This window comes from Rhinichthys klamathensis, unplaced genomic scaffold (genome assembly GCF_029890125.1).
Source record: "Rhinichthys klamathensis goyatoka isolate OS25496 unplaced genomic scaffold, OSU_Roscu_1.1 h1tg000330l_1, whole genome shotgun sequence".
NCBI lineage: Eukaryota > Metazoa > Chordata > Actinopteri > Cypriniformes > Leuciscidae > Rhinichthys > Rhinichthys klamathensis.
Window position 1 is genome coordinate 414,571 of NW_026606845.1, and position 72,089 is coordinate 486,659.

The window sequence follows — 72,089 nt, forward strand, 5'->3', positions numbered from 1 at the left end:
TTTTTAAGTCTGTTGCTTGTACCTTTGAGAATATTTTTTTAGGAATTAAAAATAAAACTGCACTATATATTTATGCCCATATCTTTAAACGAGCAAATTCTTGATCTTAAATGCCCCTCCTTTTACGTTTTCTTGTAAAAAAAAGACCCTAGTTCTTCTTTTTTCTTATTTAACCTTTCATTATTTACAGTTACCTTATTGTTTAAACATGTCTTTTTCCAATTCAAACGTTCAGCTCATGTATATTCTCTGATGTGCCATGTCAAGCAGTGAGATGATTGACAGCAGCGTATTCACTGTAATCCTGATTATTCCTGATACTAACACTGTCAGGACAGTCAGATTCCTTGTGGAAATTCACCACTGTGTAATTCAGATCCTCAACAGAAGTGATGCAGCACTGAGAGTCACCAGTGGCTTTCTCAACTGTAGCGTAAACGCAGTTAGAAGAAACAGAGGGGCTTGTGGGTAATTGGGCAGTGGCATAAACAGTATTAAAAGAATCAGAGGGGTTTGTGGGTAATTGGGCAGTGGCATAAACAGTATTAAAAGAATCAGAGGGTTTTGTGGGTAATTGTTTGTGAGTGTCTTTAATCTCCTCATAATCACAACCAGTGTGAGAAACCTGAGGAGAGACAGAGAAATTATTTACAGACATAAAGATAAGGACTGAAGGCATTAGAATTCATTGTCATTATGATTAAAAAAAATCATCTTATTTTATACAGTAACTGGACTCACCACTTGTTTTCCTGGTCCAGTCTGAGACGACGAATCACTCACCTGCCAAAAACAAGCGTCCTAAATTCCTTATTCTGCATTTCAACACTAATATCTTGTGTAAATGTTTTCACACATCATCAAATATCAGTATTTTGCTCACATCTTGTTGTAGCCAATAGGTGGTGACAGAATCAAAGTGGAAAAAGATCAACAAATCTGTGTGTTTTAAACTCAGAGTTCCCTTTAGTCACTTCGGGTTACGTCGATATGACAACGAAATGGGGTTCGCTTAGAAGCCTCTTAGAGCCAATGGCAAGGAAATGCAATGGGTCTGCGGAATTTGCATGGCGTAACTCTGCCCCCACCTGCGTGGGTATAAAAAGGAAGGACGCCGCAATGTGCAGATATGGTTTTTTCGCTTCGGAGCCAAGAAGTTCTCTTCACTCTTGCAGCCTATTCTCTGACTATCTTTGAGAATCTTCTAGACGAGCAGCTTCCAGTCGGTGTTGGTGTGATGGCGAGTTCCAGCGAGTTTCACATTCCTGCCTGCTGAACTGAACAGCGCGTGTGTTTCTCCCTGGGCTTTTCTCTTGCGTGCACGCGGCACGTCTTTTTAAAGATGATCTGCCTGTGTATTTCTGAGTGCGGTATTCTGATAGATTCAGCTGATGGGCACGAGCGCTGTTTTGACGTGTTTGGGCTTCGATCATGTTCAGATAGCGCTCGTGGATGCGTCACGTTCTCCCAGCGGGAACATGACCATCGCAATGTAACGGTCGAGACTATGAGCTCAATAGAGCGAGAGTCCCCTCATCCACACCCCAATCTATTTTCTCCACGCAAGATAATACTTTGGCCTAAGACGGCAGGTCTGCAAAGGCTCTCTCTAGGCAGAGGCTGGATAGTGGACGCCATTGCTTTGGCTTACCAGCAGCAAGGTCGACCGTTCCGCCTTGGTGTGACAGCGCACTCCACCCGGAGTGTGGCTTCCTCTTGTGCTCTAGCGCATGGCGCCTCGCTAACAGACATCTGCAGAGCTGCAGGCTGGGCGACACCCAACACATTCGCCAGATTCTATAATCTCCGAGTAGAGCCACCTCATGTACTCGCTTCCACCAGCCGGTACTAGGACCCGCTCAGGTGTCTTTGCTTGCTCGCCATTCCACTCCACGGACTGGATACGTGCGATATTCTCCTCAGGTGAGCCTCACAAGCTCTGAGTTCCTCCAGCGCTGTTGACGTCAACGCCAGAGTTATGCCTCCGGCAGCTTTCGCGATTGGCTAGGTGCCGCCATGTGCATGGTTCCCCTCTGGGTGACCCCCACATGTGTATTTCGAGCCCATTCTCATCCTTTGGCGTCATATAGGTGACACCATATGACAAAACGTCGAAATACTACGCACATGGCACCCTTTAGTGTGAATATAACACGCCCAACCCAAGGCGTCATAAAGTTGACTGGCATCCTTTAGCGTGAATATGAGACGCAGACCCTACCCCACACCTAAACCTACCCATCACTTCGCGTGTTATATTCACGCTAAAGGGTGCCATGTGCGTAGTATTTCGACGTTTTGTCATATGGCGTCACCTATATGACGCCAAAGGATGAGAATGCGTTGGTATTTCCACTGTAAGCCTCTCTGAGCATGTGTCTTTCCCTTGGCAAGCCACTCTGCCACCCCTGGGGTTAAAATATTCCACCCTGCGGGCTGGACACCCCAGTGTTCTCCGTATGCACCCCCCTTCCGGTCACATGTGTATTCTGTAAGTCTTCGGCAGGCACTGATTGCATATTTTTTCTCTGAGATATGCTTCCCAGTGCACTCAAAAAAATGATATGTTGGCTTTACTTAACTTTTTTTTGTAAACAGGTTCCACCGGTTCCACATAACTATGTTTCGTTAAACAAACATAATATGTTCATAGTAACTTCAACATCATGGAATTGGTCATTTTAAGCGACCCAATTAATCTCTGAGCTAATGAGGTTAATTAAGTGAATAATTGAGTGATGATTTTATTTGAGCATTATTGAAGACACCTGATGTTAACAAGCAGAATCTCTTAAGGAGAAAAACCGGAATGTTTAAGTCACCATTATGGAGATAAGTGTGTGTTTTAGTTGGGCTCTTGACCATTAACTTATTAACTTTAGATTTTGTTTGGTTGCTGTACATGGAGTTATAACAGCGGATGAACAATAAAACAAAGGTCAACTGATGGTGTTGGTTGTGTTTTAACATATCGTTATTCATAATCATTTGACCTGAGTCACTGAACTTATATGAAACCGAATTTCTGAGTTAAGTTTACCTTATGGATAATAACAGCACTGTCATCGTAGAGCATACTATTTTTTTTACTTTTCAATGAAATTCAAATGATCAAATCAATAAATAAAAAAGACACTTCCTAAAAAATATGTTGAGTAGGCACACACAGACATCAGGAATCAGCCTGTGAATCTCACCAATGTGACAATTATAAAGCATGTTGCAGTGCATTCTGGGTGCCACCAATCAAAACTCATTCATGGCTCCCATCATGCATTGCTGCATGAATAAATAATGAGCTTATGATCTGTTTGTCACCATTGCTGAGATTCATATGCTGATTCTTGATGTCTGTGTGTGCCTACTCAACATTTTTTTTTAAGAAGTTTATTTTTTATTTCTTGATTTGATAATTTGAATTTCATTGAAAAGTCTAAAAATAGTATGCTCTACAATGACAGTGCTGTTATTATCCATAAGGTAAACTTAACTCAGAAATTCGGTTAATATAAGTTCAGTGACTCAGGTCAAATGATTGTGAAATAATTATTATGTTAAAACACAACCAATACCATCAGATGACCTTTGTTTGTTGTTCATCCAGCTGTTATAACTCATGTACAGCAACCAAACAAAATCTAAAGTTAATAAGTTAATGGTCAAGAGCCCAACTAAAACGAATACTTATCTCCATAATGGTGACTTAAACATTCCAGTTTTCTCCTTCAGAGATTCTGCTTGTTAACATCAGGTGTCTTCAATAATGCTCAATCATCACTCAGTTATTCACTTAATTAACTCATTAGCTCAGAGATTAATTGGGTCGCTTAAAATGACCAAATTCCATGATGTTGAAGTTACATGAACATATTATGTTTGTTTAACGAAACATAGTTATGTGGAACCGGTGGAACCTGTTTACAAAAAAAAGTTAAGTAAAGCCAACATATCATTTTTTTGAGTGTGTACCTTGGTATTCCCGTGTTAAGCAGGAGTCCTTCGTCCGTACTAGTCTCACGACAGGGAGCTCAGACTTACGCAGGGCACTGGAAGACAGCCGAGGTGGTGTGTGATTGGACTGGGAACCCCATTTCGTCGTAATTTCGACGTAACTGGAAGTGACTATGAAAGGGAACGTCTCGGTTACGGATGTAACCCTCGTTCCCTGTGTAGGGAAACCGAGACGTTACGTCGAAATGACCGCTTCCCTGCCACTTCCGCTGTTCCGCTGGAACAGGCCGAGTTCAGTCTTGGCTCCTCAGCGAAAAAAACATATCTGTATATTGCGGGCGTCCTTCCTTTTATACCCGCTTCTAAGCAAACCCCATTTCATTGTCATTTCGACATAACGTCTCCATTCCCTACTCAGGGAACGAGGGTTACATCCGTAACCGAGACGTTTCTGCATCTGAAGAAGAAGGAATTTTTACCTGGAGATTGACGCTTCTTACAGAGAAACAGTAATAAGAGTCCAGCGATGATCAGAACCAGAAGAACCAGAACCAGAGGGACAATCAGAGAAGAGCCTGAAAACACAGGAGAAATAATCTGAGAATCTGATCATCTGAGCTAAATATCTGATCAGATCATGGGACGTTTCAAATAGGATTGACCGGATCATGATACTGGATTCACAGGTTTAACATTGTACATTCACACAAGCCTTTTAAATAACGTCTTGTTCCACACTTGCTCAGTTGTGCGTGTAGCTGAATGTACCAGCCAGTTTGTCCTAAAAATACACTTTTAATTAATAAAATATTACATTTAAATATTAATATATTTCTAATATATATTTAAATATATTTCTAATAGTATGTTTCAACCACTAGGGGCGTCAGGTCTCCTCACAAGCTTCACCCATGACCACATGTTTGTATTTCAGCACAAGATCACCTGCTGATGTGGAAACACCAGTGAACGCTGAAGTTTTGACTGATGAGAAAGAAGAAGCAGATGAAGTTGAAGATGGTGGTGATGATGATGATGTTGATGATGGTGATGAAGATGATGGTGATGAAGATGATGGTGATGATGATGATGGTGATGATGATGGTGTTGTTGATGTTTCTGGAACTTTTGTATATAAAACAATAAAACAATGAATTCTAAAGGATGTTTTTTTTTTCACACACAGAACTTGACATCACTTTTCTCATGATACTTGTTACTGATGTCATTCATTCACACATTCATTACCCAGAATTCATGTTTGCTGAAACACAGAACTTAGCAAACAGAATCTTTAGTTTGAGTTTCCAGAACTGAAGGCTGCGGTTTTCACACTGAATAATACAGTGCAGCAGAGTTACTGATGAGCAACATTACACTGGGGTTAACTGTAGTAAAAATGTGTTAGAAGGACTCACAGCTGTGCAGTTTATCATTGTTCAGAACAGTATCGTTTTACACAAAGCTGCACTTTTACCTGCATAAACTAGAAACCTACAAACTGTAGTTTGTTGTTATACTTCCTCTTTTTAACTGTTTGTGGTTTTGCTTTGCTAAACAGAAAGAACATCCAAATTAAAATCCTGTGGTTAAACCTGCGTGAACAGAATCAGCTGCAAACCGTTGTGATTTTTTTAAGAAACATGACTCATAACATACAGTGATCTGCACCCGTACCTGTAACGCTGATCAGGACTCGTGTGATGAAGATCTTGTGTCCTTGATCAGACTGAACTCCACACCAGTATTCTGAATCTTCTTCAGTCACATGACTGATGCTTCCCGTCAGGAGCTGCTGTTCTCTGTCATCATACAGCTGGATCTTTCCCTCATCCCTCCATCTTCTGCTCTCCTTCACAGACGTCTCTTTAGCACAGAGATCAGCTCCAGATCTCCAGCACAGAAACTCACATCACCACTGTGGGATTGTGGGTATTTGCAGTTGATGTTCACAGATCCTCCAGCAGAAGCTGATTAGACTGATGTTCTTCACACAACAATCATCTGTTTAAGATCCAAATAAAGTGCAGCGATGTTACAATCACCAGATATATTCATGGATCCTGTCAATAATGCATAAATGACTGAAAGCAGCTCACCCGTCTTAATGTCCAGATCAAACTCAGAGAAGAAACTGTAATCTTCAGAAACTTTGACTGTAATTCTGTATTTTCCAGAGTCGTTCTCATTCAGATCTCTGATAAACAGAAGTAAGAGTCCTGCAGATCTGTCATCATGAACGGAGAATCGTCTGTCATGTTTCCATTCTGCTCTTCTGTTAGTGTTTATTACAGTAAAACACTGATCTGCTGCAGGTTTTACAGACGTCTATCACATGATTGTGTGTTTCATCTCATATTTGTAGTTTATAATGACGCTTCCTCCTGAATATCCTCTCACACTGCTGATTTTTTGACCTGTTGAACACAGATAATTTTTGTAAAGAATGAAGTCAGTAATGATACTTCATGCATCTTCATTTAATAACAAACACGTCTGTTATGAGTTTCACATGTGAACGTCAGTGATTACAGTCAGTGTTGAGTATCGTGATGTTGTGGAGATCTTCATGAGTTTGAGGGTCTCAGTTTCTCACCTGTTAAAACCTCCAGATTCACTTCAGTGTATAAATCTATTGCAAATTTATCAACTCCACAATAGTACGTCCCAGAATCCCTCTTCTCTCAGTCCTCTGATGGTCACAGTGAAGACTGCTGAACTTGTGTCGTCATACAGAGAGAATCTTCCAGAATTAACCCATTTATCTTTAATATCAGTCCTGATGAGGTCAGAACACCATCCATTCTTGATATCTTGATTTTTTATACAAAAATACTTTTTATTCTCTGTATATTCTTCATCATATTTGCATGTGATGTTGACTCCTCCTCCTGAATATCCTGTTACACTCATGGAGCTCAAGACACCTACAACACACCAGCATTAAATACAACACTTTAATACACACTAAAGTGAGAATATTTTTAAAGGGTTTTTAAGGAAATGTCACCATGTTAGTTGAAGATAAAGACTTTTATTCATTATTTAATCTGTGTTCTTCTGTGATGTGATTGTTGGATCAGGACTTGAGTTCAGACTCTTACCAGGATATCATCATCAGAGTGAAAGTCCAGATGATCTTCATTCTTCTCTCTTATTAAATGATCTTCTCTGTTGTTAGTAGATTCAGTTCTTCTGAAGCTCTCGGTGTGTGTTCAGATGAGTTTTGAGTGTTTATTTCCTGGTTACATGTTTAACATGAAGAGCTGAATGTGTCAGAGACGCCCACTTCCCCTGAGAGAGAGAGACAAGAGAGAGAGAGAGAGAGAGAGAGAGAGAGAGAGAGAGAGAGAGAGAGAGAGAGAGAGAGAGAGAGAGAGAGAGAGAGACAGAGAGAGAGAGAGAGAGAGAGAGAGATGAGAGAGAGAGAGACAGAGAGAGAGAGAGAGAGAGAGAGAGAGAGAGAGAGAGACAGAGAGAGAGAGAGAGAGAGAGAGAGAGAGAGATGAGAGAGAGAGAGAGAGAGAGAGAGAGAGAGAGAGAGAGAGAGAGAGAGAGAGAGAGAGAGAGAGAGATTAATAAACCAGGAAGTGAAACTAATGCTTCACACATGGTTAATGAACATGAAGATGCAGAACAGACAGTGCAGATAAAACTATTTATACTCATATTTTATTCTTATTTAAAATATATATTTTACAGATATTGGAACAGAAGGAATTTATTATTATTTCAAAAGTTTTTAACGAATAGTTCACCCAAAAATGGAAAATTAGCCCACGATTTACTCACCCTGAAGCCATCCTAGGTGTATATGACATTCTTCTTTCAGACGAAAACAATCAGAGTTATATTAAACGTTGTCCTGGCTTTTTTAAGCGTTATAATGGGAGTGAATGAGGTTTTTTTTTGGAAGTCCATCAAAGCGCATCCATCCGTGATAAAAGTGCTGGAATAATAAACGGTTTTAAAGCTGGTCACCGCCTTTAGCTTTATAAACCAACAGGTAGGCGACAGCTTCTGCATTAGAGCAGAACACCCTGACTAGTTATAAGATTCACATTGTGTCAAAATTATGGATGGTGACCTTTGACCTAGCCCCTCACCGTGCCCTTGGGTTGACATTGTCCTTTTGATGACCTTGGCCTAGTGGTGACCTTGTCCTTTTGCTGACCTTGTCGCTTTTGACGTAGTGTGTAATTGGATAACAGGAAAAATATGTCTCTGCCCTCGTGGGTATAAGGGATTCATTGATATAATGGAAGTTGTGAAGGTTTTTTGTTTGAACTTTGACACGCAGCTGCACTGGATCTCCCTCCGCATTCCAGAGAGCAGGGGATTGCTGTGGGGACAGTGAAAAAGAAAGTGAGAAAAAGAGGTTTTCTAATAATGACACATATTTCACACTAAAGTTGAAAAACATTCTGTTCTTTAAAAGTATATAAATGAAATGCTTATAATATATAATATAAAATAAATATCATACTAAATCCAATAATTTTAGATAAAAAAAAATAAACATATAACAATTTCAACGAGTTGAAGAAGTAGCTCATATCACATTGATATCCATACAATGTATGAATGGGTTAACAAAAATGCAATAAGTAAAATACAATAGACCAATTTCGAGCCGACGTCACAGTGCTAGCTGGAGGCAAATCAAAGTGAAAACTGCAGCACAGATTCGGCTACATAATAAGGAGCTTAAATTATTATTGTTATTATTATTATTAAATGTCATCTTGTTGTGTTGTTGGGTGCAAGAATCAATGAAAAATGAATATGCTGTATCTGGAATTTTTATTTCTAGAAAATATTCACATCATTAACATTGCACCGTAATGTCACTCTTTACATTGTCGTCTTCTCGGCGCTGGCTCGGCAGAACTGCGGATCGCATCACACAAGTCTTGTACATGACCATTCAGCACATAGTTATAGGCATCTAAAGATTTATATGCCCTCAGTTTCTCTTTATGCTCAGATCGGATAGGTGTAGAAGTCAGGCCACTCAACCGAGGTAAAGTAACGTTAATCCTGTCAGATCGTCCATCCATTGAGTGAGTGTGTACAGTACGGGTCGGCCAATCTGGTTCCCTCCGTCAAAAATAACTTTTGCAAATAACAATCGCGTTCCTGGACAGTGAGTGACCTTACACATTAAGATAAAATCGGATTTTCTCCAGTCATTGTTAAAAAACAAGCTAAAAAACTTGCTAACTAGCGTTAGGGAAGCGGCCAGAGGGATCGTTCTGCCTCCACCTAAGCTCCGCCCACAAAAAAAACGTCACCATGTTTACCAACTGAAAAGGGGTCTATATCCTGAATTTTTCCTGAAATGTTTCTCTCTTACACCAGCGTTTGACAGTCTCTGAGTCAAAGGGGGCGGTGAGGGTGTGTGTATGTATGTGTGTGTGTGTGTGTGTGTGTGTGTGTTCACTGACCAGTATGAACATAAAGTCTAAACAAGCTTCACATATGGATAGATATGTGGGTACATAGACAAGATATTTGTCCTGTAAATCCTAGATTTAGGACGCTGGTGACCTCGCAGGTTGAAGAAAGGCGTCTGTGGTCCTGTATGTAGTAGATCACGAGGTCAAACACACACTTACGAAAACACTTCGCATCACTGCTTGCGCTCATTATTATCGCCACAGTTAACCAAAAACAGCCTGATAAAACATTCACAATATAGAATAGTGTCTGTAAATGCAAAAAGACTGTTTAAATATGAATCGAGTGTGTGTGTGTGTGTGTGTGTGTGTGTGTGTGTGTGTGTGTGTGTGTGTGTGTGTGTGTGTGTGTGTGTGTGTGTATGTGTGTGAATGAACGAACGAACGCACAGATGCGCACTGTTACAGACGAAATATAAAAGACAATATTTTTGGATAGATTATTAAGTTTTTACTATAAAATTGACATCAAATAAGCTTTTGTTAGACAGTTTCTGCTCATATGTTAAATATATAGTATGTTTTGTCAAAAATAAACTAATCAACTGTTATAGTGTTTGTTCCAATGCAAGCTATATCAAAATAATGAATCCTTAACTTTGAAATATGTAAGATAACATTTGGCCTACTTTAAAAAAAACAAAACTTTATAAGACATTTATGGAAAAAGACAATTTTCTTTTCAAGATAATTCCAACTCTACCTTTGAACTAGGGCTGGGCGATATATCGCACGATATTGTTATGCGCATCTCCTCAGTAAAGCCGGTTCCTTGATTAGTAGTAAATCACCTTCACCTGCTTTCAGATGGAGCGGCATTTACTTCAAAGAGCCGTAGTTAACTGACAAGCTGAGCCAAATCGCACTAATATGTGTGAATTGAATTGCCAGCAGCCATATCACCCTGTAGCCCAAGACTGGTTGCCCACTGAAGCTAAGCAGGGCTGAGCCTGGTTAGTACCTGGATGGGAGACCTTCTGAGAAAACCAGGTTGCTGCTGGAAGAGGTGTTAGTGAGGCCAGCAGGGGGTGCTCACCCTGTCGTCTGTGTGGGTCCTAACGCCCCAGTATAGTGACGGGGACACTATACTGTCAAAGAGCACCGTCCTTTGGATGAGACGTTAAACCGAGGTCCTGACTCTCTGTGGTCATTAAAAATCCCAGGATGTCTTTCGAAAGAGTAGGGGTGTAACCCCGGCATCCTGGCCAAATTTGCCCAGTGGCCTCTGTCCATCATGGCCTCCTAATCATCCCCATATATATATATATATATATATACACTGATTGGCTTCATCACTCTGTCTCCTCTCCACCAGTAGGCTGGTGTGTGGTGAGCGTTCTGGCGCACTATGGCTGCCGTCGCATCATCCAAGTGGATGCTGCACATTGGTGGTGGTTGAGGAGATTCCCCCTTCCATGTGAAGCGCTTTGAGTGCCTAGAAAAGCGCTATATAAATGTAATGAATTATTATTATTATTAATATCGCGGACGTATCGCCAGCGATATTTAATGCGATATGGCTCAGCTTGTCAGTTAACTACGGCTCTTTGTACACAGCAAAAACTCCAGTGTTAAATGAACACACCTGGGAGTGTATATGAGTCCACACGCAAGAGTGTTAAAGTTAATGAGATATTTAAGTGATTCATTGAGTGATGATTGAGCATTATTGAAGACACCTAAAGCAGAATCACTGAAGGAGGAAAACCGGAATTTCAGGTCACCATTATGGAGATGAGTGTTTGCTTTAGTTGGGGTCTTGACCCTTATTTTCATAACTTTAGATTTTGTTTGGCTGTTATATACGAGTTATAACTGCCAGATGAACAAAGAAAAAACAATGATCTAATGGTATTGATTATATTATGACATTTATCATTTGAACTAATTGTTTGTGATTTATGCTGTTGGTTACAGCATAACTGAGATTCTGCATAAATATCCAGAATTTGTGATATAATATAAAGGATTTCTTAAAAGTTGTAAAAAAAAATTTGTTTTAGGCACACACAGATATCAAGATTCAGTCAATGCATCTCAACAATGGTGACGAGCAGAATATTCAATTAGGAAAAGTAAATTACATAGACAATTCAGATCATAATTTATTCATACCGCAATGCATGATGGGAGCCATTAATGAGTTGTGATTGGTGGCAACAAGGATTATTATTGTCACCACGGTTGAGATTCAGAGGCTGATTATTGATGTCTGTGTTTCTAAATAAATGCATTTGAAAGTGATTTGATAAGAACAATTTTTATTAAATGGTTTGGATTATAAGAAACATACAATTACCATATGCTTTAGGACCACTAAACTGTTGCTATCAAATTAAACAAGACCATCTGAATGAGTTTCATTTTTCAGATCACAGCATGATTATGTCAAAACATAACCAACACTATCAGATCACACTTGTCTTTGTTCATTTGATTGTAATAAATCAATAACAGCAAACAAACAAAATTTAAACTAAAAGTATAAGGATCAAGAGCCCAACTAAAGCAAACACTGATCGCCATAACGGTGGCTTACAATTTTAGATTTTCTCCTTCAGTGATTCTGCTTGTTATCAGGGCCGTCGCTAGTGGGGTGAAAGGTGGTGACAATTATAGGGGCCCCCGCTGCCCAGGGGGCCCCACAAAATCCAGCAGTTATACTATTTAGGCCCCTGTTGTATGAATAATTCTAATATTTATATTAGTTGTATGCCTGAGATTTAAATGAAAACCACAAACACGTGGAATTTGGGTAAATATTTTTCCAAATATCTGCTTCTCTTACCTCCATAAAAATGGTTTAGTCCGACCTAAAGTATTTATTAATTATTCAGTCAAGAGTCAGTGACAAACATCAGATGGACCCAATAAAATTGTAAGTCCCACCCCAGCTCGTGAACAGAACCAATCAGAGTTGAGGCGGCAGCCTGAAGTTAACGATGAACTTGGTGGAAGAGCAGGAGACTGACTCGACTGACTGAAAAATGTCGGGGAAAAGAAAACAAAAATCAGGTACCAGAAATGCCAGGAAAAGACGGAGAGGGAGGCAAGGAGAGTGGTTGTATCCCAGTCGATCGAAACGTTCTTAAAGACCGGTTATATATTGTTATTTCGCTGGGAATTAGAAAACTTCCGTCTACAGTCTGCCGTGTCCAGTCATTTTTTATTATCGGTGCGCGCCACAATCGACCGAATGATTACGTGGTCTATATTCCTGTCTTTTTACACTATTGTAAATAGAGTTTTAAAAAAATTACACGAGTCACGACGCATTGCATTATGCATCTGACCTGCCGGCTGATGATATTTAAAACATCGAGAAAACACGAATACAACACACTGCACTTGGATGAATAAATGTATTCGCTTTATTTAATAATATTACCAGTTCCATATTATCTTTATTAAAAAATAAGGCAATATGGTTTTATTTTTTTAATTAGACTGCATTCTTGTCAATTTCTAAATGTATACTTTTTGATTTATGAATTATAACAGACTGATGGGGGGGAAAAAATATAACTTTTTAAAAATTGGTTTTATTATTATTTAACAATTTCTTGCTTTTTGTTAGTTTTTATTAGTTGTAATTTTTATATAAACATTTAACTTTTAAAATAAAGGTTTCACAACAACATCACCATCTTCTGTTATGTGGGCCTCCATGTTCATCTATTGTACAGTATATGATATTGGTGGAGGGTGGTGGGGGCCCACATCAATATTTTTTCAGGGGGCCCCGAATCCTCTAGCTACGGCCCTGCTTGTTATCATCAGGTGTCTTCAATAATGCTCATTCATCACTAAATTAATCACTTAATTATCTCATTAACTTTAACACTCTTCAGTGTTAATTTAACACTCATATCTGCATCATATCTTCCATCTGAAAGCAGGTGAAGGCGATTTACTACTAATCAAAGAACCGGCTTTACTGAAGAGACGCGCATAACAATATCGTGCGATATATCGCCCAGCCCTACTTTGAACCAATTCTGTAGAATGGCCCATATAACCTATTTGAACAGGATTTGTTTCCAGGAATGACTAAAAATGTGCTTTTGACTTTCATTTATATTTTGATGTTTTACATTATATATATATATATATATATATATATATATGTATGTGTGTGTGTATGCATATACATACATTAAACATACACACAAACACACACACACACACACACACACACACACACATTTACATTGTCCTTGGATTCTTTCTTGTGTGACACACCTGAATAAAAGGCTCATTATGCGGGTCTTTGTCTTCTCAGGTGAGAACCACCTAATTATTCATGAGGGAATTATTCACGCCCATCCGCATATTGCCTTTACAAACCATTTTTTTTTTCACAATTTAAATCAATGTATTGTTTTATGTGAATGATTAGGCAGGATGATTTTCAGATCATTTTGAAGCAAAAACTCTAGGCGACAACATCCATTAATCAAAAGTCTTGTGGACACATATTTAGTATGTGTTTTGTGGCCTTATTTCAGAAACTTTAATTTTTTGTTTTTTTCAATAACCGTGCATAAACAATATTCTCTCAAAAATACAAACATGTACATACATGTTGCTCACATATTATGGTAGCCCTGTTTGTGCTAAATAGAGTGTAATTTCACCTGTGCCATTAACATGTTTATAAGCAACTGAAAAAAGCACAAATGTCAGGGCATGTCAAAACATCTCAAGGACCCCAAAAACACCTTAGACCCCAGAGGGTTAAGTAATTCATACAGAGGTTGCCAACAATCATACAAATAAACAATGTTTTCAATTTTCTTGGAAATCAAATTCAGACCTTTTTCCAAAAAAAGTTGCATTGTAAACGATCTGTATTGTAAAAAGCGCTATATAAATAAAGGTTACTTGACTTGACATCAAAATCGTAAACAACCCGTGCCCCTCGTGCGTCATCGGTTCAGTAGCCATAAGGGAGTGTGGTGAAATCGGACAAAAGTCTGCACTTATTATACACCACCTTAAACCTTTTAGTGACTGATTTGTTGTGCAATGTGAGAGTCTATGGTAACGCTTTATTTTACGACCCGCAAACAACTGCGTAAGTAAACCGAAATTACGGTGTACATTTCTGTAATTATAGCGTACTTCCGTGTAGGTATAGGGGAACAATATGTTAAGTTTGGGGTAATAAAGGGGTAACAAGCAGATAGTATACAACCTGCAAATAACTTCGTAAGTAAACTGAAATTACGGTGTACGTTTCTGTAAATATAGTGTACCTTCGTGTAGGTATAAGGTAATAAAGGGGTAACAAGCTATGCAAGCAAATTATTTACAATGTAATTATTTTAACAGGTACCTATTATGTTAATATATTCCAGGCAAAAATTGTACGTCTGTTGTATATAAAAGTTATCATCACATTTCTGGCAAAATATGTTCTTGTGCAATTTTACATTTAATTTTGGCATCTGTGGGTTGATTTAACATTAATTAATCTAGTAAGAAAAGCCAATAAATTCATTTTGTATCATACTGTGCTTACATACAGCCAGACATGTTTCATTTTCAACCCACAGATGTCAAAATTACCCTGTAAAATTGCACAAGAACATATTTTGCCAGAAATGTGATGATAACTTTTATATAGCCTACACTGTAAAAAAAAATCCTAATTTGACAGAAAATAACTGTGATTTTTTGACGATCATTTTCTTTAATTTTAAATTGTACTCAAAACACTGTAAAATTACAAATAATATCTGTCAAATAAAAATTCAGCTGTTATTTTTGGTATTGTGACATTAATGACAAATTGCAGTAATTCACATTTTCTATACAGGAAATTGATTGTATTTTTCATACAGTATTTTTTCTGTTTTCTTAAATTACATAAAAATGTATGTAAAATGACAAATATAATCTGTAATTAAACAGTAACAAAACAGTTAAATGATAAAACGGTCAAATGACTGGCAGCCCCCAAAAAACTGTAACATTAAAGTAAAAAATCCTAAATTAAATAAACTGAAAAACACTGTGATAATTCAGGATATACCTGTAAAATAACAATCATATACCTTCAGTGGAAAAAAAAATCGTAAAAAAAGGGTCAAATGACTGGCAGCTACGGCTGCCAAACAAAAACCATAAAATTAAAGTAAAATCTTCTAATTCAAATAAAACAAAAAAACACTGTTATTTCACAGGTATTTCCTGCATTATTATGATCATATCCCTTTATTGTAAAAAAATCGTAAAAAAAGGGTCAAATGACTGGCAGCTACGGCTGCCAAACAAAAACCATAAAATTAAAGTAAAATCTTCTAATTCAAATAAAACAAAAAAAACACTGTTATTTCACAGGTATTTCCTGCATTATTATGATCATATACCTTCATTGTAAAAAAATCGTAAAAAAAGGGTCAAATGACTGGCAGCTACGGCTGCCAAACAAAAACCATATAATTAAAGTAAAATATCCTAATTTAAATAAAGTGTAAAAAACTTTAATAGAAATGTGATGTCACCATGATTGAGATCAGTGTTTGCTTTAGTTGGGGTCATGACTCTTGAGTTTCAACATAACTTTTTCTCTGGTTGCTTTAACTGTGTATTGATGCACATTTATTATGGCAATAATTGCAAGAGAAAATATAAGATGATCTTGGTCATTTATTGATGATTTTATAGTCATCATATGATGATCTGATTCATTGATATGACAGTCAAATCTCTATTGGCTGTGAATACATTATATATAGATTGACTTTAGTGTTATACAAAGTTATACTTTTTTTCACATGATTTGTTGAAATATTGTGGGATCAGTATTAATGCAATCTCAAATTTAAAAAAATTATATATTCTACATAATTTTTTTTGAGTTGGCTTATTTTGTTAGGAGTATGGAGACATCAAGAATCAACATATGAATCTCAACAATGGTGACTATCAACAAAGCCTTTTTGTGACTTTATAATAGGTCAGATTTTGTTTTCATTGTCACCATTGTTGAGATTCATACGCTAATTATTGATGCCTGAGTGACTCTGTATGATCCTGTCAAAACATTTTTTGCATAATGACTTCATAAAATCTTATATCAAAGCATTGTAGGATCTTCTATAGCAATACTGGCATTCTAAATTAACAATTAACATTTTACAACTTATTCAGTCATTAAAAAGTCATACCAATCAGGTGGTATCAATACAGCATACAACTGCTTGATGAATATTATCACTATTAAGTGACCAACATCATCTGATCTGAGTTTCTCTCGATTTCCTACATTAAGAAATATGCATCAAAGACATGCACAGTTAAGAGAAAAACTAATGTTAATATATGAAGGGTCAAGAGCCCAACTAAAGCAAACACTGACCTCTATCATGGTGACATCAAACTTGATTATTTTCAATAAAATATCAACTTCTAAACCTCTGTTATTTCTCAATAGGAATGTTAGTATGAAATAAGTCTGGATTGTAATAAGTGAAGATGCTGAGATCTTGAGAGATCTGTTAGTGTTTAATGTTCTGCTGGGATGTAAAGTGTTTCTGTATGGTGTGTTTTGTGTGTCACCATTGTGTTGAAGAGTAGAGCCTGAGCTTCAGTCCAGGATGAGCAGAGAAACACTGATGAAATGTTGTGTGTTGCTTTATTTAACAGACAGTAACTGTGTAGTTGCTGATGACATATAATCAGTAAATCATGCGTGTAGTTTATTGCAAGATATTTACTTTTTACAGTGAATATGTTTTTTAGTAAAATTCAGTATATATATATATATATATATATATATGTGAAAGAACAGTGTTTCTGTTAAAAAGCTTAATGAAGATTTCTGCAATAGTATTTATTATTTAAATTAGGATATTTTACATTCATTTTATGGTTTTTGTATGGCAGCCATTGCTGACAGTCATTTTACCTTTTTTTCACAGTGAAGGTATTTGATCATAATAATTCAGGAAATAACTGTAAAATAACAGTGTTTTTCTGTAAAACATTTAAGGACAAAGTTTGGAAAAGTTTTTTTGCACTCAATTTAAATTAGGATTTTTTACTTTATTTGTACGGTTTTTGTTTGGCAGCCGTAGCTGCCAGTCATTGACCGTTTTTTTACGATTTTATTTTTTACAGTGTACACTATAATTACAGAAACGTACACCGTAATTTCGATTTACTTACGAAGTTATTTACAGGTTGTATATCTGCTTGTTACCCCTTTATTACCCAAAACTTAACATATTGTTCCCTTATACCTACACGGAAGTACGCTATAATTACAGAAACGTACACCGTAATTTCGGTGTACTTACGCAGTTGTTTGCGGGTCGTAAAATAAAGTGTTACCGAGTCTATTTATTTCTCACAATGTTTTCAGTATGGGCCAGGATGTATTGCGTACTATCGTGCAACGTCAAATAGCTGTCAACCAGAACAATCAGGGTGTCTAAGCGGATAGCTTGCAAATTTTTAGCATTCAGCGTTATACCTTTAGCTTTCATGCACACTTTACCTTTGGCAGATAGCCGTAAGATTTAGGTCCGGAGCAAAACTCTGTCATACAATCCACCACAAATTTCTCACTTTCGAATGTGATCGCGCAAACAAAATTGGTGACATTTTCATAACGTGTTTCAAAATCGTAGAAAATGTATTTCTCACAAGATTCCTTAGGGTTGATGGGCTGTATGAAGCATTGGTGCGAACCCTTACCCGCTAGAGTTTCGTGACAAAGGACGCATCGGTCGGGGGGGCATATGTGCGGTGTTTTCTTGTTTCCCCTTTTGACGTCATAACGTCTTTTTTTGTGCATTTCGAAGCAATACCTCGATTTACAGTATCGCAAACAATCGGGGCAATGTATGGTTCTTTTAGGGAACCTGTAACAATCAGCATCGAAATATACATTGCATACGTGCTTGCAATGATGGTTTCTGCGACTTCTGTAACCTTTGTAACAAAATTGGCATACGTATTCCGATGAATGCGGTCAAATTCAGTATCATATAGTAATGATCATCATGCAGATAGTGGCATACCGTTTTGGTATGGAGGTCATCATGATTTTTGTACATTTCTAAGGCTCCGGCATTCGACCTGTGAAAAACAACGATTTAAATGCCTAGCACGCGTTCAAACGGTGCTATGTCGCCAAGAGCGATTCGGTCTTGGATCAAGAACCCTGCACTGTTTTGGATGGCGGTAGCCAGTTTTTCTAACTTGCTCTCGGGTAATTGAGGGTTAAGAAAACAGGCTAGACAAATAGAGAAGCACAAATTATTTTAAATATCTTTTTTCTTTTGATCATCTGATCAACTGCCAAATCTGTGAGTTTACGATGATGACCAACTCCTCCTTGTCTTTTCATGACGACGGTAGCAACGATCTCAACGGCATCGTCCAATAATATCTGATCATCGCTCTGTACATTTTTTTCAATTTGATCGAAAAACCTATCGACTTCATAATTATTTACGTTAGTTAAAACGTTGCTGATGGGTATTTGCAGAGTGGGCGCAGACAAAGTCATATTGATAACTGGGGCATCGCCGCCAATATCTCTAGCAAAGGTAACAATTTTGTTCAACGTGTCGTGTAAGAAAATATGATAAGCGGCCAAATCTGTAGAGTTGATCTCTCGCAGATTCATGGTCCTTCTCAACGAGACACTTTTGAAACGAGGCCGCGGTAAAATGTGATATCCGTTTTACGAACCCGTCCTCATGAATCAACGCATAAATTTCCGTACGACTTAATCTAGTCGACGTTCGTGAAGTATCAACATTGCCTATAGGGGGAGACACATCGCATTCAGGCATGCATACATTACTGTCATTACCTGTAGGGATCTCTATGCGATTACACTCAGGACCTGTAGGGGGATCAGTGCTGGGACATGTTGGGGGGTGGTTGTTATTTAAAGCGTTGCCATATTGTACAACAGGATTGTTGCGAACGTTTAATTGTTCTTGCAAACGGTCACCCTAATTGATATTTGGAGTTTGATTTACACCTAATTCTAAAAGAGCCAAATTAATACTGTGTTGTGACGGTTCGTTATTAAAAGACACTTCTACAGAATCCGGATACATACTTATCATTTGTTGTAATCTATCGTACATATAATCTGATCTCTCAATTTGCATTTCAATGGCATCCTGTAACAGGTCTGCTAGAGCATGGTCTGATTGACAACCGTCCGTGTCACATGCACAAAAACATTTTGGCTAGGGCTGTAACGATACGCGATATAAAATCGAAATCGGGATACTCAGGTCCACGATCCTGTATCGCGATGTGAGAAGGCAGAATCGCGATCACACCCCTTCCAACTCCCAGAGTTATCCTTCCTGTCCAGAACCAGGGCTCGAATTTCGGCGCGGGATTGCGGGTATTGCGCATAATCCCGCAATCGTAATCCACACAGATAATAAAATCAAATCATTCTTTTAACAACTATCTTCCAGACGCAATTTCACAAACAGCGTGAGTGTTCAGCGGTGCCGCGCGCGTCTTCTATCTCTTCTCATAATGTGTTGTGCAAGGCAAGCATCAAGCGCTGCGGCGATAATACACACTCGCGTTTAGGAGTCGGGACCATAGACTGTAAGGTCGGGACATGACGGAATATTCACTCGCACAATCGGGCCAGCAGTGCATCGTGACTGAAGTCTTTTTAAGTCTTACCAGTTTAAACATTCAAGCGATTTTAAACTAATCAGTGCTTGCGCGCTCTCTGAGAGATTATTTTCTATGCGCACATTCATAGAAAATCCGCCTCAAAAACAGCTGGCCAGTAACTATTTTTCGCGGATTATATTGCTTTAACACGCAAAATTGTCAATTTCGGTCTTTGTGAGTAGGCTATACTCTAAATATAGTCGCTTTTGTCTTTAATAAGCATAAAACGCATGCCAGTATAATGAACACAGGATCCGTGCACTAGCTCTTAAAGTGACGGCAGCCATATGTGTCTGTCATTAATTTTGTTGTCAAAACAACAAAAGATGGCTTTAAGTAAAGGAATCAGGATTAATAGCCTATGTATTTAATTTATTCAGGACTAAAATACTACCCAGTGTTATTTTCCATTTGATTACTTTATTCAGTTTGTGTATATGAATACTAGTGTTAGACCTATTCAAAAACTTTTCTCTTTAATTGTCTTTATTTGTATCTTTATTCTATTGTATTTATTTGTGCTACTTTTTTCAATTTAATTCAACAATTTAAATCAAGCTTCCTTGTGATGTGTAAATTCTTAACAACAATATTACCCCATTGTAAAAATGCAATGAGCGCAAACATTTAGGCAAGATAAATGTAATAATTTTGTTTGGAAAAAATGCCCCCCCCTTTCTCCCCCTCAAACAAAAAAAAGGTAACACTTTATAATAACTACACGCTAATAATCATTAGTTAAGCATGAGTAAACAGTTAATTCATCATTCATAAAGCATTAATATACATTAATAAGCAGTTTATAAATACAGCTATAAATGCTTTCTTCTTGATTTACAAGCATATCTATAATTTATTTAATACTTGTATTTTCATCCTTTATTAATGATCAATTTATTATTTCTAAATGAATAATTGCATTTTTTATAAACCAGTTATTTAAGAGTTTTCAGTGGTTCATAAGATTACTTACAACGTGTAAGTAAATGATTAATAAACTATTTAAATGTACATTCATACATCTTATTATTCAGACATAAAGTGATGGTTACTTAGTGTGTTAATAAATGCTTTATTAACATGTATTTATGCTGTAATTCAGGGTTAATTCGGGAAGTTATAAAGCATTTAGTAGTGGTCAGTTAACTATGTTTGTGAGCTCATCTAAAGTGAGGACTATTCATGCCTTGTAAAGCATTTATAAAGGAGATTTAAAGGCTGTTAAATATTTCTATGTTCTGTATCACTGTGTTGTGTTTGTTACATTTTACTGTTTAGAAGATTGATGCGCCTTCAAATCTCCTTTATAAATGCTTTACAAGGCATGAATAGTCCTCACTTTAGATTAGCTCACAAAATAGTTAACTGACCACTACTAAATGCTTTATAACTACCTGTATTTACTACATTTACTTACACTTTCTAAGTGATCTTATGAATGACTGACAACTCTTGTTTGTAAATAATGCTATACTTCATTTAGAAATTATTAATTGATCATTAACAAGGTATGAAAATACAATTATTAAACGCATTATAGATATGCTTATAAATCAAGAAAAAAAGCATTTATAGCTGTATTTATAAACTGCTTATTAATGTCTATTAATGCTTTATAAATGATGAATTAACTGTTTACTCATGCTTAACAAATGATTAATAGCATGCAGTTATTATAAAGTGTTACCAAAAAATCCCCCCCATGAGAATCATCTAAAGGGGGGGAACTACCACATCTTTAAATTACTATTACTATTATTTGAAGTTAACATTATAAAATACGTAGACCACCACAAAACTAGTTGAGGATAAATTATTTAAAATTTGGCAATTTCAGCATTATGGACGTGAAATTTGCAGCCAAAACTTGAAATATAAATTCTCAGAAAGTGCATTAAATTAATCCTCAATTGACCGGCAACACATCCAACATGCAGATGCATATCCTACGGCACCATCCCGAAATCAATTTAGTTGGAGTAAAGAACACAACCCAAAAGCAGCAGCCTACACTGCCTAGTATAGTTTAATAATTTGCATAGTTATTATTGTTCTTTGGTGTTTAGATTATACAGGTTTTTCCTAATGTTATTTAATAAAAATACCGGTATTTTTTTCTTCTCTTAAAATCTCTTTTTTTTCACCACAAGCCCCGCCCCCTCAAGCCCCGCCCCCGTGATAGAATCGTGATACGAATCGAATCGTGGGTCAAAAATCGTGATACGAATCGAATCGTGGGTTTGGTGTATCGTTACAGCCCTAATTTTGGCCCATCCATTTTTTCAGATCGAAAGGTATTGATAGTGACATCAAAATTATGATATATCACAAAATCATAGAGTATAATGGTAAGAAACATAGAACATTCAAACGATGTAAATTCATAAAATGATAGGTAAAGAAAAACGAGTACAATCAAAGTTTAATGGAATACAAGTACAAAATGGGTATGTGCATACATAAACGAGGTCATCTAACTTGAATGCCCCGCATCTCACATGACACACAGATGAACCATAAGCCTTCTTTCACGATGGTCTTCGCTTAATATGCAAAAGGTGCGAGCAAAATTCTCGTTGTTGTCTGCCTGCATACTATGGATACGATTCTCTACCGCTTGATGCTGACGAAATGAACCATCATTAATGTCCTGAATATGACAATCCAGTGATGGCTGTGATGCTGGCTGTACTTCGTCACCCTCGTCGTCTGCTTCTTCCGCCGATTCGTGAAAAGGATAAGGTGTTTGACGCTCTCTCACAGTAGCCTCATCGTTGCGATCGCTCGTCCAAGATCCTCTTTCCCACTCATTCAATCGGGACACTGTCCAGTTAGCCACGTCATCAGTGCTTCTACCCCCCACGACTGTATAGAAAAAAACACAACCTAAATTCAAAACCATAATTGTACAGAAAATTGTTTTATTAGCATAATACATTTTCTGAGTTTTTAAACAAAACCAGAAAAAAATAAAATAATAATAAGTGTAAAAAAAAAAAAAAAAAGACAGTCTTACCATCAATCAGCTCAGGACTACTCGCCGGACTAGAATCAGCAATGTCTCGAAGGTTCACCGCTTGGCCCCGGAGTAGGTCTAGCGTTACGCTACAAGGAACTATTTGCCCCGCAGTTTGCGTCAATGCAGAATTAGAACCACAGCCGTCTCTCCTAGTTGCTACGCTGCCGCTAGGGCATTGTTCTTCATCGTCTTGGGTCAGATCTGTATAGCCAGGAGGGCTTTTTTTTATACCTTTATTTAACCAGGAGGTCCCATTGAGATTCAGAATCTCTTTTACAAGAGAGACCTGGCCAAGGTAGCAGCCACATCACAACAAATGCATACATAACAAACACCAAATTGATAAAAGTAGTACAAAAAGAACACAATGAGACTCTTAAGAAAAACAAGAACATGTCTCCATCACAACACTCTTTACAGTAGTTTTAAATTCATTAATGGACATAAGGGTTTCTAACCTTAGCTCTTTTTGTAGATTATTCCACCCCCAAGGTGCTAAATAAGAGAAAGCAGTTCTTCCCAATTCGGTTGTAGCTCGTGGCACGTTAAAAAGCAACCACTTTGAGGAGCGTAGCTTTGAGGAAAATTGTCGTAAACATTAAGAACATTACACGAAGATGATTCTTCTTTTACCATTGTCTGAGCCGTCTAAATCAAATACCGGTGCAGAAACTGTGAATTGAAAGCAGAAGAAAAAATTAAAATTAAAATGTACAAAAATCATAAGGATTAGAAAATATAAGGATGTCCTTACATATATTGATCGCATCGAAGGCGTTCTGTTCAACGTTTGCACCTATGGGAATATAAATCTATGGGAATATAAATCCTGTAATCCTGTAATTGATAAAATCACATATTCATACTAATAACAATCGGTAACCAGCACCTCTCCCTCCAGTCTTGAGAGGCATTGAATGATATGACTGTTTTATGACACGCCCAAAACCACATTTTTTATTTGATTTTTTATTTTTATTGCACAATATCAATTTACAAAACCAATTGTCACGACTTCCTGTTGGGCTGGCGTAAAACTTGACCGAGGGAAAGTTGTTCGGCCCGATGAGATCTATATGTGTTAGGGGTGTAACGGTACATGTAATCGTATTGAACCGTTTCGGTACGAGGCTTCCGGTTCGGTACGCATACAAACCGAACGATTCCTTGGACCACTTTTTCCTGCCGACAAAATCCGCGCTGGCGCGATCACCACAACGTTGCGCAACATCAAATGGCAAACGTAATGAAAGCGGAACGAAACTGCGCTACTCATTATTGTGCTTCACGGACCGTTTATCAGTTCGGACCAGCAACATCTGTGCAGCGCGAGCCGATTTCGATCAAGCGACACTGTGCTAAGAGATCCAGTGAAGAAAACATTTGAATTCGCCACTGAAGTAATAACATCACTGCGAGATCTAGTGAGAAGCATTCACATTTCTCCGTTATTAACCGTAGATCTCTATTAGATCAAACAGCGCTGACGTGGACACCAGGAGAAATATTGTGCCGTGAATGAACTAGTAATAGGCTTTAAGTCCACAGACCAGCAACATTCACCATGGATTTAATATAGTAACACTAACTGTAACCAGTTTGGCTGGAATAGTGAAATGCTTTCAAGTACTTCACACATCTTTTTCCAGCACTTCAAAACTCAAATATTATATAAATAAATATATGAAGAGTTCAGATGCAAAAGCCTCTATAAGTGACATTTGAACCTCGGTTTTAAAGTCACGGTTCGGTACGTTTTCGATGCAGCAAAAAGTAAGAAATGCCAGAGAAATTTCCTATTTGTTAAAAGAAAAAATATTTTTTAAATAAGTGTGAGTTTTCCTACATCTTGAAACTTTCAGGTTTATAAATGGGTGTCATCTTTGAAGGATGAACAAATAATGTTTTGGTCATCACATTAAAAATAACATTTAAATATATGAAGAGTTCAGATGCAAAAGCCATTTGAAATTTTCTTCTAGAATGATCATTTTTATGAAGCTTGTATATTTAAGTTCAGTAATTTCACTCAAATGACAATTAATAGGTAATCTTCATTGCCATTTAAGTGAAATTACTGAACTTAAATATACAAGCTTGATAAAAATGATCATACACACACACACGCACTGCTTAGAATAAGTAAACACACCCATGCTAAAGTTGACTAAAAAGAGGAATAAAAAATCATCTTAATGCCTTAATTAAAAAAATTAGGAAAACTCCAACCTTTAGGGACACCAATTTTATTTGTAAATGAATAATGTATCGCAAATAATTCAATGTTCTTCCTTAAAATACAGGGTGCATACGTCTGGACACCTCTATGTTAAATTCCCATAGAGGCAGGCAGATTTTTATTTTTAAAGGCCAGTTATTTCATGGATACGGGATACTATGCATCCTGATAAAGTTATCTTGGCCTTTAGAATTAAAATAGCCCCACATCATCACATAACCTTCATCATAGACATGGTTTTATTTCAGTTAGCGTAGACTAACCATGTTCCGTACACTTTTCACCTTTCACCGCACGTCAACGGCCACTACTCTTCTGCTGAGAGCCAGACAAGCTTATCTGGGTGCTCATTCTCTGGGTAAATTACCATTGGAGGATCTATTCTTTGATTGATGTCTTTTGGACAAATAGTATTTGAGAAAAGTGAGGTAAAGTACCTCCTCCGCCTGGGTTCGTGTGCTCATAGACGTTAATGGTATTCCGTACAGGCTGCCAACGGTGTTCCGTACAGAGCGCACCTTGATTTCAACTGCATAAATATATATTATATATATATATTATATATAAATATAATCACTGCATGCAGGCGTCTCTGCTGCCGGTCTCAGTGCGAGAGTGGCGCCAAGCGGCCATTGTCCAGAATTGACGTTTAAAAATTCCCATTTCAAAGCAGTTATTGTCACGGTTTTCCCTGGTCCTGTCCCACACTACATTTCCCAGCATTCCCCCTGGATCCCCGCACCTGCACTCACTTCCCTCATCACCGCAGCTGTTCCCTTTCACCTCATGATCTCGCTATGCTGATCCTTTATAACCTCCTCACTCCCATTGTCTCACTGCCGGGTATTATACGTTACTTCATGTTTCTGTTTCCACATGCTACTACTGTGTTCTGAAACACTGGCTCCAGAGGTTATCGGCGAGTGGCTTTGTGTTCCCTCACTCGGGGTGACTCCAGTGTCTAAGTGAGAGATCGTCATTTCTAACGGGGATATTCCCGTGTTGGCTATCCGTGTGATAGTGAGCCTCGGAGTGTTTCTACGTCTCTACGCTCGAGGTGATTCCTATGTTCTTACGTGATTGTTTATTCAAGAGTCTTCTATGAATGGAAATACTGGATCGACTCCTCTTCTCCAGTGACTGACGTGAGTGTTAATTCATGAACTGTCTGTATGAGAATTCCCTGTGCATCCGTGAGCGTTAATTCAAGGACTGTCTGTATGAGAATTCCCTGTGCATCCATGAGTGATATCCCGAGGACTGTCAGTGAGAACATCCCATGCTCATCTGAGTGATATCATAAGGACTGTCTATGAGCAGGGGCGGACTTAACCATTAGGCAAAGGTCGGCAATTGCCTTGGGCCCCGAGCTACCTAGGGGCCCCCAAAATGCCTCATTAAATTATGCTTTTTATAAGTTTTTATTTATTTTTTACTTTTCGCAAATTATATATTTCTAAAAAACATTTGCGAAAAAAGGCATCAAATCATTAGTGTCGCAGACAGGAGGGGGCCCCCCACCTCACTACATTGGACTATTCCATTATCTCACTTTCTGCGTGCGAAAGAAAGGCTAATGCGCCAAAAAAACTGATGGAGAAAAGTTATTGACAGACAGTGTAGGCTACAGAGTGACAGACAGAGAAGCTACCCAAGCGGTGCTGAAAAAGCAGGAAGCGGGAGGAAAGCAAAACGTTTTTAGCAAAATTGCAGAAGGTAACAAACTTTTTTGTGATGCCCGGTACGTGCTAACGATATGTTACAAGTCCATGGCCGTAGCAAGCTATGAGGTGACTGAGGTCCGGAACTCTGTCATATTTTACATTCAAAAATAAAATGTCAAACTCTCTGAATGATTAATTAGCCGTTTAAACCACCTCATATGAGTGTTTGCAATGCATGTTGCTGCGAGAAGCTAGCGCAGTGAACGGGGCTTGAGAGCGCGCTGTGAGTGAGGGCGTGCGCGGGTGCCAGATCCAGTGTTGCCAGATCCACCTAATGAAAAGGTGGCAGTAGTCTTCTGGACCGGTTTTTCTGATTTAATGTGACACTTTAGGAAATTATTAAGGTGGAAAGTTGCATGTTAGGGTTGTTAGTGATATATTAATCTTTTTTCCAAAACTAAACACAAGCTTTGAACTTATTTCGGATTATTATTATTAATTTGTTTTGTTTTTCTTGTTTTTCGTAGCAATATCTGGCAACATTTTACTGTCGGCATTAATAAAAAAAAAGCTTATAGACAAACTGTAATTGCATAAAGCTACCACATTCGGTAAGACAAACGCAATGATCATCGTGATTATCTGTAAGAAATGTATAAGACTATCAAAAACTATAGCATAATACAGATCTGTATGAATGAAATTTGCCAAATAACTTACTGGCCAGCAGGAAGACGGCTCATGCTGTTTAGTTAACCTTTCAAGTCATCATAAAAACATTAATTAAAGCAGTGTTTCTCAACTAGCAATCTATTCAGTCAGCATATTTGTGTTTGATCTCTGTGAATTACAGAAATATAAGACTTGCAAGACCTACTTTTTTTTTCTATATTTCTTTGCACAAAACTCTCCAGAAAGTGCATGTAATAGTTTATTTAAAAAAAAAAAATCTGAATTCTCTTTTAAAGATCGGATGGGGGGCCCCAAACTACCTTCGCCTTGGGCCCCCAATTTGCTAAATCCGCCACTGTCTATGAGAGCATTTAGGAATTCGTGCTTGAGTTCAAGTTTAATGTGTCTGCAATCTTCTGAGTTTTCTACGTTTATTCTTCTGCCCTGGATTTGCTCTTTATTCAACAAAAGGTAATATATTTAATGATTTGTGATAACATAATAATAATTTCATGAAGACTATAGTACTGTGAGAAGCATTGATCCAATTGAAATGTACATTTTCACCGCTGTAGAACGTCTCCCCACCTAAAGCTTATATCTGGGCTGCCACCCTCCATTTGCAGGCGCAGTGGGCGCACCTAGCAAACTTACTGAAATCTTTTTGAAACAAACGGCGGGGGGTTCTCTTTCTTGGTCGGGGATAAAAGAGGGAGAAATTATGATAACACACATATATAGTTTATGTATAACCTGGACGTATTTATTCAGCGATCGTCTGGAAAAGGTCATCTGTACGGAATATCGTTGTGTACGGAACATGGTTAGTCTACGTTAGCCTAATAGCTGGTTTGATTTGCATTGAGAGATGATCTTATGGAAAGTACCCCATGCTAATCTCTAGGTATGGTGAAGGGTATGTGATGATGTGGGGCGATTTTAATTCCAAATAACAATAGCAATAACAATAGCCTATAGCATGCGGCCTATAAATCGTTAAAAAGGAACACTTCAGTACACTAGAGAAAAATATATGGATACGTTTACTTCAAATGTTTCCATTCATTACAAACACAGTATTTAACAGTAGCTAAACATGGTTCTAAACATTTTAATATTCACCATATTAGAGTAAACACTGATACTAGCCTAACATCATGCTGTGTTTTATTATCAAACATAAAAACATCCCCGTGTCGTACATGTATATACATTTCCTGCCTGTCTAGGCTATAGTTCATATTTCAACATGTTTCTGTCGATTTCATACATTTTAGTCTAGCAAAAGTTCAACTGGAATGTTAAGTTTATGCAACAATAACACTAACTAATATAGGCCTAATTCATAATACATTTCTTACCTTACATCTTTCTTGTCTTCAAATCACGTTCTTCTTCTTCTGAGGTAAATCCAATGTAAACTCACTGCGTGTCTTCCGAACTTGACGAAAAGCAGAGGACTGATGAAGTTTGGTGCTTTGTTTTTTAGGTAATGAGCGCGTTTGCGTTCCTTCGTGGAGATTTGCATGTCAATCTCTTTTGCGGGCGTGGGCGTGGTCAAATTAAAAATAATGAGCATGCGTTTGAGAAACTGGGCATCTTGTTGGTTTTATACAAATTACTTAAACAGAGGAAATTTGTTTTCGTTTTGAATCAGGTCGTTTAAAGGTACAAACTTAAATGATTATAAAGATATGTATCTCATGACTGGGTGAATAGTATTCGCTGAGTTTTGTTTCAGTTTAGAGACGTGCTCAAGAAAAAAAGTTCACTGAGACGGAGAGACAGAAAACACACCCTGTTTATTTTCTTTATTTTACAAAAGTACAATGTTTTGTTTCGATTGTAAGTGGACACATAAAAAATAGACATTTAACAGTTTATTTATTAAGTCTGTATGACCAGAAATGATAGAGTATTTTAAGTCTATTTTTATGCTATGTGAAAAAATTCGAGCTCACCCCGACCCCAGAGGGTTAATCCTCGCCTGGTAATGCAGCACTGAGAGTCACTAGTGGCACAGTTAGAAGAAACAGAGGGGCTTGTGGGTAATTGTGCAGTGTGTAACGCTTTAACCAGAGGGGCCAGATAGCTTGCCTGAATGGTAGTAGCCAAGTGTTAACAAAGACTCACGTATCTGATATTCCACAGTGGTTATTTATTATCAGTGTTGTCAATCGCACGCACACATGGGGCAGTTTTCAAAACACTTCACTAACAACTGCGTTACTGATTCGAAATAAAACAGGGTAAGAGCAATATAAATATAAAACAGGCTTTACATGCATACATGTGATGTTCACAGCTCGAGCTCCTCATACCGACAGCCACTCATCAGTGAGGGAGTAACAGAGTGTGTTCCACCTTAAAGGAACAGTACCTAATTCTACTTGTTAGATAAGTGGCATAAACTGTCACGGTTATAGAGAGAAGCAGACAGGTGAGTAGTGATGTAAACAGTGTTTATTGAACAGAGGCATTGATGTGAACTGTTGTGATGATCGGTGAGTAGATATATGAAGAATCAGAACTGGATGTGGAACTTAGCTTGATGGTTAACCTGATATCTCTGTTATAGATACGGGCTGCGGATACAGCATGCAGATGACAGATGGCGGATGAAGAAGCAGCAGGATATGATGGTCGGAGAGGAACAGGAACGGGATCTTCTTGGTAAGTATTCAGGTAAGGATTGTGGAGAGTCTGTGTGGTAACGTAAGGACGAGACCAGACAAGGAAGTGAAGGGGAAGTGTCTCTTTATAGTGAGGGGGATGGATGTGCTGGTGCGGTGAATCTAAAGTCCGGGGAAAGTGAACGAGAGCGCGGAGTGTGCTGATCTGGTGACTCCGTTACATTAACAGTGTCAGAAGAATTCAGAGGGGCTTGTGGGTTATTGGGCATTGGCATAAACAGTGTCAGAAGAATCAGAAGGGTTTGTGGTAATTGTTTGTGAGTGTCTTTAATCTCCTCATAATCACAACCAGTGTGAGAAACCTGAGGAGAGTCAGAGAAATTATTTACAGCTCTGAAGATCGTCAGGATGAAAGGCATTAGACATTAGTCTCAACATGATTAAAAATATACAGTAACTGGACTCACAACTTCATGGTTTCCTGGTCCAGTCTGAGACGACAAATCACCACCTGCCAAAAACAAGTGTCCTAAATTAACGACATTACTGTATATCACATTTCAACAATTATGCCTTGTGTAAATGTTTTCACACATCAAATATCTGTCTGTTGCTCATTACTCGTTGCAGCCAATAAGTGGCGACGGAAAGTGGAAAAACAGATCAAGAAATCAATATGTTTTAATCTCAGTATAAATAAAGAGTTTCTGCTACTAAAGAAGTTATGAGTTTTACCTGGAGAGTGACGCTTCTTACAGAGAAACAGTAATAAGAGTCCAGCGACAATCAGAACCAGAAGAACCAGAACCAGAGGAACGATCAGAGAAGAGCCTGAAAACACAGGAGAAATAATCTGAGAATCTGATCATCTGAGCTAAATATCAGATCAGATCATGGGACGTTTGGAGTAGGATTGACCAGATCATGATACTGGATTTCAGGGTTGCCAGGTCTGTGTTACAAAAAAAGCCCAAAATAGCCCAAAAAGTATCCCAATGACCATATCCCAAATATCAAAACACAAAATATGCAATTCATAAATCATAAAATCATAAACAATCTCTCCAAACAAGCAGTTTCAGATGTCCCCCTACTCTTATAAGAGTAGATAAGAGTCTCTATAGACTCCTGGACACAGTGGTTTGCTGTTTTCTTGATAGGCTACAAAGCACCAAAATGCAGATTCAGGCTAACTAGAATGATTGGGTTATTTTTTATTTTTTTTTTACATATTAACTATTTAAAATGTATTAAATGAAATATTATTATTATTATTTTAGAGTTGAAAATATAGGCAAGCTTAGTTTTATATTTCAGCCTCCTCGCAAACTTCACCCATTGATCACATGTTTGTTTTTCAGCACAAGATCACCTGATGATGTGTTTAGAGACGCCAGTGATGTAGAAGGTCTGGAAACGCCTGTGAACGGTGAAGTTTTGACTGATGAGGAAGAAGAAGCTGATGATGATGATGATGATGATGATGATGATGATGATGATGATGATGATGACGAAGATTGTGGTGATGATGATGAGGATGTTGTTGTTGATGATGATGGTGGTGGTGGTGTTGTTCCTGGAAACATTTATATATATATATATATATAAATTGTAAAGGATGCTTTTTTCACACACAGAACATGACATCGCTTTTCTTATGATTCTTGTTACTTATGTCTTTCACACATTCACTACCCAGAATTCATGTTTGCTGACACGCTGATGTGAAGAATGTGACAAGCTGTTAGTTTGAGTTTCCAGAACTGAAGCCTGTGGTTTCACACTGAATAATACAGTACAGCAGAGTCACTGATGAACAACATTACACTGCAGTTTACTATAGTACAAGTGTGGTAAAGGGACTCACAGCAGTGCAGTTTCTCACAGAAGTACTAAAACCTGCACTTCTACAGCATCCAGATGACCACACCTGTACTAATGTTAACAAATGTAATACTAAGTTACCACTAATGCTGCAACATCCAAGACTGCAGTAATACGAGATTAACACACACACAGAGAACTAAAAACTTGCTTTTAAACTACATCCAGATCTGCAGGTCTTGCTTTCATGTAGAACAGTAATGAGTATATGAATGTGAAATGAACAAATAACTATAACTGTATAACAGAATTAGTGTGGTCACCTTTATAGAATGACAAGAAGAATAAAACAGTCACAAAAAAAATAAAAAATTTGTCATTTTGTTTTCAATGTAAACACATATCTTTCACTTTGCTGCAACATTTATGAATGCAAGTCTAGATTATGAGTAAATCTTACATCAGGAGATAAAAAGGTTATTGATGGCGTCTTTTATGAGTTAACATGTGAACGTCAGTGATTACAGTCAGTGTTGAGTATCGTGATGTTGTGGAGATCTTCATGAGTTTGAGGATCTCAGTTTCTCACCTGTTAAAACCTTCAGATTCACTTCAGTGTGGGGATCTTTTTTTGCATATATATCAGTTGCACAGTGGTATTTCCCAGAATCCTCTTCTCTCAGTCCTCTGATGGTCACAGTGAAGACTGCTGATCTTGTGTTGTCATACAGAGAGAATCTTCCAGAATTAAACCATTTATCTTTAATATCAGTCTTGATTTGGTCTTTGCAGTCTGACCACTCTCCTTTACAAAAATACTTTTTATTCTTTGTATATCCTTTATCATATTTGCATGTGATGTTGACTCCGCCTCCTGAATATCCTGTTACACTGATGGAGCTCACGACACCTACAACACACCAGCATTAAATACTTTAATATACACAGAAATTAACTTTCTTCAAGAGTCTGAAGTAACTGAAGTAAAAGATCAAATCTGTGGTGTTTTCCATGATGTACTCTGAGTTCAGACTCTTACCAGGAATCATCATCAGAGTGAAAGTCCAGATGATCTTCATTCTTCTCTCTTATTAAATGATCTTCTCTGTTGTTAGTAGATTCAGTTCTTCTGAAGCTCTCGGTGTGTGTTCAGATGAGTTTGAGTGTTTCTTTCCTGGTTACATGTTTAACATGAAGAGCTGAATGTTTCAGAGACGCCCACTTCCCCTGAGAGAGATAGAGATGGAGATAGAGATAGAGAGAGAGGGGGGGGGGGGGAGAGGTTGGGGGAGAGATAGATAGAGATAGAGAGAGAGAGAGAGAGAGAGGAAGGAGAGAGAGGGGGGGGGAGAGATTAATAAAGAGAGAGGAGAAACTAATACTTCACACGTGCTTCACATGTACACACAGACACCTGCAGATAAAACTCATTATCAAGTGTTATTTTACAGGTATTTTCACAGACAATTCTATGATTTCAAAGGCTCATTTTTACAGTTTCTCAGAAACACAATGTTTAAAGCTTTAACTGACTTAAGCGTTTAATAGTGTTTGTGGCGAGGGGGGTTGGTTCAGCGGAGTCAGCAAGAGGAAGTTGTAAACGTCAAGTGTAAGAAGGTAAAGTTCTGTCTCTCATTTCAGTACTCATTATTTTCAGTTACTTCAGAAGAAGAACGGGCATCCGTTTACTATCAATGAATCATCGTGTCGCGCTGCGCCGCGTCCAGTGTAGACATTATCACGAAATATGAATTTTAATGTAGCCAGCACTAGTCAATAAGGAAGATTATTGACACGTCATATATCTGCAGGTAAGATAACAGACGTCATGGACAAAATGTGTTAACATTTCAAACATGTTAGTTTTACATTATTTGAAACTGCTACGGCAGCAGGGAAGATAATGGGCTATTTGCTTTTGACGCGCTGTGTCGCACCGCTTGAGTCCGGTGTAGAGGGTGTTATATGATGCTCGGGATCTGTAATGATCATAATTTGTGTGTAATCCTGAGTTTATCCTGATGGAAATATAAATAAGCCTTAAACTCCAACAATCTTTTGGAAACACAGTGTTTTAACCACACAAACAGCTCAATTTGCATCTAAGCACCCAGGCATAGATTATAGCTACATTTCAAGGGTGCAAATATCTTCAAAATGAATCAGATTCAGTTACCGCCCAGAGTGTAAATCCTTATGTAACCCCTCCACCCGGGTCCCATGGTTGTAGCAAGAACGTCCTACGATTGGTCAGCTCAATGTGGTCGTTATCTGATTGGCTTGAGTAAACGGTGGGTGGATTTGTGTTTTTTTCTGCACTTCGATGCTAGAAGTGTTTCAAAATCCACAGAAGCTTGAGGGGATTTACAAATGCACAAGAAGCGATTCACAAATGTGTGCAGCGATTTACAAATGCACAGAAAGCGGATCACAAATAAATGCCAGGCAGAGTTGTGTTTGTGATATACACTCACCTAAAGGATTATTAGGAACACCATACTAATACTGTGTTTGACCCCCTTTCGCCTTCAGAACTGCCTTAATTCTACGTGGCATTGATTCAACGAGGTGCTGAACGCATTCTTTAGAAATGTTGGCCCATATTGCACTCAAAAAAATGATATGTTGGCTTTACTTAACTTTTTTATGTAAACAGGTTCTACCGGTTCCACATAACTATGTTTCGTTAAACAAACATAATATGTTCATGTAACTTCAACATCATGGAATTTGGTCATTTTAAGCGACCCAATTAAACTCTGAGCTAACGAGTTAATTAAGTGAATAACTGAGTGATGATTGAGCATTATTGAAGACACCTGATGTTAACAAGCAGAATCTCTGAAGGAGAAAACCGGAATGTTTAAGTCACCATTATGGAGATAAGTGTGTGTTTTAGTTGGGCTCTTGACCATTAACTTATTAACTTTAGGTTTTGTTTGGTTGCTGTACATGAGTTGTTAACATCAGGTGTCTTCAATAATGCTCAATCATCACTCAGTTATTCACTTAATTAACTTGTTAACTCGTATCTTGCAGTTGATGGAGATTTGTGGGATGCACATCCAGGGCATGAATCTCCCGTTCCACCACATCCCAAAGATGCTCTATTGGGTTGAGATCTGGTGACTGTGAGGGCCATTTTAGTACAGTGAACTCATTGTCATGTTCAAGAAACCAATTTGAAATGATTCGAGCTTTGTGACATGGTGCATTATCCTGCTGGAAGTAGCCATCAGAGGATGGGTACATGGTGGCCATAAAGGGATGGACATGGTCAGAAACAATGCTCAGGTAGGCCGTGGCATTTAAACGATGCCCAATTGGCACTAAGGGGCCTAAAGTGTGCCAAGAAAACATCCCCCACACCATTACACCACCACCACCAGCCTGCACAGTGGTAACAAGGCATGATGGATCCATGTTCTCATTCTGTTTATGCCAAATTCTGACTCTAACATCTGAATGTCTCAACAGAAATCGAGACTCATCAGACCAGGCAACATTTTTCCAGTCTTCAACTGTCCAATTTTGGTGAGCTCTTGCAAATTGTAGCCTCTTTTTCCTATTTGTAGTGGAGATGAGTGGTACCCGGTGGGGTCTTCTGCTGTTGTAGCCCATCCGCCTCAAGGTTGTGCGTGTTGTGGCTTCACAAATGCTTTGCTGCATACCTCGGTTGTAACGAGTGGTTTTTTCAGTCAAAGTTGCTCTTCTATCAGCTTGAATCAGTCGGCCCATTCTCCTCTGACCTCTGGCATCAACAAGGCATTTTCGCCCACAGGACTGCCGCATACTGGATGTTTTTCCCTTTTCACACCATTCTTTGTAAACCCTAGAAATGGTTGTGCGTGAAAATCCCAGTAACTGAGCAGATTGTGAAATACTCAGACCGGCCCGTCTGGCACCAACAACCATGCCATGCTCAAAATTGCTTAAATCACCTTTCTTTCCCATTCTGACATTCAGTTTGGAGTTCAGGAGATTGTCTTGACCAGGACCACACCCCTAAATGCATTGAAGCAACTGCCATGTGATTGGTTGATTAGATAATTGCATTAATGAGAAATTGAACAGGTGTTCCTAATAATCCTTTAGGTGAGTGTAAAACACATTTGTAATATTTTTATTTATTTGCAAATCTCATTTGATTTATTTCTGAGTTTTATAAATTGTTTTGAAACTCTTTACATTTATTTGTGGATCTTAATCTATTTAGTTGTGAATTTGATGCATTTTTGTGAATCTCTTTACATTTGTTTGTGAATCCAGTGGCCTTCGTGGACCTCTTCGAGAAGACTGCTGAGGCATGTGAGTGGTCGCTTGCCCACTGGACGATGCACCTCATCACACTGCTTTTCGGGGAGGCACAAATATCAATGCAACTGCCGTCCAGAACCTCCTGGTTTACGACGACCTGAAACGGGCCATCCTGCAGCAGGTCGGCCACAACCCTGAGCATCATCGCCAGCGGCTCCGACCCGTGGAGAGGAGTGAGAGTGGCCGGCCCTTCGTGATGGCCCAACAGCTCTGGGACACCTGGCGCACACGGTAAAACATTTACTGTAAGATGTATAGTAACTTACTGGCAATATTGGTTGCCAGTAAACCTGTAAATTTACAAGAGTACCAAAAATGATCAACTACAATTATGCTGTTAAAACACAACACACCTTTAAAAACATCCAAACAAGAGCAATGTACAGTTCTTTACCGTAATCTACTTTACAGTATATTACTGTGATAATACCCACACTGAATTAAAACCTGATTTAACTTTATTTGAGGAAACTGATTGTCTTAAATTGGTCAATTGCCATTTAACATTTATACGGTGTTAGTAATGTGAGCATATTGTTACTGTGAACATTTTCTGTTTGAGTCCGCTTAAAAAGTTAATGTTAAATGAATAAATGAGTTAACTAGAAACGTCAGTGAGGGGACGGACTAGTGAAAAAACTGCAAGCAAGCCGGACAGTTCTCTCTCCTCGTAGTGGATCAGACATCTACGAGATTAATGGTGGCTATTGTGGGATTTACACTCATGTACGGTGTTGCTAATAAACTGGATGTATTAAAGTAAAAATGATTTATAAACACGTCTTTCGAATGGAAATAAATAACAGTCCTTTTGGGTGTCTTGTTCATCATATTTATTTTTACATAAAAGCAACAGAACTTAATTTACAACTTATATATATATTTTTTTATATATTTTTTAGAAATATGACAACAATCACATAACCCATAGAGAGATTGTGCTGTCAGAGAGTTTGGGAATAATCCCACATAATCTATAAACATAAAAACATGATATCAGAGTCTTAAAATCAAACATTTTAGAAGAGATCAATACATCACGGTTGTTTGAACTAATGAGCATTAAGCTGTCGTTTCCCATCAAGTCGTTACCCATCATGCTTTTGATCAGCGCAGTCGGTGGAGAGAAACTGTGTTTTTTGACACAAGTCAGCATGACATCAGAGCAAGTCGGACCACACTTGGACACATTTCTAACCGGCATGCATCTCGCGGTGATCAAAAATAAAGTTTAAAAAAGCCTATACTATCAATGAAGTGGGGTCTTTGTTTTTATTCTGATAAACATGAGACAATATCACATCACGGTAACACTTTATTTCGATAGTCCACTTTAGACATTATACTAACTATAAGTAACTTAGAAGCTACATGTCAACTAACTGTCATTAGATTATCAGTAGACTGTCTGCTTAATATCTGCTAACACTTTATTTTGTTGGTCCCCGAACAGACACTCTACTAACTATAAGTAACTTAGCAACTACTGTCATAATGTCTGTATGAAGGACAGGAAACAATCGCAAGTTAACAGATTTTATGAGTGATAAGATGAGAACAGTACAAGCAGGTGGAACACAGTGACGCAGGGACTTCGATGGCCAGGATCCGTGATGAGGTGCTGTGCAGAGGTGACGGTGAGAAGACAGGAGACCCAGATGCGAACGACGAGGAACAGGAACACGAAGCAGGAACAGAACACCAGAACACCAACACGCAGGACATCAAACAACGATCTGACAGGGATGATAGAACAGCGGTAAGTATTTAAGGAGTTGTGAGATTGATTGCAGCTGGTGATGAATGACGATCAGCTGGAGTGGATCAGGTGATGTCATACACTCACGCCCACTACACACGTGCACTCACACAACAACATAAACACAAGACTAGAAGGAACGGAGAATATGTCTACCGTGACAGTACCCCTCCTCCTAAGAACGCCTCCTGGCGTTCTCAGACTCCGTTACCTGTCGATTGTAATCATCGATAAGGGAGTGATCCAGGATGTCTCTAGCAGGCACCCAACTTCTCTCCTCCGGACCGTAACCTTCCCAGTCCACCAAGTACTGAAATCCGCGTCCTCTCCGCCTAGAGTCCAGAATACGATTAACCGAATATGTGGTCTCCCCATCTACGAGTCGCGGTGGGGGAGGAACCGGGACGGGCGGATTAATATGAGAATGAAACACGGGTTTAATCTTGGATACATGAAAGGCGGAATGAACCCTCCTGTACGCTGGAGGTAACTTGAGGCGGACTGCCACCGGACTAATGATCTTGGTGACAGGAAACGGGCCAATAAATTTGGGTGCAAGTTTATTAGAGACGGTACGCAGCGGAATGTTCTTAGTTGAAAGCCACACTTTTTGACCAACGACGTATACGGGAGGCTTTGACCTGTGGCGATCGGCCTTGGCCTTGGTGCGCGCCCCCACCTGGAGTAGAGTCTCACGGGCTCTAGTCCAGGTGCGGTGACACCTCTGAACAAAGGCGTGAGCGGAGGGGACCGCAACCTCGGATTCCAGACTGGGAAAAATTGGTGGCTGGTAACCTACGCTACACTCGAACGGAGATAGGCCCGTGGCCGACACTGGCAACGTGTTGTGGGCGTACTCCACCATAGACAACTGTTGGCTCCATGAGGAAGGATTCTTGGAGACCAAACATCGCAACACTCTCTCCAAATCCTGGTTGGCCCTCTCGGTTTGACCATTGCTCTGGGGATGAAACCCAGAGGATAGACTAACCGTCGCCCCCAGTAATCTACAAAACTCTTGCCAAAATTTGGACACGAACTGGGGTCCCCTGTCAGAAACCACGTCAATCGGGAGGCCATGTAACCGAAAGACGTGGTCAACGACCGTCACCGCTGTCTCCTTAGCTGAGGGTAATTTGGGTAAGGGAACAAAATGGGCTGCCTTCGAGAACCGGTCCACCACAGTCAAAACGACTGTGTTCCCCTGAGAAGGGGGGAGGGTGGTGATAAAATCTAGAGCGATATGGGACCAGGGTCTCGAAGGAACCGACAGCGGCTGAAGTAACCCGTCTGGAGGTCGATTGGAAGTCTTGCCAGTGGCACAAACCGAGCAGGCCAAAACAAAATCGTGAATGTCGCGAGCCATAAGTGGCCACCAGAATCGTTGCTTGACTAAAAAGCTAGTGCGATTAACTCCTGGATGGCAAGCTATATTGGAGCCATGACCCCACTGGATAACGTCTGACCGTAATCCCTCCGGCACAAACAAACGATTCGGTGGGCAACCGGGCGGAGGCGTTACCCCTTCTAAGGCCTTCACGACCCTCGATTCGACCTCCCATGTGAGTGTGGAAACAAATAGAGTTTCTGGTAAAATGCACTCGGGAGTAGACGGGCGTTCGGAAAAATCAAATATGCGAGACAAGGCGTCAGGTTTGATGTTCTTAGAACCCGGACGGTATGAAAGAGTAAAATCAAAACGACCGAAAAAAAGTGCCCACCGAGCCTGCCTGGAGTTCAATCTTTTGGCGGTTCTGATGTATTCTAGGTTCTTGTGATCAGTCCAGACGATAAAAGGTACCCCCGACCCTTCTAACCAGTGGCGCCATTCCTCCAATGCTAGCTTAACTGCCAACAGCTCTCTGTTACCAATGTCGTAGTTACGCTCGGCTGGTGACAAACGGTGGGACAAAAACGAGCAGGGATGCATCTTGTCGTCTGCCGGAGAGCGTTGGGACAACACTGCACCTACTCCCACCTCTGACGCGTCGACCTCCACCATGAACTGACGTGAGGGATCAGGGGCGACAAGGATGGGGGCTGAAACGAAGCGGCCTTTCAGTTTGGTAAACACGGCTTCCGCCGTGTCAGACCACCTGAACGTAGTTCTGGGGGAGGTCAAGGCGGTCAGAGGTGCGACTAGTTGGCTGAAATTGCGAATAAAACGCCGGTAGAAATTGGCGAACCCCAGGAACCTCTGCAGGGCCTTGCGAGAATCCGGGGTTGGCCAATCCACCACAGCCTTGATCTTCTCAGGGTCCATCCGCATACCTTCAGACGACACGATGTGCCCCAAGAACGGAACCGACTGTGCATGAAAATCGCATTTCTCCGCCTTGACAAAAAGCCCATTCTCTAGCAACCTCTGAAGCACTCGTCGGACGTGTTGCACATGTTCCTGGAGAGAAGAAGAAAAAATCAATATGTCATCCAGGTAGACATATATGAACTGATCGATCATATCTCGCAACACGTCATTGACCAGTGCCTGGAAAACTGCTGGGGAGTTGGACAACCCAAAAGGCATAACCAAATATTCAAAGTGCCCCCTGGGGGTGTTAAAAGCAGTTTTCCACTCATCCCCCTCCCTAATGCGAACCAAATGATAAGCGTTACGCAAATCCAATTTTGTGAAGATAGACGCTCCCTGCAACCTCTCGAAAGCTGAAGACATCAGCGGCAAAGGATACGTATTCTTTACCGTGATGTTATTCAACCCCCGGTAATCAATACAAGGTCGCAGAGAACCGTCCTTCTTCCCCACAAAAAAGAACCCCGCCCCCGCTGGAGAAGAGGAAGGGCGAATGAACTTGGTTGCTAGAGAATCAGAAATGTATTTCTCCATAGCCTCTCTTTCAGGAATAGAAAGTGAATATAATTTGCCTTTAGGCGGAGACTTACCTGGCAGTAAATCTATAGCACAGTCATAGGGACGATGCGGAGGAAGAGAAGCAGCACGAGACTTACTGAACACCTCCTTCAGGTCCAGATACTCTGCGGGCACGTTAGACAGATCCCCTGTTTCCTCCTGAAAAACAGAAACAGGCACAGACGAACAAGCAGACACGAGACAAGACTTATGACATTCCTTGCTCCACTCCAGCACTGATCCATGAAGCCAGTCCACCCGGGGATTGTGTTGGAGGAGCCAGGGATGTCCGAGGACGACGGGTGCAAGAGGTGAATCCATGATGTAGAATGAAACTGTCTCAGAGTGATTGCCAGAGGTGATAAGGGTAATGTCTTGAGTGGAGAGGGAAATGGTGGGGAGTTCTTGTCCATTGAGTGCGTGAACTGCGATCCTATGAGTGAGAGGTCTGAGGGGAATCTGAAATTTCTGTGCAAAATTGTGGTCCATGAAATTACCTTCAGCCCCAGAGTCCAGAAGTGCTTGGCAGTCGTGCTGGTGGACTGACCATCTTAGTCTTACCGGGAGGAGCGTGGAGGTAGATGTGATCGCTGATGAGGTCTTCCTGGCGGAGATCCCACCCGATAGTAGCCTCAAGTTTACTATCGGGCTTGGCCTTTTACCGGACAATTATACGCAAAATGTCCCGCTCCTCCACAATACAGGCAAAGGCCATGGGACCTCCGCCTCTCCCTCTCCTCCCGGGAAAGCCGAGCTCGACCCACCTGCATGGGCTCGGGATCGTAGACGGGGCTGACCACGTCCCTGCCGCTGGATCTTGTCCCGTCATTCCCTCCGAAGGTACGGGTGGACGGCACCCGACGCTCGACTCTTGACAGTCGGGCGTCCACCCGCAGAGCTAGATCAATGAGACCATTCAGTGTGGTCGGCAGATCCAGGGCGTAAATCTCCTTCTGGACGTGGTCAGCCAACCCATGCAGGAACATATCCCACTGCGCCTCCTCGTTCCAGCCGCACTCCGCCGCCAAGGTCCGAAACTCGATCGAAAAGTCGGAGACAGACTTCTCTCCCTGCCGAAGATCCGCCAATGTTCTGGCTGCCTCCCTCCCGGAGACAGCTCGATCGAAAAACTTTTCTCATCTCGGCGGCGAGGGTCTGGAACGAGGCGCAGCATGGATTCTGATTCTCCCACACCGCCGTCCCCCAAAGCGCCGCCTTCCCGGTAAGCAATGTCAATACAAATGCCACTTTAGCCGGTTCCGTGTTGAAAGTGTGTGGCTGAAGAGCGAAGTGCATAGAGCAGCGTGTAAGAAACGCTCTGCAAAATGCTGGTTCTCCAGCATATGACTCAGGTACCGGTAGGCGGGGCTCGGTCTGCGATGATCTCACTGGGGGTGGTGGGGGAACGGCCGGCGTGGGCGGCGCAGCGGGATTCTGTAGGCGTTGGATCTGCTGGGTGAGCTCGGACACCTGCGTCACTAATGCTTGTACTGCCCGGCCCGTGTCGCCGATATCCCGCTGTTGAGAATCCATCCTCCGAATGCTGTGTTGGATAAACTCTTCTAAAGATCCCGAAGACGAACTTGCTGCTTCCATTTGCTGGTCAGATCGTTCTGTCATAATGTCTGTATGAAGGACAGGAAACAATCGCAAGTTAACAGATTTTATGAGTGATAAGATGAGAACAGTACAAGCAGGTGGAACACAGTGACGCAGGGACTTCGATGGCCAGGATCCGTGATGAGGTGCTGTGCAGAGGTGACGGTGAGAAGACAGGAGACCCAGATGCGAACGACGAGGAACAGGAACACGAAGCAGGAACAGAACACCAGAACACCAACACGCAGGACATCAAACAACGATCTGACAGGGATGATAGAACAGCGGTAAGTATTTAAGGAGTTGTGAGATTGATTGCAGCTGGTGATGAATGACGATCAGCTGGAGTGGATCAGGTGATGTCATACACTCACGCCCACTACACACGTGCACTCACACAACAACATAAACACAAGACTAGAAGGAACGGAGAATATGTCTACCGTGACAACTACAAGTCAACTTGTTCTTCTAACCCGAACCCTAACACCTAACCATAACCTACCAGTCTACTGACAGTCTAATACTCTAATGACAGTTAGTTGACATGTTGTTGAAAAGTTACTTATAGTTAGTAGAATGTCTAAAGTGACTATCGAAATAAAGTGTAACCCACATCACTACTACATGAAAAGAGATTTCACTGTTATAAAAAAAAAACAGATTTGTGAACATTAGTGGAACTGAAGATGTGAGAATAAACACGAAACACACGTGATCGTTGTCATGTGGTGAATCCAGACAATCGTGGAACAGTTGTTTCGTCATCAGAGATCGCGAGCCGCTCTGGAGAATCTGCTCTGGCTGAGTCCTCCGGCTACTCTCGAATCGTTCTCGTGTGCTTTGATAGCATACGTCACAGTTACAGTAACGTGGATTCAGCGCTGTCTCAAGTCATATCTAACCAGCATGCACTGCTTCAAGTCAGCCACTGATCAGCCTGTGCTGTACTGTATGCAGTGGCGTAGGTTTGATTTTGAAATTGGTGGGGACGGGGACATCAATATTTAATATATTTAAAGTTTTGATCGAAAATATTGCTAGGGATATATCAGTGTCACTGGATATTGGTAGGGACATGTCCCTAGCGTCCCTACTAAATTCTACGCCCCTGACTGTATGTACTCGAACAAGCATTTGGATAAATAATGAAATTTTAAAATGGTGTTTCATTTAATTGGGTTGATATAATCTCTCTATATTTGTTACAATACTTTGCAATTGATCATGCTTTAGTCACACGCAGACTTCAACATTCAGCATGCAAAACACAACAATGGTAACAATTATTATTATTATAATAATTATTATTATTATAATTTTTATTTTATTTTTTTTAGTAACAGTACTCTTGTGTAAGTGCACTATACTAACCCAAGCATTTGTCAGTAAAACATACTATTCCTATTTCACTTCACTTCTTTTTTTTTTAAAGCAATCGGTTCTCTTACGAGAGTATCTCTCGTACTGCGTAATAGCTTACGCTAGGGGAAAAACTCTTTTCCGCGAGATATTGAAGCCAAAAATTATCCTTAATTTTTTATTAATGTAAAACGCTTTGCAGCAGCAAGCAGACATAGGCGAAACAGCTCGCGCGCCTATTGGTTGCTCTGCAGCAAATGCAGCAGCCTATCGAGAGAGACTCTGCGTGACGTAATGACCAATGGGGGCAATTCGCGCCCATATCGTCACGTCCCGCCAGAAGGGGCGTGGTCTCACCCTATAAATATGCTCGTTAGGCTGATACAAGCTGATTTTTACCTCTTCAGCGAAGCACACGCATCGCTGGATCCGGAGTGAGAAGCCGCGCCGTCGAAGCAAGCCTTTCAGCGGGACGAGCTCTGGAGTCGCTGGCCTCGCCGCCTTCAACTGCCGTACCTGCTGCGCTTTCCGGCGTTCTATATCCTTTCATACTCTGTGTGTATTTACTCTGTTGAGAGTGTTTGCTCGCTTACTTGACGCGACTCACACTTCTCTCACAAAAAGAGCTGCGTCTTTTTAAAGATGCCTTCCTGTGGCTCGTGCCGCGCCCCGCTCAGCGATGGAGACCGGCACGTCATCTGTGTTTCCTGCCTGGGTGAGGATCACGCGGCTCTCGCGCTCGCTGATGGCGGATGCCCTCATTGCGAGCTTTTGCCCATGGTGACTCTGAGGACTCGCCTGGCATCATTCTCCGAGCCTTCACCACAGCCCGCCGTGGTGCCGCGCCGCAAGAAGCGCCGCGCCCAGCGCGCTCCCGAGCTTTCTCCAGCCCGCCAAAGCTCGCCGGTTCGCCCGCCAGCTTCGCTCGAGTCGCTCACTGACGGACAACGGCCGCCGCCTGCCGCCGCATCCATCCACGAGTTTGACGAACCCACCGAGGCGTGTTCTCTTCTGGCATCCGATAGTGAGGATTGGGCGAGCTCCGTGGATCTCCCCTCCGCTAGCGTTTCCCGCCAGACCACTGGTAAGAGAGCCAGCATTGAGACTGAGCTGATGCGTCTGCTCTCTCAGGCCGTGGAAAGCATCGGCCTCGATTGGGAGGCGCCCGCGCAGCCGCCACGCAACAGAATGGACGGACGCTTTCTCGGAAATGACGAGGCTCCGACGAAATCGCGGCCCTTCTCCTTAAATTGGACGAGGAAGGACCCGGAGCGATCTGCGTGGCGGACCTGAGAAGCTCTAAAGACCTCGCTCTTCGCGCTACTAAAGCCGCTGCACAGGCCATAGGACGAAACATGGCCTCTCTCACCGTGGCTGAGAGACACTTATGGCTGACGCTGTCCGAGATGACGGAAGCCGAGCGCTCTGTGTTCCTCGACGCGCCCATTTCACAAGCGGGCCTTTTCGGATCTGCCGTCAAAGATTTCGCGGACAGATTCATGGAGGTGCAAAAGACTTCGCAGGCCATGAAGCACTTCCTTCCGAAGCGCTCGAGCTCCGCTGCAGGCCGCTCAAAACAGCCGTCTGCTCGCAGTTCTCAGCCGCAGCCTGCACCGCCCGCCGCCGCCGCTTCACAGCGCCGCCACGCCCGAGACCAAAGACCGCGCTCTCGCTCTGCTGGACGCCGCCCCCCTCAGCGCGGGCCCCGGCCGAGGATTGAGATCAAGCCCGAGGCCTCAAAATCTTCCTAGCCATTCTAGGAAAGCGACGGTGTTCAGATCCCGCTGCGGCCGGATTTCCACCAAAACTTCTCGCTCGGTCAGTTCCAAACATCGCGACTGTCCCAGTGTATTTCGCAGTGAGCCAGCCGGTGTCTCAGCCCGTTTGCCTGCGCACAAAAGCCGTTTTTACGGCTACCCAGATAAATCCAATAAAGAGTGCATTTTCTGGTGTTCCGGCCACGGCCGATGGTGTTGTAAGTGTTGTAAGAATGCCCACCCAGTGCCCATTCCCACACACAGACACAGCCCGCCACGGTGCAGGGCTAGCACAAATAAAATCGACTCCGGTCGATTGTGCAAACAATGTAGTAAACGCGCCCATGTCACCATGCCCGCTCACACTACATGCTGCGTGTCCCTTGGTTTCTGTAAAAACGAAACCAACACACATTCAGTCGGCCATGAACGACAGTGTTTTCAGTGTAATAAATGTGCCCGCAGCCCCGCGCCCACATTTTCTCACAGACACGCCGATTCCTACGGGATCTCCCCCGCTCGCTTTTTCTGCACAATCTGCCATAAAAAAGCTGAGCGCGGTCAGGCCGCCCGCTGTGATCAGCGCGCCCCCCGCCTCGAACGCTGTAAACACGGTGTTGTGTTCCCAGTATGCCCGGGCTCTCGAGCTGCCGTTTTGCCGCGACCAGAGCCCGGATTTCATTCTGCCCCTAGCTATTCACGCAGATGCGTGGTCAAAGCTTCCCGGGGTATCAGAATTGGTGCTGAACACTATAAAGAGAGGCTATTCGCTACAATTCGCTCGACGCCCGCGCCGTTATACGGCACGTGTCGAAACTACGGTGAAAAACGAAGTGTCTCATCTACTTCGTGCAGAGATAGTGAAACTACTGAGCAAAGGGGCTATAGAACCTTTATCTCAGGCTCAGAGCGAAGGGGGCCTATACAGCAGATATTTTCTGGTGCCGAAAAGGGATGGGGGTCTCAGACCCATTTTAGATCTACGACAGCTGAACAGAGTGCTTGTCAAACGCCAGTTCAGAATGCTTACGACCAGGAAAATCCTCGCGCAAGTGCGCCACGGGGACTGGTTTATGTCGATAGATCTGAAAGACGCCTATTTCCAAATACAAATAGCGTCCCATCACAGGCGATTCTTGAGATTCGCCTTCGAGGGCCAGGCATATCAATACACAGTCCTGCCGTTCGGCCTGTCCCTAGCACCTCGTACATTTACGAAGTGCATGGACGCGGCGCTCGCACCCCTGAGACTTCAGGGCATGCGAGTCCTGAACTACTTGGACGATTGGCTGATTCTAGCTCGATCACGATCGGAGCTCATAGAACACAGGGCCGCATTACTCGAGCACCTCGAGGAGCTGGGCCTCACAGTCAATTGGGCGAAGAGCTCACTGTCTCCCAGTCAGAAAATTTCCTTTCTGGGAACCGTGTTGGACTCGCTGTCCATGACAGCACGCCTGTCACCAGAGCGCGTGCTAAATATTCAGCGCGGCGTGAAATCCTTCCGCCACGGCGCGATAGTTCCGCTCAAAAGGTTTCAGAAAATGCTGGGGCTGATGGCCTCAGCAGCCTCTGTACTCCAGTTGGGCTTGCTCCGCATGCGCCCACTGCAGATGTGGCTGAAAGCGCGGGTTCCACCCAGGGCATGGACAGCGGGTCTGTTTCGCCTCAGGGTCGACCTTCAGTGTGTTTCAGCTCTGGAACCTTGGAAAATAACCGACTGGTATCAGTCAGGTGTGAGTCTGGGGACCGCTTCGAGTGTGAAGGTGGTGTCTACGGACGCCTCCACCTCGGGGTGGGGAGCGCTGCTCGAGGGCAGACCGCTAGCTGGCCTGTGGTCAGAACGGGAAAAGCTCCTTCACATAAACTGCTTGGAGATGATAGCAGTCGACAAAGCGCTACGGCGTTTTTGTCCCCAGGTAACAGGCCACCACGTCTTGGTCCGGTCGGACAACATGTCAGTGGTGGCATACATAAATCGCCAGGGCGGCGTCAGGTCACGAAACCTTCACAGGCTGACGGAACGCCTCCTGGTCTGGGCTCAGCACAACCTGCTCTCACTGAGAGCAGTGCACGTGCCTGGTCACCTGAATGTGGGACCAGACAGACTGTCCAGGAACAATGTTCCAGCAGGGGAATGGTCGCTGCACCCGCAGATGGTCCAGCTGCTGTGGAAAACGTTCGGCAGAGCACAGATGGACCTATTCGCGTCCCACGAAAACGCTCATTGCCCGGAGTTTTTCTCGAAAAGCAAGGACGCGCTGGCTCATGTTTGGCCCCGCTGCCCCCTATATGCTTTTCCTCCTGTCTCGCTCCTGCCTCAGGTGTTGGAACGAATCAGGGAGAACGGATGCCCAGTGCTGCTCGTAGCTCCGCTCTGGACAAACCAGACGTGGTTCCCTGCCCTGATGCAGCTGACCAGCACTGCCCCATGGCCTGTACCATTGAGGAGAGACCTCCTCTCTCAGGCGGAGGGCTCGATTTGGCACCCTCGCCCGGAGTTGTGGTCCCTGCACGCATGGGCCATCAACGGGTACCCGCTAGCCTCCCAGAAGGAGTGTTAAACACGATCGCGCAGGCTAGAGCTCCGTCTACCAGGCGGCTCTACTCCTCGAAATGGTCTGTTTTCTCTGCATGGTGTCAAGCCCAGAGCTTTTCACCTGTGGAATGCGGGGTTTCGGAAGTACTTTCCTTCCTTCAAGAGCTACTGGATAAGGGCAGGACCCCATCCACGCTCAAAGTATATGTGGCGGCCATAGCAACGTTTGCAAAACCGGTGTCTGGCCAGTCGCTGGGGAAAAACGACTTAGTCGTGCGTTTCCTTAGGGGAGCTCGGAGGCTGAACCCTCCCAGGCCCCCTTCAGTCCCGACGTGGGACCTCTCCACGGTCCTGGAGGCCATGAAAGGCGCCCCGTTCGAGCCAATCCAGCTGGTGGACATGAAACACCTGTCGTTCAAAACAGTGTTTCTCATGGCTCTCGCTTCAGTGAAGCGCATAGGGGACTTACAGGCGCTTTCAGTAAGCGCGTCGTGTATGGAGTTTGGGCCTAATGACTCTCAGGTCATTCTCAAACCAAAGCACGGGTATGTCCCGAAATCCCTCAATACACCGTTCAGGGCCCAGGTAATTTCCCTGTCCGCCCTTCCGGTTCTCAGTGAGGAGGAGGATGCGAGTCTCCTTTGCCCCGTCAGGGCATTGAGAGCTTATGTGTCACGCTCGTCTGTTTTCAGACAGACGGAGCAGTTTTTTGTTTTGTTTGGCGGGCGTTCCAAGGGACTCGCCACCTCAAAACAGAGCCTATCCAGATGGATAGTGGATGCCATTGCGCTCGCTTACTCTGCGAAGGGCTTACAGTGCCCCTTGGGTGTCAGGGCGCACTCCACGAGAGGCGTGGCCTCTTCGTGGGCATGGTCGAGCGGGGTTTCCCTGCAAGATATCTGTACGGCCGCGGGCTGGGCCTCGCCGTCTACATTTATAAAATACTATAACCTGGAGGTACCCGCCTTACAAGCTAAGCTTTTGGCGGTCTAAAATTCAGTGCTATCTGCCCCGCTGTGCGGCCCAGATGCTGAGTTTACTGCAGCCCCATGAGTGTTGACACACGTATGGCCACCCAGATCAGGCTGAAAGCTTTCACCCTGGCTGCGCGTTTTAATGTCATATAATAGCCCCGCTGGGTGCTTTTTTATAGGGAATGACGCTTCCAGCCTCTCTTCCTCTACTCTATGTGAGTTTATGGTAATTATGCACTACATGAGCCCTGGGCTTCGGCCCCCGGGACTTTGGTGTTGGATCCCTGTACGCACGGCGTGTTGCATTGTGTTCCCCTAGCGTAAGCTATTACGCAGTACGAGAGATACTCTCGTAAGAGAACGTACTCGGTTACTAACGTAACCTCGGTTCTCTCTAGAGAGGGAACGAGTACTGCGTATCTTGCCGTGCTTGGAATACGCTCTGGTTCGCTTCAGTGATAAAAACCAGCTTGTATCAGCCTAACGAGCATATTTATAGGGTGAGACCACGCCCCTTCTGGCGGGACGTGACGATATGGGCGCGAATTGCCCCCATTGGTCATTACGTCACGCAGAGTCTCTCTCGATAGGCTGCTGCATTTGCTGCAGAGCAACCAATAGGCGCGCGAGCTGTTTCGCCTATGTCTGCTTGCTGCTGCAAAGCGTTTTACATTAATAAAAAATTAAGGATAATTTTTGGCTTCAATATCTCGCGGAAAAGAGTTTTTCCCCTAGCGTAAGCTATTACGCAGAGAGAACCGAGGTTACGTTAGTAACCGAGTACGTTTTAAGGCATGCTTTTTTTTTAATTAAGACTAATTCGATTTTACAGTGTACCTGACAGAACCCTTCAAACAGGGCCTACATTTTTGCCAAACTTCTGGTGACTTGAGAAAATGTAACAGCCATAGATAGTTTTTTTTTTTTTACCGGCCATGAAACTGTTTTCGGAAAAACAGAAAAAAATTATATCTAAATTTTAGATACCAGTGAAATTTAACAAATCTATATTCCAACTGCAATACCACAGCTAAAACGACAAGCCTAATATAAATTTTAAACATTATGAAAGACAAGTAAACAGTCAGAACAAATGATCAAATTACAAGCAAAAGCACAAATAAATACAATATAACAGATGCAAATGACTTAAACAGTGCTTTATATGTTATTCATGTAGATCTAACATTAGTTTTCAGGTATAGAAGTTTATTTAAGAAAGCAAATGTAAAATAACACTGCATAGCCTTTACTATATAAAATAATAAACATCTATATATTAAACATCCTTATAATCCTTACTAAAGTTACAAAACTAGTAACATTAAAAACACAGACAGCAGCAGCAATATTAGGCTGCTGTCACTTTAAGACTGAATGCACGGATCTAACATACTGATACTGAAACAAGTGAATGTAAACAGTTGAGAAAGTAAATGCATGTAACACATTACCGACTAAGTTTTCTAGGATACTCTGTATTTTTTTACATAATTGTGTGTGAATTTGTCCTCTCAAGTGCAAGAAAGAGGAAAGAGGAAACACGTGAAAGAGAGCTCAGTTTAGTATTTAGTCTGATGTGTGTTACTGATGTGTGCGAGTAACAAAAGGAGCTCCCTTTCACTTCATCTTGAATATTGTCAAGACTTTAACTTTCGTTATTCTGTCAGGTCCATTAAGTCAAGAACACACAGACAAAATAATTTAGAATTTAATTGAATAGATTGCAAACAGGTTGATGTTCCTGAATTGAAATTTGGCGGTATGGCTCTGTTCAGGGAGTCCTCTGACCTTTCATGAGCACCATGAAATAGCAGAGAGTCAGAGGACAGCAGCAGCAGCATTAGGGAACGCTCACACAGTTTTAGACTGTGAGAGCTAAAATATCCCCCTGTGAACAGAGCAGGCAACATGACAGCAAATGCCATGTTATGCATAAGGAGGAGCTGGGGAGGTGGCGGGCAGCGAGCCAGCAGAAGCGAGCAGCAAGCATGTATGAGCAAGGTGAATGAGCTTTAAATAGGGCGCCTTGTTTGAGCTTTGGCCATTGAGCAGCGAGGGGAGTTAACCAGCTAATGCAGCTCAGCTGGAGCAGATCAGCTGACGGGACAGTGTTGATAGCAAATAGCATAAGCAGCGGCTTGACTACCTGGCCTGCCAGAACTGACGCTGACGCTCAATTGATGCAACTCTCCCAAAACATCGTTCACGTTTGTTCACATTCGTGCATAGGTAGAATTCATAAAAAAATGTTATCGGCCAACTTGCACTTGGCACTTGGCGAGTGTTAATTGTTGGCCCTGTCTTTAAGGTTCTATTTAAAGGTGCAGTGTGTGATTATTAGCGATGAGGTTGTGAATTGCACCCAACAGAAGTTTTGGTGGCCGACAGGAAGTGATGTCGTCGTCTGAGACAACAGAGAGTAGCCAGTTAGCGAATTTTTTTTTTGCAGGGTGGTAGGGGAAGAATCATTAATATTCATTGGGGAACTCATCCGCAATTGGTTCGCTGTCACACGTCACTCAGATTGACATGGCAGGTCAAGACGGTGTCCCCGCAAAGATACAGAAGTTCGCGAAGTTCGTGAGCGGTCTCCGCACAGATCTCCCGGATTTGTATAACCAAATGTTGACAGGTATGCCTTACCTTCTGTTGTCACTAAGGAGACGATGTCTGTTTTCTCTATCACTTCTCATTAGAGATGCGTCACAGTGAGCCAATCAGGGACGAGTTCCCCAATGAATATTAACGAGTCTTCCCCTACCACCCTGCAAAAAAAAAAATCGCAGCCAGTTAAGCAATGAGGTTTCTTTACAAAGATCAATTAAGAAATTATGTTTACTTTATTATTCAGTAAAACGATATTTACATTTATCTGACGCTTTGATTCAAAGCGACCTACAATTGCTATATATGTCAGAGGTCGCACGCCTCTGGAGCAACTAGGGGTTAAGAGTCTTGCTCAGTGACACATTGGTGTCTCACAGTGGATTCAAACCTGGGTCTCTCACACCAAAGGCATGTGTCTTATCCACTGTGCCATCATCACCCCGATATGTTATTGCGAATATTCATCATTGTGTCAGTGTTTTATTCGCTGACTTCAGCTTGCTTCCTTGCACGAAGAACAACAATGGTGATGAAACGGGTTTGTCCCTTTAGGGCCACTGTAGAAACATGTCGGCGCAAAATGGCTATTTCAATGTAATGTTAGACCCGCGGTGTGTGTAGATAGAAATGGCTCATTCTAAGGTAATAAAAACATAACGGTTCATTATAGGTCTTTATAATAGGGGTGTCAAAATTAATCGTTTCTACGATGCATCGCGATGCAGACGAGGGCGATTCGGTATCGGTTCAGTAATAGACCGTAACCGATTATAATGTACTGATGCTTTTCTGACGTCATTTATCACGTATGTGCTTTATCGCGGTAGCATACACTGGCAGAGGGAGGGGAGACGTGAGTAATTAAAAATGCTCCATCTACTCAGGGTTCTCAAGTCTCACGCATTGGCCGTGAGACACACGCAATTCAACCAGTTCACACGCTCACACGCCACACCGTGTATCTCACGCTGAAAAGGCAATGCCAACCAAGTTGTCCTGCAAGCTTTATATATAACGTTGTATACGAGGCGCATGCACACAAAGATAAGTTTCCTGCCGCCAGCGCGTCCGCATCTCGCCCAGATTTCGTTCGTTACTAGGCAACTTAAAGACGCGCGAAGTCCGCGAACACACGGAAGTTCGGCCATCGCGACATCGCGCGAACACACGTCGTGATGGAGAAAGTAAGTTGGAAGAAAGCTCGCCTAACCTTTTTAGGCTAGAACATTTAATATATAGCCCATTGTATACATTATTGATGCAGTCAAAAACTCTACAACTGCTTTGCAACCAGGCCAAAAGCTTTGGCTCAGTTTGGCTAAGGAAATGTTATTGGGTATGGGAAGGAATGAAGATGTATTTCGTCAGTTTATTTTAAATTCTATATTATACTGTATTAATAGTATTTCTAGTTACATTAAGGCTAAAGCAGAGTGTTCTTGGTAATATTGTATATCCTGTCAAAACATACATTAGCCTAATCATTGCCATTGCATTTGTATTTTTCAAAGATGTCAGGGAAAAATATTTGTTTTTCCAAACATTTTGGAGCAATTTGTTATATATTTGTAGCCTAATTTTGAAATATAACATTAAAGAGTAGGCCTATATTTGATGTGATGAATTGCTTTGTCATTGATCAGATTTACCAATTGTTATAATTTCAATTTTTGCTGGTTAATTATGAACAATGGGTAAAATTGGGGGCGGGGATAGGCGGGGGCGGGGCTCCATTTAGGCTCCTCCCCTAACCGCATGTGATCTCACTCCAAGCTTTTGATAAAACTTGAGAACCCTGATCTACTTTAAAAGTCTACATCTGGGCACATTTCGGCTTTCATGAACAAACTGGTAAGCACGACCTGGAGAAGACACGCGCTGTGTGCGCTCATGTCACGCACATAGAATATGCAGGAGGTAATACCACTAACTTGGTAAACCACGTTAGCCATGTTCACTCGAGCTGTTAATGCCTGCAGAGTCACTGCTTTAGAGTAAGATGAGCTCCAGCGTCACCCGAATCCACAGCCAAAAACACATCATCCACCCGACCCAATAATGCTCTTTGATTTAAGTATCCGCACCCGATGGTCAAATTACAAGTATTCTGTGTTGTTACGCGTGATTATAAATGGATGATCGTCTTCAACAGCGGACTCGCGACGGTTGATGCGCGCATCTCTAGGGTAACATTATACACTGATGAATGAGCGCTGCTTTTAAATGAACATTTCTTTAAAACAAAATTGATTTGATAGAATTTCATTTTCTTAATGGCATAAACATGCTTTACTCCCTTGAAACTTAAACTGGAATGTCATTGTTTATGTCACTGCGACTTCCCGAACAGGCGAACACACACACACACACACACACACTTTTGAAGTAAAATTGAGGATGCAGTGCATCGTAATGCATCGAGATATCGAATTGAACTGAATCGGTGACATGATAATCGTAATCGAACCGAACCGTGAGACCAGTGTAGGTTCACACACCTAATTTATACACCACTGAAAACATAGTTATGCATATGATATTGCCTTTCTGTCTACAGATCCTCCTGAATATTACACAATGCACCTTTAAAACGGCAAACTGTTAAACTGTAGCGTAAACCGTACTAGAAGAATCAGAGGGGTTTGTGGGTAATTGTGGTGTAGCATAAACAGTTTTAGAAGAATCAGAGGGGTTTGTGGGTAATTGTGGAGTAGCATAAACAGTTGTAGAAGAATCAGAGGGGTTTGTGGGTAATTGTGGAGTAGCATAAACAGTGTTACAAGAATCAGAGGGGTTTGTGGGTAATTGTGGTGTAGCATAAACAGTTTTAGAAGAATCAGAGGGGTTTGTGGGTAATTGTGGAGTAGCATAAACAGTTTTAGAAGAATCAGAGGGGTTTGTGGGTAATTGTGGAGTTGCATAAATAGTTTTAGAAGAATCAGAGGGGTTTTTGGGTAATTGTGGAGTTGCATAAATAGTTTTAGAAGAATCAGAGGGGTTTGTGGGTAATTGTGGAGTAGCATAAACAGTGTTACAAGAATCAGAGGGGTTTGTGGGTAATTGTGGTGTAGCATAAACAGTGTTACAAGAATCAGAGGGGTTTGTGGGTAATTGTGGTGTAGCATAAACAGTTTCAGAAGAATCAGAGGGGTTTGTGGGTAATTCTGGAGTTGCAGAAACAGTTTTAGAAGAATCAGAGGGGTTTGTGGGTAATTGTGGAGTAGCATAAACAGTTGTAGAAGAATCAGAGGGGTTTGTGGGTAATTGTGGAGTAGCATAAACAGCTTTTGAAGAATCAGAGGGGTTTGTGGGTAATTGTGCAGTAGCATAAACAGCTTTAGAAGAATCAGAGGGGTTTGTGGGTAATTGTGGAGTAGCATAAACCGTACTACAATAATCAGAGGGTGTTATGGGTAAGCGGGTGTTTTTGCGGTCAATGTGAAGTCTGGTGTCTTTAATCTCCTCGTACAGCGGTTGAGGAACCTGAGAACAGAAAGAGGAATTATTTACAGCCTTTGATGAAGGTCATTCATTCAAACACATTCTTATCAAATATTATTAACTTTACAAACCGCTTCACTGTTTTCTGTTCCAGGTTCAGATATTTTAGTGGCTGAATTGGGGTCTGTAAAATAAATATAGTTCATTAAATACATTCATAAATAATAATTCACATTAATGCTAAAGATATAAGTCTTGCATTGACTAGTTGTGACCGGCAGGGGAAGCAACGTCTTTCTAGACTACAATGTTGTAACGAATCACACAATAATAATATACATAAAATGTATTTAAGGGGGCCGGAAGGCCAATTTAGCTCAAAAGGAATGATTCATCGATTTGCAATGAATCTTGACCGAATCACTATGGAACCGAGCAAATGACTCGTTTAGAGTTCATTTGAACGGGCCGTAATTATAACCTTGGCAACAGATATGAATATCCAATCTATAGTGAAACACTATGTATTAGCAAGGTAACTTTAGATCGACAGTACAAGACATTAAATGTGCAAGCACAACACAAGGCAAATATCTTTTCAAATATAATGACGACTTTATTAACTATTCTAAACACATAAAACTAAGGTCTAAACACAATCACACACACACACGCATTCATACAAGGCGCAGAGGAAGAGAGAGAGAGTGAGTTTTCACGTGAGATGCACTTTGTAAGACATGACCTGAACGAACCACCAAGCATTAATTTAAACCTTCGTTTCTTAGACAGGTTATTCAATTTACATTTAAAGCACCAGTCAGTTAGAGTCTGGAGTAAGTTACTTGCTTGTCTTTGTGTTGCTCAGGGAGTTCCGTTTTTGCGGTGCTTCGTCGAAGGGGTTTCCCGGCCGGGTCCGTGTGGCTGGTTGTCTTTGAAGTGCCTGGATGGAAGTTTCTGAACAGCCGGTCACGTGTGGTTGGCAGGCGAATAAGAGTCTTTACAGTTTGAAGCGCGTTGCAGGAGAGACGTTTAAACGAACTTCGCAGCAACTTAACTTTGAACCGAGACTTTTACGAAAACAAGAAAATAAAGGAAGAAATGAAAGTAAGACGAGTTAGATGGCTTGAATGAGCTGTTTCAACCCCGATCTTGATGGGTTATTTGTCTGCTGGTCTAATTTGGTCTGGTCGATGTAGAAGCGTGCGAACACGCTCTTTGGTGTTTTCAGAGAGAAGCACGAACAGGAACACTCTCTTGCTGTTGCTAGAGAGAGGCGCAAACTTAGTTCAACACCGAACCGAACTCAAAACCCCGAACTGCTCTCTGAACCGAATTTCTTTTTTTAACTCTTACTCTAACTCCTTTGTTCGGGTCTTTAACTTAAAGTTAGTCCGACCTCTTTTGGAGAATTCTGACCAATGAGACAATGGCATCATTTTGGGAGGTGGATCGAGTTCCTAGTTATCGTTATCTGGGATCTGCTTGGGTTCCAGCACTTAGCAGAGAACAAGAGACCCCAGTTTAAACATTATAGATTATTATAATCATACAAAACATTTTACACAGATTTCAAACAAGCCACCTTTTGAATTAAAGACATACGATTCTTTTGATTGGAAGCACGATACTCTTTCATCCATACACACAGTTATATCACAATTACATGATTTATATGTGATCTACGCATAATACAAACATGAATTGTAGGAACAACAAGAATTATGATGTTTGATTAAGTCCACGGAGCATTGTTCTGCGTGAGTTTTAATTGGTTTGATATGTGAAGTCTGTAAGTCTCTCACGTTCCGTGAAAGCGTGGTCTGTTTTACATCGCTGTCCTGCTCAGCAGTGGTGGTGCTGAGGGAGGTCAAAGGTTGTCAGGCCCCTTGGTGGTCAGGCCTGTTTCACCATTTTTGAGCAGCTTTGTCTTGCTTAAGGATGAGACAGTGACAACGTTCTTCCTGTTTAGGCTTATCTCTTGGGCCATAAAAGTCTTCTCTGGGGGGTTTTCTAGACAATTTGGAGCCAGTCTTGTGACTTTGGAATGTGGTATTCAGATCCGAAATGCTGAATCACATTTGAATAAATCCCATGAGAGATTAGAAAGATTAATTCGTGTTTGGTTCATCCTTAAAGTCTCTACATATTCCCCCCTTCGATCGATGATGGGTTGAGAAGAAGACATCATTGAACGCTGGAGAAACAGAAGAAGCAAACACACACAGCAAACAACACGGCAACCACCTCCAAGACTGGTCACTTTACTGGTGCAGGGCATTAGATTATCTAGGCCTAAAACAGGTTCACTCTCTCAATGTAGTCAATCATGTGGAAAAAGTTTAGTTCAATTTTAGGACCGTTATTCTAGTTTGTTTTAAAACGGTGATTGATCAACTTTGTGACTAAATTTGATTTGTTTGTTTTATTCTCTTCTAAATTGTTCTAGGTTTAGACCAATTTACCTTTCACATTTTGATTCGAATGATGCAGGGAGTTCTCTAGGCTAACATTCGTCAGGCGTGGTGCGTCAATCCTTATATGGTAACCTTGACCCTTATGGGGTAACAGGGATTTTACCTAATAAAGGAAGAAGAAAAGGAAGAGGTAAAACAAAACCAAGCAGTTGAGTGACTCCTGTATGGCTACTGTTGTGCAGCGTCAGGTGTCACAATGTAATGAGAGGGTTATACTTGTTGGGTGTATTGCTACATGTTTCCTATGGAAAGGATAGCTAAGTCAGTGTTGAGATTTCCGTGTCTACCTGTGGGAAGAACATGTTTGTTGAATGTTTTTCACGGTAGCTGTGTTTAACTTGTGTATGTTAGTGGTACAGTGTAGTGTAGTGCATGTACTGCATGTATGTCAGATCTGTCTCAGTCTGTTTTGCTCCCCCCTTTGCTTGATGGCTTAGCTTTGATGGGCTTGTTGCATCTTTGCCTTGGAAAGGGATCTTCTGTGATCTGCTGGGGGTCAGTCCAGTAAGGCAGGAAGTTCTCTGGCAGACATTGGGAGGTGGTTTAGCATGGATGCGTGAAGCTGTAGTGCAAAACGTGGTCTCCTTTGTTGCCTTCCTCTTGTGATGCCTTCTGGTCGTGACAGATTTCTGACCTTCTGTGCTTACTGTCGTTGCTGTAGCACACACATGGTTCTTGAGTTTGGAGCTTGTGGTGTGATCGGTAACCAGGATGGTGTTTCCTGGTACCTCTGGGTGTTTGTCAGTGGTTGACTGTGAGAGACCACTTTGTTCTGGGTTGTTGTAGAACAGGTGGTCGTCTCGGGAAGGTGTACAAGGTGATCACTGGTCTTCTGTGTTCAGCTTGTCTTTGATGAACACTTGCAGTTGCCTCAGTAGTTGCTCCATGTCTTCTGAGGGGAGACTGTCGTGTTCTTGGGCACACTCAGTGTGGTGTTTGGCTGAGTGGCGCGGAGGTGGGTTTCGTTGTCGCTTACCCTCATAGAATGCTTTTGGATGCACTCGTTGATTCCAGTTGTTTCCTTCTGGTGGGTCCCATGACTTTTCCATGTGGTTGGAGTGGTAGCTGTCATCGGCATGGGAGTAACGTCCTCTGTGCTCCTTATGAAGGACTGGGGAGTTGTCATGCCACTGGGTGTCTTCCAGTGCAAGGCTTGTGTCTTGGCTGATGGAGTTTAACACTGTGGATGTTTTCAAACTTTTCTTTGAGGCCATCTTTTGTTTGATGTAGGCCTTGTGTGTCAGGTCACGTAGCTGTTGAATTGTCATTGTGCCTGGGCAGGCCATGATGCCAAGATGATGACTCAATCCGGGGTGCAGGTTTCTCAGGAAGAGGGTTTTGAAGTTCATATCCTCTTCAAGTTCAGGTTTGCTATGTGCACCTAAGTAAGCTTGTCGAAAGCGGTGGTAGTAGGCTTGGGGAGTCTCTTGTCGACATTGTTTGGTTTCCAAGGCGATTAACACACCGTGTTCTGACTCTGGACCTGTAAATTCTTTAATCAGTGTCTCACGTAGTAGCTGGTAGTTTGACATGACATTAGCAGGTTGTCGGTCTAGAAAGCTTCGTACCTCTGGACTGGATGTGGATCTGAGGAGGTAGAACCTGTCTCTGTCAGTCATATGGGGTCTCACCTCTAGGTGGAAGTCGATATCTCGGAGGTAGGCCTGGATGTCGGGACCCTCTGTGGAGTTCGGGTTGAACTGAGTGATATTCTTAACCAGCTGGTTGAGATCTTTAAAGGTCATCCCATGTGCAGCTTTGGAGTCTGCCTGGATGGGCTCTCTTCGTTTGTTAGCAGGGAAGAGTTCTGTGGTGAAGGCCGGTGACGTTTTGGGTTGTGGCCATTCACTTCTTTCACTGTATGCCAGTTCTTGGATGGAGGACTCTGTTCTGCTCAGCAGGGGTGATGCTGAGGGAGGTCTCTCCCTTCTTGGCTCTGGTTTCTGTTGGAAAATGTGCTGGAGTTCATCTCTGACCGCGTAGAGCTCATCGTTGGCGTCGTCTCGCTGTTGGGTCAGATGGTCCATTTCAGCGCTGCACCTTTCCAGGTGGTCTTTCAGAGCAGTGATTTTAGAGTTCTTACTTTCAATGTCAGCTTTGGCTTTCTCTAACTGATGTTCAGCAGACTGGAGTTGGTTTACCAGGTGTTTCTGGACAGTCTTTAACTCTTGTTTGTCACGTTCAGTGACTGCAAGGGCTTCTTGGAGCTTGTCAACTTGTGTCTTTGTTTCTTGCTCCGCTTCGTCGGACACTTTGAGTTTGTCTTGAGCTTCACCTTTGAGCTGGTCTTTGCAGTGCTGAGTGTGCATCAGCTCTCTCAGGAACTCGGTGGTCTTGGAGTCATCCTGGACTTTCACTTCAAGCTTGTCTATGCGGCTTTGGGCACGTGTCAGCTCCTCCTGAAGGTAGGTGACATGCTGGTGGCTTAGGTTTAGCTGGGCTGTGAAGGCATTGCTTAGGGAACAGGTTATTTTGGTTAGTTCCACATGGTTTTGGTTTTGGCTTGAATCGTGTGTCAGGAATCTTCTCAGAATTATGATTATTATTAAAAATAATAACAGTTCAATTGTCTTTGGTGTGAGGCAGTCTGTAATGCCTCTGAGCCAGGCGTCCACGTCTTCCCGTTGGGCAGTGGGGTTTGTCGTCCACGACATGTTGGCACGCTTGGTGAAGAGACTGACACAGATCTGTGTGTATAAGCCTATGTGGTTGAACGGCTAAGTGTCGTTTCAGTAATTGTACATCAATAGTGAGGTGTCGTGATGACTAAGTGTTGGTCTAAGTGTACACAGTGAGGCTAGTGATGCGAAGATCTCGTCACTCAACTGGGTAAAGTAAAGAAAAAGAAAAAAGGTTAAAACAAATCTCAAATGGAAAAAGCTTTTTTTTATAGGGGGAAAATATTATTTTTGTAAATATTTCCTATCACTGAAAAGCTGGTTTCAACTCGTGATGTGAGGACTTCGTCGCTCAACTGAATAAGGGAAAAAGAGAGAAAAGTTAACCAATTTCAATGAGGGGAAAACAAAAAGAAAATTATTAAATAGGGGAAGTATTAATTTCTCATAGATGTTTCTTATCAATGAAAAACAAAAAACAAAAATCTGTTTCCAGAAAGGTAAACAATATTATTGCTTATGTTTGCAATGAAAAATACAACAATAATAATGCGGATACCTCTTTTCTGAGTTTGACAGGATTGACACACACACCTTCAGTTGGACCGCTTACAGCAGAGTTTACAGCAGGGATGCTTTGAAGGCGGAGTTTGCTCAGCACTTGTCTCTGTTACTTGATCTTGGATAAGATGTCAAAGTTTAAATTGCGTTTACAAATGCAGGGAGAGTATGAAGACACAAAAGGGTTTGATTAAAAATCAAATACCTAATAATCTGTTTGTTGGGAAAGATTATCTTTGTCTCTTTTTAGAGTCGATTAATGGTTCTTTCAGGTTTGTTCCCTACAAATGTGAAGAATAAGATGGAATAAAGCAGGACAGAACAGGAAAGACGTGATGAGGAAGAAATGAAGCAAGGAGGTTGGATCCCGCTACCTTTAGGTCTACCACGAGTATAGAATTGATAGTTGAGGAACAACTAAACACACAAATAAACTTTTGTAAAAGACGATTGTCTCTGGTTTATTTGAAACTCGTATGGAGATGGTAATGTCCCCTATTGAAGCGTCCCGAAAATGAATTAATCAAATATAGTGGTTAAGTTTATAACCAACAGGACGAAAGGATAAAACGCAATGACAATAATGAGCAAGTCTGAGTCTAACACTATTTTTGTAATAGTAAAAAAAAACAACTTTCAAACTTTACTTTCAGAATTCTTGAGTTTCAAAGACTTATTCACCTAAAGTGACTAGATCTCAACGAGAAATGTAAAAATTATGAAAATTATGTCATTAGAATTATTACAAAAATAAATCTAGAAATCATTAGAAATGATCTGTCTAGAAAAGGTAGAATTTCAATTTTGTTTAATATTTCCTTGTTCTTTAAAACAAATTCGAAATTTGACAATTAATAATCATAAACCAGTATTTTCCTTTTACTTAAAGTGTGAGAAAGGTAAAATAAGAAAAACAAGAAAGGACCAACAGGTGTGAACGTCGAGGTGTCTAAATGGTTAAATCACTTTAACGTTTTTCAAACAGACACTGTAGTTAACCGCTAGGGTTAGTATTGATAACCGTAACTGATGCTAAAGCTTTAGCACAGGCCTCAATGCAAGCAACGGCCTCTCTTAGCTTAGCGTAGCGTTTGTTTACAACGAGGGTTGGGTCAGAGTTCACCCGGAAGCGTTGGCTAAGACTTCCGTGTCACGATCGTAACTATAGCGACCAAACGAACGCTAGTGGGCGAACCGGGAATTGCAGACAGTTGGAAAACCGTTTGTTCGAGTTCCATGCAATATGGGAGCATTTCAACAATGTCCACAGAACATGCATGTACAGTAACAATCGATCATTTTACGGGAAATGTCGGCGCATTTCACACTGTTCAAATAAGATACACCACTCGTAGCTGGGTTTACGACGTGGGGCTTCACTCAATTTGTTTGGAGTGATATTAACTTTAAGCAAGCGACAGCTTTGCGGTATAATAGATGGAACGATGGGAAAATAGCGATCTCGGGCGGATCGTCTCTGTGCAAGTTTATCTGGGCACACAAACAACAGCGTTCTTCACTGTTGGTTAGTTTCAACGTCAAGCTTTACTTGAACACAATAAAAATAACTCTTATTCAACAACACTCGCGAGTGTTTACACGAGAATTCATTGAACAGACACCAACATACAAGCAAACATAGACAAACAGCTGTTTATTTCTGGGATTGCAATGGGACACGCATTGACAATCAGATAAATATAACTGCTTCTATGTTTATCACGGGTCGCAGTGGAACACGCACTGTGAATCGGATAAAAATATATAACGTTAGATGAACACGCTTGTCGCTCTGTGAGGAGAATATTTCAACTTACAGGGTTATTTTAATTACTGCAGTTTGATTTCGTTCAGCCCTCTAACTGATATAAACACACACACACAACGTTATAGCCCTTCTAAAAAGACTCTGGAACACGCAGACGTCGATCAGCTATAACGAGGTATTTCTGGAAATTGAGGAACACGCCCAATTCTCACCTTATTGTTGTGTGATATTTTATAACTTGGGTTATTTTACTGCAGTTGAAAAATAACATATATGGAGGCAGACAGACTAGATTAGCAGCTTTCTCAGGGGTGCGTCTCTCAAGCAGCAGATTCATTCAAACAGGGCGCGCGCTGCGCGCTCTCCATACGTCACACACAGAATTTCAGAGGTTCGGATCTCGCATCCGAAACACAATGAAAAGATAAATCTTGATATATGCTTACAATTTAGGTTGAACTGCCCGCATTTTTCTCCACCAATTATGTAACGAATCACACAATAATAATATACATAAAATGTATTTAAGGGGGCCGGAAGGCCAATTTAGCTCAAAAGGAATGATTCATCGATTTGCAATGAATCTTGACCGAATCACTATGGAACCGAGCAAATGACTCGTTTAGAGTTCATTTGAACGGGCCGTAATTATAACCTTGGCAACAGATATGAATATCCAATCTATAGTGAAACACTATGTATTAGCAAGGTAACTTTAGATCGACAGTACAAGACATTAAATGTGCAAGCACAACACAAGGCAAATATCTTTTCAAATATAATGACGACTTTATTAACTATTCTAAACACATAAAACTAAGGTCTAAACACAATCACACACACACACGCATTCATACAAGGCGCAGAGGAAGAGAGAGAGAGTGAGTTTTCACGTGAGATGCACTTTGTAAGACATGACCTGAACGAACCACCAAGCATTAATTTAAACCTTCGTTTCTTAGACAGGTTATTCAATTTACATTTAAAGCACCAGTCAGTTAGAGTCTGGAGTAAGTTACTTGCTTGTCTTTGTGTTGCTCAGGGAGTTCCGTTTTTGCGGTGCTTCGTCGAAGGGGTTTCCCGGCCGGGTCCGTGTGGCTGGTTGTCTTTGAAGTGCCTGGATGGAAGTTTCTGAACAGCCGGTCACGTGTGGTTGGCAGGCGAATAAGAGTCTTTACAGTTTGAAGCGCGTTGCAGGAGAGACGTTTAAACGAACTTCGCAGCAACTTAACTTTGAACCGAGACTTTTACGAAAACAAGAAAATAAAGGAAGAAATGAAAGTAAGACGAGTTAGATGGCTTGAATGAGCTGTTTCAACCCCGATCTTGATGGGTTATTTGTCTGCTGGTCTAATTTGGTCTGGTCGATGTAGAAGCGTGCGAACACGCTCTTTGGTGTTTTCAGAGAGAAGCACGAACAGGAACACTCTCTTGCTGTTGCTAGAGAGAGGCGCAAACTTAGTTCAACACCGAACCGAACTCAAAACCCCGAACTGCTCTCTGAACCGAATTTCTTTTTTTAACTCTTACTCTAACTCCTTTGTTCGGGTCTTTAACTTAAAGTTAGTCCGACCTCTTTTGGAGAATTCTGACCAATGAGACAATGGCATCATTTTGGGAGGTGGATCGAGTTCCTAGTTATCGTTATCTGGGATCTGCTTGGGTTCCAGCACTTAGCAGAGAACAAGAGACCCCAGTTTAAACATTATAGATTATTATAATCATACAAAACATTTTACACAGATTTCAAACAAGCCACCTTTTGAATTAAAGACATACGATTCTTTTGATTGGAAGCACGATACTCTTTCATCCATACACACAGTTATATCACAATTACATGATTTATATGTGATCTACGCATAATACAAACATGAATTGTAGGAACAACAAGAATTATGATGTTTGATTAAGTCCACGGAGCATTGTTCTGCGTGAGTTTTAATTGGTTTGATATGTGAAGTCTGTAAGTCTCTCACGTTCCGTGAAAGCGTGGTCTGTTTTACATCGCTGTCCTGCTCAGCAGTGGTGGTGCTGAGGGAGGTCAAAGGTGGTCAGGCCCCTTGGTGGTCAGGCCTGTTTCACCATTTTTGAGCAGCTTTGTCTTGCTTAAGGATGAGACAGTGACAACGTTCTTCCTGTTTAGGCTTATCTCTTGGGCCATAAAAGTCTTCTCTGGGGGGTTTTCTAGACAATTTGGAGCCAGTCTTGTGACTTTGGAATGTGGTATTCAGATCCGAAATGCTGAATCACATTTGAATAAATCCCATGAGAGATTAGAAAGATTAATTCGTGTTTGGTTCATCCTTAAAGTCTCTACAATGTAATTCACTGGCAAACAACTATAAACATAATTTTGACAAATAAATTACTATGATAAACTTACTTCTAAACTTCTGAGAACATTGTTGGCTGGTTTACCTCGAGTCTGATGCTTCTTGTAGAGAGTCACTATACATGACATGAATCCAATGATGAGCAGAAGCAGAATCAAGCCTCTAGTCATGATCATACTACACCTTCAGCCAGAGGTGTGTAGAGTATCCAAAAACTGTACTCAAGTAAAAGTACAAGTACTTATAGAAATATTTACTCAAAGTAAGAATAAAAGTAATAATCTTAAAAGTTACTTGAGTAAGAGTGAAAAAGTATCCAATGAAAAAACTACTCAAGTAGTTAGTTACTAGTTACTTTACACATAGGCCTATATATATATATATATATATATATATACTCTATATGTAACATGATATTATTTAGATTTTTTTTTTTTTCGTTTAAATGACTATTATTATCATAATTAGATAAGCTATCTTTGCAACAAAAACAGAAGAGACAAACATTATTTCTGTATATCTGTAGCCTGAAAACCATTGGCTGTCCTTTGGTTTGTATAATGGTATAGTAACTTATACAACTACATTTGGATTATTAGACAATGTCGGAATAAAATGACTCTATGGAGTTTTGCATTCAGGGATGGGAACCATTGACAGATTAGAAAGTGTTAAAACTCTTCACATGTGCTCGCAGTCATGTCATGCCCAACACAAACAACGATCAAATGCACGGATCTTCTTCTGTCTGTTCTCCAAAATGTATTTAAATGTAGGCTATATTTATGAAAGCATCTTTAAACTGGTTAACTGCACTGTTAGACCTTGCCAGGTTTTTTACAGTAAAATACTGGCAAAAGGCCAAATTCTGACACTATCATACCATTTTCCATTAAAACAGTAATATACCGTAGAAAACAAAACTAGCCTCAATATACTGTGAATTAACAGCTCTCAAAGTTGACACTCAGAGGCTGTGTTCCTAATCACACCCTATACCCTCATTCACTATTCCCTACATTAGTTCACTAATATAGTCCACTTGAATGAAAAGAAGTGAATGAATTGAGACACTGATGAACACCTGATAAGCAGAATCACTGAAGGACAGAGAAACAAGAACAGAAAAGAGAAACACAAAAACTACAACTGACCTCCAGCAACACTGAGTGTGAAACCAGTTTACAAACCAGGTTACGATGATTTATTTCATACATGTACAAAAGTTCTTGTTGAGAATTAACAGATAATAAAGTAAAAATAATAAAGTTTGTTGTCACCATAATGGAGATCAGTATTTGCTTTAGTTGGTCTCTTGTCCCTGGACTTCTTACATTCATCTCTCTCTGACTGCTGTAACAGTGAGTTTATAAAACACATTAGTTGTAGCAAGAAAAATTCCAGAGGAAATTGCTTTGGTGTTTTTGGCTTTTGAGATGTTGTGAGTCATTCTGGACATGTCCGATTTTCAGATCTTTCCTGTATATATTCTTTGAATGTATTGGTATTTAATACGAAACTTACGGTAATTTATGGGTATAAAATAAATCTGTGAATCTACAACATGAGATCATTATTTCGGTTAATCGTGTCTTCTAAAGAATATTGTAATCATGTAATGCAAAAAAAATCCTGTCTGACTCAGACACACACAGACGTCAAGAAATATAATATGAATCTCAACAATGGTAACAATCAAAAGTTTAATGCAGTAGTGCATGCTGGGTTCCAGGATCCAATTTTTTTTTTTCTGTAGGGTGGTAGGGGAAGACTCATTAATATTCATTGGGGAACTAATCCGCAATTGGTTCGCTGTCACACGTCACTCAGATTGACGTGGCAGATCAAGACGGTGTCCCCGCAAAGATACAGAAGTTTGCGAAGTTCGTGAGCGGTCTCCGCACAAATCTTCCGGATTTGGATAACCAAATGTTGACAGGTATGCCTTACCTTCGTGAAAGTGTCTGTTGTCACGAAGGAGACGATGTCCGTTTTCTCTATCACATCTCATTAGAAATGCGTCACGGTGAGCCAATCAGGGATTAGTTCCCCAATGAATATTAACGAGTCTTCCCCTACCACCCTGCAAAAAAAAAAAAAAAAATCGCTTCCAGGATAGTATAAAACTCCCAGCATGCACTGCTGCATGAATAAAAAAAAATATTGCCACCATTGTTGAGATTAATGTGCTAAATTTTGATATCTCTGTGTTTCTACAAGACAGTGTAGCTATGTTTTTATGGTTTATGAATGATGTGTTAAAAAAAAGAGTCATTGTAATTTATTTCTGTGGTTTCACGGTGGTGGTAAAGTAACACTTTTGGAGAGTAATTAAAGTAATTAAACTCTGAATGAGTGAGAATGATTCCTTTAATGAATGAACAGGCAATATGATGATTTTCATATTTTGGCAAAACCAATCATTCATAAACTGTGTGTGTGCACAAGTGTGACTTGCAAAAGGACAGCTCAAGCAGCAAAATAAAAACTCATGTTATAGCATCAGCATACCAACTAAAGCAAACACTGATCTCTATAATGGTAACGTACATGTATGACAGAAATAAAGCCATAATGGTTAATAATAAGTGTAATAATGTGTAATGGCTGGAAGTCAGTTGTAGTTCTTGTGTTCCTCTTTCCTTCAGTGATTCTGCTTGTTAACAGCAGGTGTTCATCACTAATGCTCAACAATCACTTACATATTCTCTTAATTATCTCACTGCAACACTGTCAATGTTACTTTTACTCTTTGTAGTGTGGATTTTCCTGTGGGGTTGAAAGGGTTAACAGTGAAAGATAAAAAGACACACCCACAAAATGTATTTTAACAGCAATAAACTGTAAGTTATAAAACAGGTTTATACTGGCAACACTGTTGCCAGTAGTTTACTGTAAAATCTTGTTTTTTGGGTCACCATTGTGCTGAAGAGTAGAGCCTGTGCTTCAGTCCAGGAGAAGATCTCCAAACATTTATGATAAGCTGCATGTTGCTTTATTTAAAAGGCACTGACGGTGTAGTTGCTGATCCGGTAGAAATCTCTTTATTTACCAAAGTTATTTTTGTGTAGTGATGGGCGATACTGCAAATTTCTGTATCGATCCGATACCAAGTAAATACAGGGCCAGTATCGCCGATATCGATAACGATACCGATACTTTTTCATTTTAAAAGCATGCATTTGAACTTATATGCACTTTCCTGTGCTAGAGCAGTGTGTCATGATTTATGAGGTGAATGCATCATTAATATGCTAAATCTGAACACGTTTTCATGACTACTAGGCCTAAATATTTTGTGATTTGTGCTCTCAACTCCCCTTTAATTAGTCAGTGTCTTTTACAAAACTACCCTAATTATAGTACTAGCCTACTAGTAGCCTACTAGCCTACTGTTCAAAAGTTTGGGGTCTGTAAGATTTTTATTTCTCTTAGTAAAAACTGTAATATTACCATTTAACAATTTAACATAGGCCATCTGTTTTCTATGCCATATTAAACTGTAATTTATTCATGTGATCAAAGCTGAAATTTCGGCATAATTACTCCAGTCATGATGATAATTAATTTTAATATGCTGATTTGCTGCTCAGGAAACATTTCTTATTATTATCAATGTTGAAAACAGTTTCATATTTTGTTGGAAACCATGATACATTTTATGCAGAATTATTTGATGAACAAAGTTGAAAAACAGCATTTATATGAAGTAGATTTTTTTAACAGTGTAAAACCCTTGACTGTCACTTTTGATCAATTTAATGCATCGATCCTTGTTGAATAAAAATATTAATTTCATAAAAAAGACCTTACTGACGTCAACATTTTAAACCGTTATGTACAGTTTTGGTTTGTTTATTGCGAAATAACTCCCGATTGTTTCTCTGTCATCTAAGCAAGGCTTCGTTTCCCAAACGCACTGGGACTGTGAGCTCAGCACAGCACCAGCATCGAACGCTCTGTGATTGATTGGTTTCGTCTTGTATACAGATGACTAGGAGAAAAGGTTCTATCCTACACAATTACCCGCTAACATTCGCTTATTTTTCCACTTAGAAGCTTATTTTACGCACTGAATTGCGTGCTAAATTAATAAAAAATTACTGGTAAAAAAAATACACATTTGGATCGATATTTTTATGTGAGGATCGATCCTTTTCGATACCAGGTCAGTATTGAAGTATCGATACTTCAGGATCGATCCGCCCATCACTATTTTTGTGGTTTCTAATTAAATAAGTTCACAATAATACTTTGCTCACATTATTAATGCATTATAAATTTTAGTTAATACTTTTAAATGACAGTTTAAGGCAGTCGGTTTCTGCAAGTGAAATTAGTTAACTCGAGTTTTAGTGCATTTTTACAGTAAATAACTGGCAACAGTGTTGCCAGTATTTTACTGTAAAAAAACCTGGTAAGGTCTAACAGTGTGAGTCTAATAAGGCAGGCAAAGGCATTCGTTTTCAAGTCGAGTTCACACGCCAATGCGCAATACACACTCATTGTGTGTGTACACACATTCATAAACTGGACGATGATAGCTTATTTAATGTATAAAGTAATGTATATGTCCAAAAAAAGGGTAATGCCATACTTTGTAGTAGTGCTATATGGCGTAATAATCTGTTTGGTTGTAAAATGTATTACCTGAATGAAATCGAATGTATCGTCGTGTGGAATCATTAATTCACAGCAGAGTTGTATAAAGTAGAAGTAGAAGTACAGAAAAAGTAGAAATCCTGCCATGTGTTTATTCCAGCCATGAACTGATTGACAGTTGATTTCAGCTGATTTCTGTCTCCTGACTGAAAAACTGCTAATACGCAAATCCAGGTGATTGGAACAAAATACTGAGGCGGACTTTTACTTTCTGAACCTGGACTTTACTCCTCTGAAGAGAACAGAAAAAGAAACGAGCAGAAACACAAGAACTACAACTGACTTCAGACACAGTCTTGAAAAGACAGAAAAGAAGACATTCAATCTCTGAAGATCTCAGCAGAGGAGGATTAAACAACTCCACAAACAGCATTACCAGCTTCACTTATTACTAACCAGACTGACTTTATTTCTGTCAGACTTCTACAGAAGATTTTATTGAGAATTAACAGAGGCAGAGTTGTATAAAGTAGAAGTAGAAAGTAGAAATTCTGCCATGTCTTACTTCCAGCCATGAACTGATTGACAGTTGATTTCAGTTGATTTCTGTCTCCTGACTGAAAAACTGCTAATAAGCAAATCCAGGTGATTGGAACAAAATACTGAGGCGGACTTTTACTTTCTGAACCTGGACTTTACTCCTCTGAAGAGAACAGAAAAAGAGACGACACAGTCTTAGATGAAATCAACTGAAGAGAAGACATTAAATCTGAAGATCTCAGCAGAGGAGGATTAAACAACTCCACAAACAGCATTACCAGCTTCACTTATTACTAACCAGACTGACTTTATTTCTGTCAGACTTCTACAGAAGTTTTTATTTTTATTTAACAGAGGTTTAACTCAGTTTCATTTGAAGTCACCATAACAGTGATTAGTGTTTCCATTAGCCAGGCTCTTTACTCATATTAGATATTTGATCTCTTTTGACTGCTGTGACAGTGTGTTTGTCAAACACATATACAGTAACAAAATTGAACGGGATCAGGTGATGAAGGTTACCTGGTGATGGTTTTGTAATCATCATGAAAAAGCCTGATTCACTGTGGTATTTGAATTTAATAATTATTTTGACAAATTATTATCAAAAAAAACAACCTGTAACTGCATCATGAGATCCAGCAATATTATAACAATAAGTTAGTAGACTTTAACAAACATGAGAACAAAAAAAAAATTTTTTATGATACACACAGAGATCAACAATCAGCGTATGAATCTTAACAACGGCTGAACATAAGCTCAATATTTATTAATGCAGCAATGCATGATGGGAGCCATGAATGAGTTTTGATTGGTGGCATCCAGAATACACTGCAAAATGTTTTATAATTGTCACCATTATTGAGATTCACAGGCTGATTCTTCATGTCTTAAAAAAAAATAAAAAATAAACTTTGTATGTGATTAAATTTTAAGAAAAGATTTGAATTACATTGTAAAAGTTACAAATATTATGATTATCAAGGACCGTGCTACTATAATCAATCAAATAAATTTAACTCGTTAATTAGGCTCTACTCAGGTTATATGATTGCGATATAATTATAATGTTCAAAACATCAAACACCATTATGCGACCTTTTCTCTTTGTTCATCTGGCTGTTGAAACTCAGGTACAGCAGCCAATCAAAGATCTGAAGTTAATCATGTAAGGGTCAAGAGAGCAACTAAAGCAAACACTGATCTCTATAACGGTAATATACCAATTACGATTTTCTCCTTCAGTGATTCCTCTGTTGAAATGAAACCTCTGTTCAGAGTTGTATAAAGTAGAAGTAGAAGTACAGAAAAAGTAGAAATCCTGCCATGTGTTTATTCCAGCCATGAACTGATTGACAGTTGATTTCAGCTGATTTCTGTCTCCTGACTGAAAAACTGCTAATAAGCAAATCCAGGTGATTGGAACAAAATACTGAGGCGGACTTTTACTTTCTGAACCTGGACTTTACTCCTCTGAAGAGAACAGAAAAAGAAACGAGCAGAAACACAAGAACTACAACTGACTTCAGACACAGTCTTGAAAAGACAGAAAAGAAGACATTCAATCTCTGAAGATCTCAGCAGAGGAGGATTAAACAACTCCACAAACAGCATTACCAGCTTCACTTATTACTAACCAGACTGACTTTATTTCTGTCAGACTTCTACAGAAGATTTTATTGAGAATTAACAGAGGTTTCATTTCAACAGAGGAATCACTGAAGGAGAAAATCGTAATTGGTATGTTACCGTTATAGAGATCAGTGTTTGCTTTAGTTGCTCTCTTGACCCTTACATGATTAACTTCAGATCTTTGATTGGC

At 40.8% G+C, this 72,089-nt stretch overlaps 1 protein-coding gene across 1 annotated transcript; it reads right to left on the minus strand.

The window, feature by feature from the left end:
- Positions 1-239: 239 nt before the first annotated feature.
- On the minus strand, positions 240-33,312 carry LOC130105912 (CMRF35-like molecule 3). Its single transcript, XM_056272097.1, has 7 exons — positions 33,175-33,312; positions 32,725-33,045; positions 32,277-32,299; positions 31,684-31,813; positions 31,047-31,142; positions 30,779-30,822; positions 240-625 (listed from the first exon to the last, which is right to left on the minus strand). The coding sequence occupies exons 1-7, from the start codon at positions 33,212-33,214 to the stop codon at positions 263-265; spliced, it is 1,017 nt and encodes a 338-aa protein (XP_056128072.1). The 5' UTR covers positions 33,215-33,312; the 3' UTR covers positions 240-262.
- Between the last annotated feature and the right edge of the window lie 38,777 nt (positions 33,313-72,089).

Coding starts and splice junctions, on each gene's coding strand:
- LOC130105912 (XM_056272097.1), bottom strand. CDS start 33,214: ATGAAGATCATCTGGACTTTCACTCTGATGATGATTCCTG. Junction 31,814..32,276: donor TGGATGTTGCAGCATTAGTG/GTAACTTAGTAT, acceptor TCGTCATCATCA/TCATCATCATCATCATCATC. Junction 31,143..31,683: donor GTCTCTAAACACATCATCAG/GTGATCTTGTGC, acceptor CTGTGTTTTCAG/GCTCTTCTCTGATCGTTCCT.